Raw genomic sequence first — 51,806 nt, 5'->3', positions numbered from 1 at the left:
TCCTCTTTTCCCTCTTAAAAATTCACAATTCCCAGGAGACCCTAAATCTCCATACCTTGTTAAGGGAAATAGGCATTGAAATAAATGCATATTCTCCCCAATTTATTCTTATGTCCATTTGAATTTCTTATTCTCTTGTTTTCCCTACCCTGAATTTCTGGGGGGCAAGAACCTATCTTCATAAATTAGGTCCCATCAATACCAACGGCATCATACCATTATTTTCCTGCCAACTGAGCCAAGTTTATTATGCAATGCAGAACAAAGTTATTAAGGCAACTTAAACACATTCAGTCTCTGGTCTATATGTATATTGCCAATTCATGTTAAATTAGAATGTTGTCTGTAGATTTTAAGCAAACATGCTGCAGCCATCACCACCATCATCTTTATCACTATCATCATCATCTCTGAAGTCCTATCACCAAATCTACCAAATATCATCATCATCATCATTCTAGCCTTGTCTATCCACTGCAGGATGAAGGCTTCTTCTGCACGTTTCCAATCAATACAGTCTTGAGCTTTCCTTTGCCAGTTGGGCCCGCAATACTCTATATATCACTAAAACGTTCATTCCTATAACCTTCAGCTGGGTGAAATGCTACATTGTAGAGCGACGGTTTTTGAACCTAGGTACTTAAATATGCTAACTTACAGAATGCATCCAAAAGCTGTGTCTGTGAACTCTGATTCCAGTGGAATTGAAATTTGGCAATTTTATAAAATTTTATGGCATAAAGCAGATAATACAAAATGACACAAATAATTTCCTATGCTAATGTTTGACTATGCTCCACAGTTCAAGATGAGCTATTTTTAAGGCAGGTACAGCTCTGAACGTATCCCAGGTAGCACATTAGAAATTAGGTCACTGTAGAAGGCATTGAAGAATCTGGTAAGGAAGTATCTGTGATACGGATTGTTTAATAGTGGGATATTGATAGCAATATCAATATTGATATTGATAGCAAAGGATATTGATAGGATATAGATATTGATATTCAAATACAAATGAATTTATTCCATTGCCTAACTAATTCCTTTGTTGTCTCGCATATTTTCCTTCATTAACATTTCTGCCTGAGGCAGGAAAACATGCAGTTCTACCACTGAGTAAACTCTGCAGTACTGACATCTGTTAGGCCAACTCCTCAATCATTGCTCCACCTCCACATATTATGGAGATGACACTTTGTATAAAGCACTAGCAGCAACAATTTGCAGCCAACTGTAGGTTTGAGTTCTTCTTGCTTTCCTGCTCCATCTCCAAGAGACAAAAATGCAGAGACCTACTGGATGTCCAGTTACTGTAAGTCTAAGTTCATACCTTCTTCTTTTTCTTCTCCTTATGCAGTAGACAACTTGAATAGATCTAAGTGTAGAGTTACATTTCTATACATTTCTGGAATTGTCCTAGCATCTTAATTCCAAACCCATCGAACGTAAAAATGCCTGGGGAAACCACATAGATTATAAACAGGAATAACAAACAAGTAAGCAAGCAAGCGAGGATTTAGGATAGAGTAATTCTAAATAAAAGATATTCCAAGACAGCTTTCAATTTACAAATCCTATAGCACCAGACACCCAGAATTTAAAAAAAAATGTAATTTGTGCTCTTTAGTGAATAAAGTTTTCATAGAATAAATTTTTTGAAAAAGGATGAAAGAATCAACTCATATACTCTTAGCTCTAAGTCCCCATTACAGTGAGAATCAACCCTGTATTCTGGATTAAGCCTGCAATTTATTAAATACCTATTCTCTCAAAATATGCACTTGTAAACCTATTTTTATATGGCACTCTATAGTACTTCTCGTATACATTCTGTGTTTCTGTTTGTTGATTATTTCAGATGGTATAGATCAGGTTGGATTACTTTGAAATACAGACTAAACAAAATCCGTGAGCAAACCTGGTAATTTTTAAGCTATTATTATGACCCACCTGTTTTGGAATACAGTCTTTCAAGTTTCAGGGAAATCTCTGAGATAAGATTCAAAGGGAGGCATATCGCTGGATTCTGCTTTCTTATCTTTAACAGCCTTTATGCATTTTTTCCCAGCAAAAACATTTATATAACATTTAGATTTCTAAACCAGATCTATTTTTTAAAATAACATTTTAACTGAATTTTTATTTCATAATTACAAATGGCATAAACATAACAATAACAAATTGGGAAATCTAAAAAAAAAAAGGGATACGTTTCTAAAATAATTCCTGAAGAAAAGTTGGTTTACCTATGAAAGAGGAAAATCTCTATTGATATATGAAGAGAAAAAGGATCATACGGTGTCAAATGTGGGATGTAATTATTCTTACAATAAAACCAGTTGCTGAACATGTTGCTATCAGGATGAAATACAGGATTATTTTAATTGGTATTATTTCTATAGGATTAGCAATGCGTATAAGAAAATTAAAAATAATTCTTTTTAAGAAGATTCTTGCTTCCCTTATCAAATCAGGGAATTAATCACCTATCCATATTCTTTGACGCTTCTGAATATATTTTGTGACTGAAACCACATATACTTTTTTACTCTTCATCCAGATAACTATTACCTAATGTCTTCTAAGTGTTTCGCTAAAGCTACTGAAAGTTAAACATCATTTGTTCTGGATTCTTGATTTTTAAACAAGTTCAGCAGAGAAAAAAATTAGGCATTTTGAATTATAGCTATTTTCAGTTTTTGCCAGTTATTTTCAATTATTTATTGTTTGCAATTTTTCTCTTAACCACTCATCTGCTCAGTGCTTCTCTGAAAATAATGTACATGACAAGGGCTGATTATCTTGTCCTGCGATGGTATTTTCATTAACAACCAAATGATACTAAGATATTTGCAGTGATTAATCATGTGTATTTGGGATTATATACCACTGATTTCAGATAGAAAACATAATTTATTTATTTCATAAAAATGGAAACAGATGTCATAGTGCTCCCTGGCAGTTATAGACCAAATAAAAACAAATGTTAAAAACATTGTTATCTCTGTTCAAGAAAAATGTCCTTTTTTGGCTTCTGTGGTATGAATGTTTGTTCATGTGTATGTTATATTAAAAAAAACCATCTCCACTTCTGAGGGAAGGTAGTTGAGAAGCTGGTACACAACAGCTTCAGAAGGCCTTGGATGAAGTGGATTATCTGGATCCTTTTCAGTCAGGATTCAGACCCGGGTTTGGAATGGGCCTGGCACTGGTTGCACTTGTGGATGATCTCTGGTGAGGGCAGGATGATGGTTGTGTATCCATCCTCACCCTACTTGACCTCTCAGCAGCTTTTGATGCCATTAACCATACTATCATTCTGGATCAACTCGGAGGATTGGAGGTGGGCAACATGGTATCACCTTCTTTTTTTCGGATCAATTCCAATCCGTGGTGTTATGGGGAAGGGAAGAAATCTTCCCTCAGCCTTTATTATGGAAGGGATGTACAAGGGATGATGCTCTCTCTATGCTCTTATTTAAAATGTACATGAGGCCATTGGGTGAGCTTGTCCATTGCCATGGGGTGAGGTATCATCAATAGGCAGACAATATCCAATTATACATCTCTATCGCTGGCGAATTAAGTGATGGTCTTAATGTCTTATCCTAGTGCCCGAAAGCTGTCAGGGTCAAGCTTCAACTGAATTCTGGCAAGACTGAGTGGTTTTGGTTCTGGGACAGTGCTACTTTTGGTGCTGGATGGGTGAATTCTTTGCCGCAAATAGACCTTGTGTGCACTCTAGGCATTCTCTTATACTCACAACTCCAGCTTGAGAAACAGGTGGCAGCCATGCCTAGAAGGGCCTTTGCTCCACTTCCTGCTGCGTGTCAGTTGCACCCATTCTTAGATCAAAGGGCTTTACTCACACTCATGCCCTACTCACATCCTGGTTGGACTACTGCAGTGCACTTTCTATGGGGATGCCCTTGAAGATTATCCAAAAGTTTTAGCTGGCGCAGAATGCAACAGTGTGGGTGTTACGTGTGTTTCTAAAAGAACATACATTACTTCGCCTCTCCATGAATTGCATTGGTTATGAGTCTGTTTCTAAATCCAATTCAAGGTCTGTTTTTGACCTTTAAAGCACTACAGGGCTTAGGACTGGTTATTTGAGAAACTCCTCTCCCTGATTACATCTGACTATCCCACCAGATCCAGCAGGGAGGGCATGGTGTGGATCCCATTGGCTAGGAAGCTTCTTTTGGCAGCCTAGGAAAGGGCCTTTTTCTGCTGTGAAACACCCCCCCCCCCACCATGAAACATTCTTTCGTCCAAAATGAGCTTGGCCTTATCCATTTTAAGTCCCTGAATACCTGGTTATGTCATCAAGCCTGGGGACCCCAGGGTACTGGCGAAATATTGAGATGGCTCCAATGTAATTAACATATGCTCCGCACCATATATGTACAATATATACACATACATATTTTATAATTTTATATTTTTAGTACTAGTATTAATGGGTTTTTTGTATATATTGTTTTTAGCTTTGTTATATGCTGTCCAGAGTCACTTGTCTGAGACATGGATGATAGGTGGCCATACCAATATGATGAATAATACACATGCACACGCACATTCACATATGGTAGGTATAAATGCAGATATAGACAGACATAGACAAAGCTATACACACACACACATATATAATTTTTAATTGTATTTGGGCCTTGGAATCCCTCCCTGCTTTACTTTGAGATCTCAAAAACAAATGTGACTAGGTTTTAAATAATTGTATTTCAGTTGTGTAGCCTACAGAGGAGCACAGTTGGTATGTATCCCCATTCTAAATGACCCTGGCTATATCTAAAGTGATAATGTTAGACCCATAATTAGACCCATAAATATAAAGCCTCACAAATATCATCCTTCTCATACATTATTTACTTTCGCCCTTTCCTTACAAGGCCAAGATGCAATAAAACTTGTGTGTCAATCTGCATCCTGCCATCTTAAAAGGAAGGAAATTGTGTCTCATTCATGAATGACAACCATCTTTGCAAACCTAATGAATTACAACTCTTTATACTTCCCAGTCAGCATACTTAACTACTACACCACATTGTCATTTAGGGTTTCTAACAGCCCATCTTTAACCCTATGTTAATGGGAATAAATCATATCCATTTCAGTGGCACCTGGGGTCAAGAAAGGATAATGAGGATTGCAAGCTTAAGCAACAGTGTCATTGTTTAAATACATATGTTACTTACATGAGATCAGTTCTTTCTTGGAAATAATGGCTTCATGATCCTGTTAATATTGATTTGAATATGGAGAAAAAGCATATAACCAACTGTAATAATTCAACATGAGAAATTTCTCCCATTTCTTTGATCAACATTTAACGTTCTGTCAACTGATTAGTTCATGACATCTGGTAATATACTGTATAAAAAAATGCTTGTTCTGAGGTAATATGTTGATTGAACCCTGCCATAGCATTTGTAAACCATGAATTATGTTCTGTGTATGGTGAAAAGCTAGGTAATCTAGATGTCATTACACAAATTGTGGTTTAGCAGAATTAGTGACTCAGTAATGCTGAAACATTGTTAGTAGTATTTAGGTTGGGCTAACGTATCTGAGAAGTAACATCCAGGCTATTACCAGACAATATCAAAGATGATAAGAAACCCCAATTCTGCTGCTATCTTATAGTTATCTAGATTTTGGAAGTTCAATTAATGTATTGTAGACAACAGATTATAATTTGTCCAAATTCACAGATAATCCAGCAGAAGGGGAAAAGTTCCAGCAGTAACAAGGAGTTAAGTCTAGACATAAAATGAATTCTTCTCTTTAACCAAAGAAAGGCAATTTTGTCAGCAAAGTTCAGGTCTCTATTCTAAATATATATCAACAACAGGAAGTAAGAATTCTGTTAAAAATCTTCTTCCTCTCAGTTATGGGGGGAATTATTTTTCCGATGACACACAATGTTCTACAAGCACAGAACTGTCTTTGGATTTATAATCATCTAATTAACTTGTTAATTAATAACCAGTCTTTTGGTAATTATAATAGTCTGCTTTGTCATTGTTGCAATGTACTTGGCAGTTATTTGGAGGGCTGCAAAGTGGACCTTTTAAATTATTTTTATGGTTTTGGTCGCTTAGTCAGCCAGATGTTTAGATTAAATTTGGCATTTTTTCCCATATACGGAGTTTTTTCTAAGGACCTGGGATAGAGAAATGTTGTTTTTGATGGGGTTAAAGGTAATTTAAGGTGTCTTTTACAATTGACTGATGATGATTTTGTCAATGTTGATAGTTTTCAAGTGGTGTGCCAGATGTTCTGGGATTTCACCTAAGGCACCTATTACTATTGATATTATTTTTGCTTTCTTTTGCCACAGGTCATTCTTCTTCTATTTGCACATCTTTGTATTTTATGATTTTTTCTTCAGGTCTTCTGTTTTGCTGTCTCCAGGTACTACAACATATCCATCCTTTTTAGTCTTCCTTATCAACACTTATTAAGTCTAGGGTGTTATGTGGCAGGTGCTTCTCTGTTTGAATTCTAAAGTCCCAGGACACTTTAGCTTCTTCATTTTCTATTACTTTGCCTATTTGTGGTCACATCAGTTCTTGCTTGCAGGCAAATGATATTCCTTGCAGATATTCCAAAGCACCATTATTGCTATTTTGTATGTTTGGCTGTGTGGTCTACGTGATCCTTTTGTAGCAACTAACTAGGTATTATTATGGTTTGTAACATTACTGTTATTATGTACACAAGAATGTGAAATCACAGCTGCCAGCCCTTTAGCTGGTATTGGCCTTCCTATGTATGGAGTGCTTCCCAAGAACCTAGCATGTTGTAATATATTGGCATAGTCCATGTGCAGATCCAAGCAGTGTGGCCTTTTATAATTGACAGCTGGAGGGTTTGTCACTGCATCTATTATTTATTATTGGTTAATCTTTAGTGAGATTCACAGCCTTTGAGGCTGGTTAATAGCTCAGCAGCTCGAGTCCTAACCAAGGACCTAGGAACTGTTAAGGTATCATTGGAGGATGTAAGTTGTTCCGAGTAAGGTGGTTTTTTGTAGAGTCAAAATGTTCAAGTCCGGCAAATTTAGAATTTCTAAATAGCGGGGTAGCTCTTTGGGTATTGCTCCAAGGGCTCCAATTACAATCGGGACAACACACGATTTCTTTTTCCACAGTCGCTCAACTTCAATTTGCAAGTCCTGGTACTTTGTAATTTTTTCTTGCTGCTTATCTTCAATCCTTGCGTCACCAGGTATTGCAATGTCAATGAACCATACTTTTTTCTTTTCAACTATTGTTATGTCAGGTGTGTTGTGGACCAAGTGCCTGTCAGTCTGAATCCTAAAGTCCCACAAGATCTTGAGTTTCTCATTCTCTAAAACTTTCTCAACCTGATGTTCCCAGTGGTTTTTGCTGTACTCAAATCCAAATTTCTGGCACAATTTCCAGTGAATGATCTTAGCAACACGGTCATGGCGTTGTAGGTAGTCAGTTTGTGAAATTTTGCTGCACCCACTGATCAGGTGGTCGACTGTCTCATCTTTCTCATTGCAGAGGCGGCATTTGCTGTTGGTGGTAACATGTTGAATTTTTGCCTTCATGCAGTTTGTGGCTAGGGCTTGTTCTTGAGCTGCCAAAATAAAGCTTTCTGTTTCTTTTTTCAGTACTCCTGATCTTAACCAGTTCCAAGTTAGTTTCTGGTCAGCTTTGCCTTCAATACTTTTCAAGTATTGGCCATGCAGAGCTTTGTGTTTCCAATTTTCAGCTCGCTGCTCAATTACTTCTTTCTTATATTCTGCTTTTGTTTTAGTTGTCTTTAAAAGGCCTCCTTTATTTACTTCCTTAATCATTGGTTCTTCACTTTTCTGGATGTAATCATTCAAGCTGCATTTTTCTTCTTCCACAGTCTGTTTTACTTGTAGGAGTCCTCGACCACCCTCTGCTCTTGGTAAATATAATCGGTCAACATCACTTTTAGGGTGCAAGGCATGATTCATTGTCATAAGCTTCCTTGTTTTTCTGTCCAAATTGTCTAACTCCATCTGGGTCCAGTCAATTATTCCTGCAGAGTATCTAATCACAGGTATAGCCCAGGTATTTATGGCTTTAATGATGTTTCCTCCACTCAATTTAGACATTAATATCTTACGAATTCGCCAAATGTTCTTGGCTGAAGTTAATTCCTTGACTTTATTATGCATTAAGTCAGAGGCTTCTAAAATCCCCAAATACTTGTAGCCTTCTTCTGATTTTACTGCCTTTATCATTTCTTCATTCTCTAGTTCTATTCCATTCTCTTCTATGATCTTGCCTGCTTTGGTTGCTATTGTTGCACATTTGTCAATTCCAAACTGCATACCGATGTCTTGGCTGAATTCTTTTGTGTTTTCAATTAATAAATTCAGTTCAGCTTTTGTTTTACCAAACAGCTTCAAATCATCCATGTACATCAAGTGTGAGATTTTCAGTCTTTTCTTTGCAAGTTCATATCCACAGTTCATCTTCTTCAAAATGATTGTCAGTGATAGCATTGAGAGTATAAAAAGTAGGGGTGAAAGGGAATCACCCTGGAAAATGCCTTGTTTAATTTCAACTTCACCCAGTTCTTCTTCATTAGCCATAAGTTTCGTTTGCCAGAGGTTCATTGAAGATTCCATGAATTTTTGTATGTTGCTGCTGATGCCTAAGATTTCCAGGCATTTCTTGATCCAGCTATGGGGAACTGAATCAAACGCTTTCTTACAATCTATCCAAGCCATGAACAGGTTGGTTCGTCTTTTCTTTGAGTTCTTTAGGATTAGCTTGTCAATCAGCAATTGATCCTTTGTTCCTCTTGAGTTTTTGCAGCATCCTTTCTGTTCTACAGGAAGCAAGTTATTTCTTTCTAGGTATCCATAGATTTGGTTTGCAATGATACCAGTAAGAAGCTTGTATGTTGTTGGCAAACAAGTGATTGGCCTATAGTTTCCAGGGTTCTTTTCCTTTTCTTTATCTTTTTGGATCAAAAATGTCCTTCCAGTTGTCACCCATTCATCATTTTCAGGTGTTTTTAGAATCTGGTTCATCTGGGTTGCCAATCTTTTGTGCACACTTGTAAGGGCCTTTAACCAGAAGCCATGCAGCTCATCCAGTCCAGGTGCAGCAGCATTATTATTATTATTATTATTATTATTATTATTATTATTATTATTATTATTTACTTTATTCATTAAACATGAAACTCAGTCAACTGAACATTAAAAAATGCATCACAAATACCATTGACTGGTGCTAATGGTTGATATGGGTTGCTGCCAGCGTCCTAGGTACCAACCAAGTACCTTCTTAAGTTGTACGATGTTCCAAGTAGCGCAGTTTTTTGCAGTTCCACTGGTGTTATTGCAGGAAGCTGCAATTTGTTGATGTATCTTATAAAATTCTTGGGCATGGTACCAAGTGCCCCGATGACAATGGGTATCACTGTTACATGTTTCATCCATAGCCATGTAGTTTCGATGGCCAGGTCATGATATTTCTTGATTTTTTTATGATGATGATGATGATGATGATGATGATTAAATTAACAGACAAGAATAAGAGTCAATCCAGCAACAATAATACATGCTGGCTGGTGAATTCTGGGTCTAGAAGTTGTCACATCTTCAAATTGCCAAGATTGAGAAACACAGCTGCAGAGAGTCCAGTAGAGACCAAACAGAATTTCGTGATCAATTAACTTCCTCTTTAAATCATAAGACTATTTAACATGTCTTAAAACCTGGACCTACTTATTTCCCAAATATGGATAGTTCATTTTTCTTCCATAGTTCATAAATCATAATAGGTGATAAACAGATCTGTTTAAGTTCCATTTACTTTAGAGTCTTATAAAAATAAATGGTTGGTTGCATTTCAAAAACAGCTTCTTTAACAATAAATGCATTAATAAAACAGGAGGTCCCTACCAGGGGTGGGTTCCACTTACCTTTACTACCGGTTCGCAGTGGGAGCGCATGCTTCTGTGCATGCAGAGAAGCTTCTGCGCATGTGCAGATCACTGATGATGGTGTCGTGGTGGGTGGGTGGAGCCTCCCACTGGTTTTACTACCAGTTCTATAGAACCGGACAGAACCGGGAGCAACCCACCACTGGTCCCTACAGTCCTATGTGTCTGCTCTCTTTATATCTCTAATAGGGCAAACACTACCTGGGCTCTCGCTTGCCTTTTTAGCTTAGATCAGCAAAATTTGGATCAACTTGTTTTGATTGCTGTAAATAGTCAAGGTCCTGAATGAATCTTCAAAGGCAGCAGTTGATGGATACAGATGTTTCAACTTCCTCTTCTAGTTGCAGGTTCTTTGTCCAAGCCACCACTGAAGCTATAATCCAGACCTTAATCATGGGTCAATTAGCCATTCATCTGCTTTCTTGAGGAAGTAGCATTCTTGGCGTGCAAGATGGACAGGTTCATCTCTCCTTTCAGGCAACACAGCACTCTTTCTCAGGGCCACAAAGAGCTTGGGGATCTTCTGCAAAACTTGAACATCCAAAATTCAGGGAAATGTCAGCATGGCTGAACTGGAGTGGAACCTTGGCAAGGAAGAGGGAGAACTTCTCAGGGCTTGTTATTCTGCCATGTCCAAAGCCACTACTTTCTCTCAGCATCCTGTCCTCTATATTACACATCCCCTAATCGGATAAGATTAATGTACTTGTTACATATGTAAATAGCAAGTGAAGCCAGGGATGTAGTCTTCACTCAGGTCCGGGTTTAGCTGGACATTTGCATGCCCACCACTGATTGGTAGATTCAAACAGGGCCCGCCACTGATTGGTGGATTCAAACGGAGGGAAATGTAAAGCGTTGTCAGTGGCTGAATCGGTGGGACTGCTCCCTTTAAAAGGGAGTGCTGCCGGCTCAGCCTTAGCAGAAGTCACTTACTTAAATAAAGAGCTGAAGTTACTGTCTGTCCTCCTGCCTCTTCATTGCCTCCCACAATCTAACAGTACTATTTAAAAAAGAAAAAAAAATATGTGTCCGTTTAATTTTACCTACCTCGCTCTGTATAATTTTGTGTACATACAGTATACATCCATGTTTTCTTCTTCGGCATTCCTAAATTCTCCTAAAAGGTTGTGTATACAAACATGACAGATAAGTTACATAGATTAAAGCAATACTTTAAAGGAACTGTGCCCTTCCCAGATTTCACAAAAAGATAAACTTGGTTTGTAGTATTGCAGTCGGATGCTATGTTTGCACTTCTACATATCTTCAAAACACCTTTTGGAGATCAAAGCCGAAGTGCGGCACAGCCCTACATCACAACAACCAACACCTTTCCATGGGTCTCTTTCTGTGGTCTTTTTTTCTCCCATCATATCCATGTTTTTTTTAAAAAAAGTCTCACTGGAAAACACATTTCAAAATTTTCCTCTTCCTCTCTCCTAACTTTTTAGGAACCTTTCATCAAATTGATACCAGAAGGAGAGGAGAAATGAGTAGTAAAGAAAACAATAGGATGACAATGAACTGCACTCACAAAAAAAAAAAGAGACCAAAATATATTTTTGGTATATCATAAAAAAGGTAAAGGTTCCCCACGCACATATGTGCTAATTGTTCCCAACGCTAGGGGGCAGTGCTCATCTCCGTTTCAAAGCCAAAGAGCCAGTGCTGTCTGAAGATGTCTCCATGGTCATGTGGTCAGCATGACTAAACGCCAAAGGCACATGGAACGCTGTTACCTTCCCACCAAAGGTGGTCCCTATTTTTCTACTTGCATTTTTTACATGCTTTCGAATTGCTAGGTTGGCAGAAGCTGGGACAAGTAACGTTATGTGGCACTAGGGATTCGAACCGCTGAACTGCCGACCTTTCAATCGACAAGCTCAGCGTCTTAGCCAGTGAGCCATCGCGTCCCACATGGTGTATCATAACCACTGTCTATTGTGGTATCCAAATATCTTTCACAGTGTGGCAAAATGATTAAGCTAACTAAAATATTGGAAGCTGTCAGGGAGCATTGAAGGCCATAAGGGGAGGAGTCAAGGATCAAATAACTCAGAGACTACTCCTCTTTTGTGCAGTCTTGTAAAGTTTTGATAAACAAATCCTGCATTTGACAATCTTTCATCTTTGATATCTTTTCCAACTATATCGGAAGCAAACGTCATCTATTGAACAAGGATTTACATAATCCACATGTCCTTGATATAAAAGACAAGACTTGGCTGATAAGAGGCCTGCTGCAGGGTTTCTTCTAGTTAATCCCAAGTAGGATATTAATCTTATCTGATTATGAAATATGTAAAAGTGAGAATGATTTCTTGGGAGTGAAGCGGTTATGCTGGTTGGGAGTTTACAGGAGATAAACTAGTACCTATGGAAATCACCAGGATAAAAACAGCTGCTACTGTATGTTCAAAGATAAGCCTGAGTTTGCAGAATCTGGGCTGTACAGGTAGTCCTCGATTTACAACAGTTTAGTGACTGTTCAAAGTTACAACGGCAGTTAAAAAAGCGACTTTTGACCATTTTTCACACTTATGACCGTTGCGGCATCCCCAAGGTCATGTGATCAAAATTCAGACGCTGGGCAACTGGTTCATATTTATGACAGTTGCAGTGTCCCAGGTTTTTGTGTGTGTGACTTTTCACCATCTTTTTGTGACTTTCTGATGAGCAAAATCAATGAGGAAGCCAGATTCACTTAACAACCGTGTTACTAACTTAACAACTGCTGTGATTCACTTAACCACTCTAGGAAGAAAATGGGCAAAATTCCCTTAACAAATGTCTCACTTAGCACCATAAATGTTGGGCTCAATTGCGGTTGTATGTCAAGGACTACCTGTATTTAAGGGGGTAACTTAGAGTGTGTTAACTGGCCTGAGTGCAACAAATACAGCAGTCTAGATAATGATTATCTAGAAGTAATCTAGGATTACTAAAGCTCTTGATAGTAATCTATCAAGAGCCTTGATAGTACAGTGGTCTAAGCACCCTGTTATTAACACAGCTGCCTGCAATTACTGCTGGTTCGAATCTCTCCAAGGCTCAAGGTTGACTCAGCCTTCCATCCTTTCTAAGGTAGGTAAATTGAGGACCCAGTTTGTGGGGGCAATAAGCTGACTTTGTATAAAATATACAAAAGTATAAAGGCTATTGCTTAACGCATTGTAAGCCGCCCTGAGTCTCCGGAGAAGGGAGGCATATAAATCAAAATTAAATAAAAATAAAATAAAATAAAAATAAGTAGATTCAGTCTAGTTGGCTTCTCTGTGTAGAGATGAAGGGGATGTGACTTTATCTTCTACCTCAGGAAGCAAAATATCTCTGGCCATCTCCCCCTCTACCACTCCTCATTCTAGCATTCCAGCTTCCGCTCAGTGAATTGATTTGTACTCAAAACAATATGCTAGGGTAGGTTTGTTTTATTTTGTTTTGTTAATGTTCAGATGTAAACAGAGATTTAATACTTTATTTATCAACATGTTTGCAAAACACGTCGCACCATTTCAGCTGTAGACTTTAAGCAGCTTACAATTAGTAAATACTTAGTAATGCCTTATACCCTCAGAATAATTTTATCAGGAAAAAAATAGTAGCTTTACCCAAACTCATGGGATAATACATTCAAAATTTGGACAAACTGGAATACTCATTCCTGAAGGCTCTGCAGAAGAGTGGCATTTTAACCAACCCCCTGAATATTACAGTTAGTCCTCGACTTATGGCTGGTTGCTTAGCAATCATTCAAAGTTACAATGGACCTCCCCAGGGCTATTTATGCCCTGGATTTAAAGTTCTGATGGCGCCCCCCCCAAGGTCACATGATCACATTTTCGGCACTCAACAACTGGCCCACATTTATGGCCTTTTGCAGAATCCTGTGTGATCTGATTGTAATTTATGACATTTTTTGTCAGAAATCAAAGTTTATTTCCGGTTTCTGAAAAAAATGCCCATTGTAGGCAATGGATTCACTTAACGAACACTGTGTTTGTTTAATGATTTGACTCACTTCATGACAGCTTCAGAAAAGGTTGTAAAATCAGATGTGTTCACATGATGATCCGCTTAATGACCAGCAGCATGACTTATGACTGTAACTCTCAGCTTGATTCTGGTTATAAATCAAGGGCTATCTTGCACAGAGATAACTTCAGAACTTCGGTAGGCAATATGAGGGCCATCATAGAGAAGACTGGTTTCTGAAAGATGACCTCTCCTTAATTCATGTGGGTTAGGCAGATTCTGAATGGAGTTGAGCCAGGGGTACTATTTAGCAGGTTCTGACAGGTTCTGGAGAACCGGTAGCGGAATTTTTGAGTAGTTCAGAGAATTGGCAAATACCACCTCTGGCTGGCCCCAGAGTGGTGTGAGAATAGAGATTTTGCAATATCCTTCCCCCAGGAATGGGGAGAAATGGGGATTTTGCAGTATCCTTGCCCTGAAGTGGGGTGGGAATGGAGATTTTGCAGTATCCTTCACCTGCCATGCCCACCAAGCCACGCCCACAGAACCGGTAGTAAAAAAAATTGAATTCCACCACTGAGTTGAGCTATGTAGGCTTTATAGCATATCATCATGAACTGCACTTGAAATAAATTAATAACCAAAGTAGTTCCTATAATAAAAATATAACAGAGAGAAATCAATTGCCATCCTCTGTGAGCTGAAGAGCTGCAACTTATTTAGATACAGTTTCAGGTTGTCTTCAAGGGGAGATCTATGTAGAGATAATTGCAGTAGTACAACCAGGAGGTATGAGGGGATGAATGATAATTGGTAGTGTGTCCTTTTCCACAAAAAGCCACAACTGGTGCACCAGTTGAAACTAGGCAAAGGTACGCCTGCCCGTAGCTTCCCCTTGCTTCTCTATCAGGAACTCTGAGTCCAAGAAGATTCCAGAATATGGACCTACTCCTTATCAGCAGTGTTCGATCTAAGGATGGAATTGGAAGGCATCTGGAGCAATAGCCATTCCAATTTGCTGAGATTAGGCCTTAGCTTGTTTCTCCTCATCCAGTTCCTCACAGCTTCCAGGTACTGGGTCCAGACCTCCATATTTCCTGCTGAGCAAAGAAATACAGCTGAGTATCATCCACATAAGAATGACATTTCACCACAAACTGATGGATAACCTTTCCCGTTGGATTCCTTCAGAAGTTACACAATATGGAGAAGATTCAACCTCAACCTCCCTTCCCCTCCTCCCACAGCTAAAGTAGCTTACTTACAAAAACATGGAACTAATAAAACAGTGCTTCCAACCCCAGACCTTTGACAATTGCTCAGAAGGATACCATGGTTGACGACTGAAAGCTACTGAGAGATCCAGCTAGATCAAGAAGTCTGCATTTCCTCTATCTACCCAGGGTCTACCATAGGCCACTCATAAGAGTAACCAATGTGGTTTTCATCCCATATCTAAACCTGAATTCTAACTGCAAGAGATCCTTGCAGTTGAATGTATTTTATCTAAGCCCTCTATAGTTGTTGTCTCACTTCAAACTCGCCACTTTTCTCAAGGGCAAGTTAGAGATAAGACAGAAGTCCATGTTGACTGGCTCGAGAGATGATCTCTAGAGAAGGGGTGCACTGATGCTTTTTTACAAGCAAATGACAGTTTTTTCAAATGCATTCATTTCCCAAAGCCAGTCCTACTATGACAGTCAGTTCTCACACAGTCAGTGAAAAACAATTTGGTAGAAAAATCTTCTGATTCTAAGGAATAAAATACAGAAGATATCCAAAAGAGAAGGACAAATAGTCTGCTTTGCAAGAAGAAAAACAAAATGCAAGATCTTTAAACAATGTTACTGTACATCAGGTTAGTTCTTGAATCATAGCAGTTGCTGAACTTTGAGTATGGCCTTCTATTGCCTTCAATATATACCAGTCATCTCTGGCTCCTGGATTTCTTGCAAGCTTGCAGAAGTAGTTCATTCCTTTCTATGGTGTGAAAGGCGCAATCTGGAAAGGATCCAGCAATTCCAGGGATCCTTACACATAACCATGAACACAATGAGACTGACTTTCTCCATCATTCCAGCTCAGGAGGTTTCCTCCTGCTTGACCCCATTGTCAATAAATCATAGGAAAGAAGGCAAAAATAATCCCTACATACTCTAACTGCAGGGAACAGCCTTCATCAACCATCCCTGAATCATTCAGAAGATTGTTATTCCTATCACAAATCTTCTGCATCTAACTGAGCAACCCATTATATCCCAACCAAAGGTACCTACCCAGCTCCAGCAACTAACATCCAGTAGGACTGTTCAAGAAATGTGGAATCTCTCTGCAGTAATATTTCTGCATTGAGAAACTTCCACACTCTTGATTCTGAAACTAGCAACCATCTCAGACAAAATTTCCTCCTTTTCAGGTTCCTAGTCTTATCTCATTCTTAGCACCCCAGATGTAGAACTTTTTCTCCATTTCTGCCCAATGACTAGATTCCAGTGTTAGCATTTACAAGATACCTGACCATAGCAGCAGCAACCCAAGAAACACAGTATGGTAGTTATTATCTATGCTCAGTCTGCCAATGATCAACACACCAACACACTCTTACTTTCTGGCTCATAATGTCACAACTTTCACTGCAGGGGTGAAATCCAGCAGGTTCTGACAGGTGCTGGAGAACCAGTAGCGGAAATTTTGAGCAGTTCAGAGAACTGGTAGTGGAAATTTTGAGTAGTTCGGAAAACTGGCAAATATCACCTCTGGCTGGCCCCAGAGTGGGGTGGGAATGGAGATTTTGCAATATCCTTCCCCCAGGAGAGGGGAGGGAATGGGGATTTTGCAGTATCCTTCCCCTGGAGAGGGGTGGGAATGGAGATTTTGCAGTATCCTTCCCCTGCCATGCCCACCAAGCCACGCCCACCGAACCGGTAGTAAAAAAATTTGGATTTCACCACTGTTTCACTGGTACTATCATAGTTTAGTTTAGTTTAGTTTAGTTTTATTGAATTTTTATACCGCCCTACTCCCGAAGGACTCAGGGCGGTGAACAGCCATAAAATAAAACAATATAAATACAAAATTTAAAATAGAATAAAACGAATTAAATAATTTGGCTGAATTTAAAACCCCAATACTTTAAAACCAAATTTAAAATTTCCATTTAAAAAGGGGAAAGATTTAGGTCAGGTCAGCCTGATGAAACAAGAAAGTCTTGAGCGCGCGACGGAAGGTACGCAGATCCGGGATCCTCCGTATCTCCGGGGGGGAGCTCGTTCCAGATAGTAGGTGCCCCCACAGAGAAGGCTCTCCCCCTGGGGGCCGCCAGTCAACGTTGTTTGGCCGACGGCACCCAGAGGAGTCCCTCTCTATGGGAGCGTACTGGTCGGTGGGAGGCTATTGGTGGTAGCAGGCTGTCCCGTAAATAGCCAGGTCCTAAGCCATGGAGCGCTCTAAAGGTGATAACCAAAACCTTGAAGCGCACTTGGAAGACCACCAGGAGCCAGTGCAGCTCGCGCAGGAGAGGTGTTACATGGGAGCGCCATGTCGCTCCCATCACCACCCGCGCGGCCACACTCTGCACCAGTTGGAGCCTCCGAGTGCTCCTCAAGGGGAGCCCCATGTAGAGAGCGTTACAATAGTCCAGACAGGAAGTGACGAGGGCATGAGTGACCGTGCGTAAGGAGTCCCGATCTAGAAAGGGACGCAACTGGCGGATCAGGCGAACTTGATGAAAAATCCTCCTGGCCACGGCCGTCAAGTGCTCTTCATATATAGTTATGGTAGTGGCTGGACCTTTGCAAGTGGTGGGGGGACCATTCTGATCCCTTCCTAAGTCCTTCTCAGCCTTGAACATTCAGCTCCAATGACAGGACACAGGGTATCAACTCTAGAACTTTGTAAGTGAAATAACGAAAGAGGCAGTTAGTAGTTTCAATTTGCTGGGACATTAACAACGTCAATGTTCACATCTTTGGTGCCATTTGCTTGGTTTGGTTTGGTCTGCAGCAGTTGCTTCATGAAGATCAATGTTTCTGCAGATCATTTGGTGGCAGGAAGCCAAGATCATAGGAGAGGAGACGACTCCCATGGAAATAGTTGGATTCAGATTCCAAAAGAGCCAAAATGTAGCTTTCTTTTTTAATCATACTGAAATGAAACCATCCTCAGTTCCAAGCCAGCACGATTGCCCCTAAGGTCTAAATTAGCATTCCTGGCTGAAACCCATTGGAAGGGGAATAGTTAGTTTAAATGTCTTTTAATTCTTTCAAAGTATTTCTGATTTTAATATCTCAGTGTTATTGTAATCTGGTTTGGTACTTGGTAATAAAATTTGCTTAATAAATACAAGAGAAAGGAAAAAAGCAGCTCTGCAGTTCATGGTATCTCCCCTTAAAAACTGGAACAGCAATATAGCTGGAGAGAATACATTTATGAAACAGGATAGTTCTGTTCAGATGTCTACTGTAATATGATCTCTACTGAAGACCCTTTGAGAGCTGTATGAAATGAAATTTCATTTTAATGTATGCCTATTAGTTACAGTTAAAGTGGCAATAGAGTTATTCTAAGTCTAAGTATAATTTGTACACAACGAAGATAGCAAACAGTGATCATGATTATACCCATGAAAATGGGCTATCAAGATAGTTTCCCCCTTCTCTTTCTTCACTTCCCTCAAGCCTCTCTAAACATTATCCACGATCAGTAAACATTCTTTCCAGTGGTGGGTTGCTACCTGTTCGCCCCAAATCAGGCGATCCGATAGCGGTGGTGATGGGAGGCTCCACCCACCCGCCCATTTGCTTCTGCACATGCGCAGCAGGGGCGGGTTTCAAAACCCATCACTACCAGTTTGCTTGTGGGCGCACATGCGCACGTGGGCGCGCATGATACTTCTGCGCATGCGCAGAAGCATCCAGGTGGGTGGGAGGAACCTCCCGCCGCTGCTGCTACCACTTCGCCCAATCCAGTGCAAACCGGTAGCAACCCACCACTGATGCGCAGAAGCATTGCGCATACACGCGAGCCCGCACGCACCCACAAGCGAACTGGTAGCGATGGGTTTTGAAACACACTACTGATTCTTTCTATAAACAGGAAAATCTCACAGCAATCAAAACCTTTCCCCTCAAAATGTTAATTCTATAGCAAATAATAAAATTCTTCCTTTTACTTTTCTGTCCTCTTCTAATTTCCTAATTTGCCATGTGTAGTATTTTCCACAAGACAGACTCTGGTTATCTAATAGACATCTGTTATATATAACAGTATTTCTCTTTAGTCAACTACTGGGTTTAAAAATAATGTACTCTAAAATGGAGGGCAGTGATTTTTGAGGTTGTTCGTCAAAGATTAGTATTCGGACAGGGGGCACTGCAAGGATATCATTTTGCCTATATAGTGAGGTTGTTGCTTACTTTTATTCTTTTGAAACCAAAGAGGCTTAACAGTTGTTCTGTCCACTTGCAGAACAACTCTCAGAAAACTAAACAAAAGAGGACTAAATTTAGTATGGAGGTAGAATTTGGCAAAAAAGAATTCTAAAAATCAGAATCTGCATGTCCTCTAACTTTTTTAAAAAATGTAGCTTCTACAGACCTACTTTTAAAAAGTATGTTCTTTTTTTAAAAAACAAACAAACCACAAAGTAGACTTGTTTTGCATCTTCTTTCTTTTTCTTTTTTGTCAGTGTTTAGGTGACTACTAACTATTTCTTACAATAGAAATACTACCCTGTTTTCCCGAAAATAAGACCCTGTCTTATATTTTTTGGAACCCTGAAATAAGTGCTTGGCCTTATTGCCATGCACTCAAAAGCCCAATTGGGCTTATTATCAGGGAAGGTCTTATTTGGAGGGAAACAGGGTAGCTTATGCAAATTGAGTGGGTCAGCCAAAAGATTTACATAATTAATACCCTCCAAACAACAATTTTCTATTTGGAATAGTTGAAATTGCCACTAAACTATAGGGAGCAGTCCCAGTTCAGTGATTTGGGGTGGGGCGGGGGGGTTGCATAGAGAAATTGGACAAGATATAGTCATTGAGCCCCATTATTGAGAGGTCAATCAATCAGAATAGAACTGGAATGGACCTTGGAGGTCTTCTAGTCCAATTTCCTGCTCAAGGAGGAGAATCTAAACAATTTAAGACAAGTGGCTGGTCAGTCTCTTCCTAAAAACCTCCAGTGATGAAGCATCCACAAGGCAAGCTGTTCCACTGGTTAATTGTTCTCTTTGTTAGGAAATTTCTCCTTAATTCCGGATTGCTTCTTTCCTATTCCTTGATTAGTTTCCATCCATTGTTTCTGGTCTTGTGTTCTGGTGCTTTGGAAAATAAGTTGACCCCGTCTTCATTGTGACAGTCCCTCTAATACTGAAATACTGGTATCATGTCACCCTAGTCCTCCTTTTCTCTGGACTAGCCATACCCAGTTCCTGCAACCATTCCTCATATGTTTTAGTCTCCAGGCATTTAATCATCTTACTTGCTCTTTTCTGCACTTTTTTCCAAAGTCCCAACATCTTCTTCTTCTTCTTTTTTTTGTAATGTGGTGACCAAAACTGGATGCAGTATTCCAGGTGCAGTCTTACTAAGGTTTTATAATACTTCATGTGATTTTGATTCTATGCCTCTGTTTATACAACCAAGGATTGTATTAACTTTTTGGGCTGCTGCCACACACTGCTGGCTCATATTTAAGCAATCGTCTACTAGGACACCAAGGTCCCTCTCACCATTACTGTTTTTGAGCCAGGTTTCGCCTAATCTATTTGTACCTTTGGTTTTTCTTGCCTATGAGTAAAAGCTTGCTTTTCTCCACATTAAATTTCATGTTGTTGGATAGGGCCCATTGTTCAAGTCTGTCTAGATCTTTTTATACCTGAGTTTGTCTTCTAGGGTGTTGGCTATTCCTGCTAGCTTAATGTCATCTGTAAATTTGATGAATTCCCCTTCTATTTCCTCATCTAAGTCATTTATGAAGATATTGAAAGATACTGGGCCTAACACAGAACCTTGTGGTACCCACTGCTTCCTTCCTTCCATGTAGATGGAGTATCATCAATCATACTGATTGAGTATGGTTTTTTAGCCAGTTACAAATCCATCTGGTGGTGATGTTGTCCAGCTCACATTTTTCTAGCTTACCAAGAAGTGGGTTGTGGTTTGTCAAATGAAAACTAAGTCAAAAATAAGTCAAATGAAACTTATTGAAAACTAAGTATATTATGTCCACAGCATTTTGCTGATCTACTAATTTAGTTACTTTGTCCTTTAATGCTTTGTGCCAGCTATAATTTGGCCTGGGTATAAAGATGATACTCTGATAGCTTGCAGATTAACTATAATGTTCCAAGTCTAATTGTCTGTGTTAGGTAGAAATCCATAGTTTTCTGCTCTCCTAAGCTGTCTCAAAGCAGGAGGCCTCAGGTAGGATTGTCCTCACAGCAATGAGCAATAAGGTGCCTCTTTGCCTTCAAGTCTTTAGACACCTATTCAAACATGGCATCTGTGCTTAACCGGTCCTAGCTCTTAGCTCAGCATCAGAAAAATCACTGACTTTGATTTAAGTTCACTCCTTAGTAAGCTTCAAAGCAGTTTTTATGTCAAATGTAATGAATACAACAACCATATGAATCACTCTCTTAGACAAACCCTGATCAATAGAAAGTGGAGATTATAAGCCTTCCCAGGAAATGAAAGAAACCTGGGAATACAGTGCTGCAAGTAACAGGGAAAGTCTGATATAAAATTTTGTACAAGGAGAAACCTGATACAAGCAGAAACCTTTCCTTGAATAGGGGCAGAACAAATACAAGGATGCAGGAATATTGATATAATATGGCACCAAAAGCAAATCCTGTTGAACTTTTCTTAATAGCAATGATTTGCTTTGAGAATGCCTAAATTATATTTTACCACCATGATTAACTTTTAATATTTCACCGGTTGTCATTATAGAGATAAAAACTACCCACAAAAAACTTTCAAGTCAATGAAGAAACTAGTAAACTTAAGCTCATATCCCTTCTTCACCTCATTTCTGCACTTTTAACTTCTCTACCAATGTCCAAAAGATGTAATGTTTTCTTATCTTGGAAAAAAATCCAGTGTGTAGGAACGATGCTCATTAGTGGTACATGAGAATGGTACAGAACAAAGAAGGGAGTCATTAATAGAACGCCTGGCAGAACATGGTCCCGTGAGAACAATGGGGTTCTATAGAATCGCATTATGGGAAGTTTTATGAAATTATGAGTTCTCTCTATTTCTATTAATTATGCTTAAGCCTTTCCTCCTGTAATTTAGGATTAAGACGGAGGGGGAGGGGAAGGGTTAATCAGGAAAATAGCATTGAAGGAAAGGATGAAATAACTTGGCTCCTAGGCTGCAGTGGTACATGGGATTGATCTTGGGAGGGACAAGGAAGAGCCACAGCTAAGACAACAGTCTGATAAATGAAATTGGAGTCTGAAAGAGGAAGGGTAGCAAATGCTACCAGAAGGGACCCTCCCTAGTTTTCAGGAGCATAAAAGTGAGAGAAAGACGAGTAGTTTCCAACCTGCAAGATTCTGTTAATGTAAGTTTAAATAAAGCTAGAACTAGGACCTTCTGGACCTTCAGAAGTCTAACATAGGTAGGTAGAAAGCAACTGCTGAAGGTTCCCAACTATTAGTTGCAGTGAGAAAAGGCTCAGTAGCAGCATTTTCTATGATGACTTTCCTCCTTGGCCCCCAATAGGAGGGACCTCCACTGTCCAAGCTTTCCAGAAGCTTGGTAAAAACTTAGCTTCTCGAGATTGCCTTATAGGACTGATTAGTGTAGAGTCACTGTCCCAAGATGGCATATATAATTATTAGTATTACTAACAATTAATTGTATTGTCATTTTTTAACTCCTGGCAATCTTCTTTAAAAGAAAGCAAATTTTCCCGGTTTCTTTTAAATCTTAAAAGATTTATTGAAAGAAGATAGGAACAATGAACAGAAATCTCAGTACTTTGATTGCTTTCATTTTCGAATCCAGTTTATAATCCAGAGCATTTTTAGGCAGTGATTTTTTCCTCCCTCTCTTTTACTCACAACCCTGTGTGGACTGGTCAGGAGACTGTTCTCTTAATTGATAATTGAGGAATGTGATTTTTTTTTTTTTTTTGGTCAAACTCCAAAAATGCTATTTCATTATTCTTGTTTGTATTATTTGAATTTTATACATCACCTAGAGTACAAGTTAGATTGAGCCAGTAAATCAATGAATAAATCAAAAAAGAAAGAAAGAAAGGAAAGAAGGAAGGAAAGAAGGAAGGAAGGAAGAAAGAAAAAGAAAGATAAAGAAAGAGAAGGAAATAAATAAAAGAAAGAAAGAGAAAGAAAGAAAGAAAAAGAAAGAGAAGGAAAGAAAGAAAGAAAGAAAGGGAAAGGAAAGAAGGAAGGAAGGAAGGAAGGAAGGAAGGAAGGAAGGAAGGAAGGAAGGAAGGAAGGAAGATAATAGTGTAGATAACCAACTTTTTCCTTTCACCATGAAGGCAAATACAAGGTAGAAAGGATGAGTAAATCACCTGGAGGAAGTGCTGGTTGTGTCATGGGGAGTTCTAGGAATTGTAAGGATCATAGCCATGAAGGATTGTGGGGAAATGTTTCTGAGAGTGTGGAAGGTGAACCAACAAATGCTCTACCTCTCTACCTCATCATCCTAGCTCAAGGCCTGGAGAAAGAGTCACTTTTTAAAATGTTCTTTTAAAGGCTACTGAGGTAGTGTTCCAGAGGGCAGATGCTACACTAGTGAATGCCCCTCCTGTATCCTGTTAGGTGAGATTGCTTCATTGGTGGGACCAGGGGAGAACCAACTATGCCAACTCTAGCAGGGCAGACAGAAACCAAAGACAGTCTCTTAAATAATTAGGCTCCATGCCATGTAGGGCTTTAATGGTGACAAGCAAAGAGATCTGGAACAGTGCTACGTTATTGTGAACAATTATCTATCTGTGCTATATTTCTCCTTCTCCTTTAAATTTCAAAAGAGGTTGAGAGATTAGTTGCTGATAACATGGGAACACAGGCCCTGATCTCTTTATCCTCTTTCTGAATTACTTTACTTAGCCCAGGGAAAATTATATATGGAAAATAGAAAAGGCTTGGTAATTGGTCATCACTTACAATGGCTTAAGTCATATCTCTTCTGTATCTTGTATTAGGCTAAAAGTTAGCCTTGCCTAGTGTGTGGGTAGTCTTTAGCTTACAACCAGTTGTGACAATCATAAAGTGGGTCATCACATGACCATTTTATAACTTTTGGGTGATCATTAAGTGAATCCCCATACTTGTTAAGTGATCCTGTGGTCATTAAGTGAGCAATTGTTTGGGACATTTTTGTTGAAAACTGGAAATAAATACCAGTTTTCACCAGTAATGGGTTTCAAACCAGGGGTGGGTTCTACTTACCTTTATTACTGGTTCTGCGCATGTGCAGATCGTCAATTATGATGCCCAGGTAGGTGGGTGGAGCCTCCCACCACTTTTACTACCGGTTCTATAGAACCGGACAGAATCGAGAGCAACCCACCACTGTTTCAAACCCTGTCGCTACCGGTTCACTTGTGGGCGGGCGCACACTTGCGCGAGTGCACAATGCTTCTGCGTGAAGTGGGTGGGTGAGTGGGTGGAACCTCCCGCCACCACCACTACCGGTTCACCCAATCTGGGGTGAACCAGTAGCAACCCACCACTGGTTTTTACCAAACATATTGTAAACCACGGATATGTGATCGCGGGGTGCTCTAAACAGACACAAATGCAGTTGTGACCAGTGGGGGGTTGATAGCCATCACAACATTGGAATTGGGTATTAAGTATCTTGGAGGGGGGGTTTGTAACTTTGAATGGTCACTAAGCAATTAGTTGTAAATCAAGGACTACTGTATCAGATTATATTCTTTGATTACTTCCAGATGCCTACGTAACTCACCTTTTTCTGTATTGTACATTTCAAAGGTTAAAATGAAGGAAAAAAGTTGAGAAAAGATAGATGGATCACAAATGTAGCATGACATTATCTGTATTCATAGTAAAATATTGGGGATAGTTAAGGCAAAACAATTGCAATATAAAACCATTGTATGTCAGCCTTCGTGTTTTTCTTTGCTTTCTTACTGAGATGTCACTCTGAATGTTAAAGCTTTTTCTCATCTTTGCTTCATTTGCATGTCTTATCACTTGGCTTTGGTCCTGTAAATTTGTTTGAGCTGCTGTAATGTTTGCCCCAGAGCATCCTCTGTTAGGAGGATTTCCAAGCTGGATTCTATAAATATGCTCTCTGAGCCAGTTCTGCCAGATTTCATATTTCATAGACTTTGGAAACTTAGAAAGAATATTATTCAGAAGAAAATGATGTAAGGAAAAAAAATAATTAGTAGGGATTAAGGATTAGTCTGTTTTCAGAGGCTGAAGCAGCAAAAGAAGGTATACATTACTCAGGATTAACTATGTAGTTGACAAGTATTATGAACATGTGGGTATTTTCCAAGAAGTGAACAGATTTTTTTTTTCTTTAGATGAACTTCAGAAGCATGAAGAAGAACTGGAAGTTGGTTTAAGGCACCTCCTTCAAAAAGCCACACCTTTTCACATGGCAGCCATGCTATTCCAAGAAAATACACGTTTACATTAAGCTGGTGTTAAAGAGACAGGACAAGGTGTAAGGACCTTGATGCAAATTGCTGGCATCTCCTTAACACAAACATGTATTTTCCTGAGGTTACAGGGCTACAGTGCCAACCTTATAAAAAGCACCTTAAAAAAGGTAGATAGATAGATAAAAAAGATAGATGCAATGCTATTTCCAGGGGGTGAATTTGAATACCGCACATCATTAATTACTATTGTTTAAGTTAATATTCATTATTCCTCTCTCTTTTATATGGTGATTTTATTAAACACGGCAATAAAAAACTAAATAAACCCATACAAACTAAAAAGAAAAGAAAGAAAAATTAAAAATAGAAAGTAAAGAAAAGAAAAGAAAAAAATAAAAATATAAAGGAATGGTTTCCCCCTTTATCAGAAACATGAACAATTTTTGTAACTCATCATTTTCTTTTAAAATGTAACAAATGATCTCTTCTTCCCACATTTATTTATTTATTAAATGTTTATGCCGCCCATTTCCCCTATAAGGTGACTCCCATTTCTTATTTATAAACAAATCCTTAAATTCACTTCACCTTTCAATTCTGGTCAGCAAAGATCCATTAAGGGAACAACGTATCCATTTTTACCTTGATCAAATGAATTTTAACAATCTTGACATTTAATCCCTTCAAATAACATCCTAGAACTTGATTTCTTTTCATTTTTCTTTGTCCCTTTTCATAACATTTTTCAAAGCTTTAACAAGTCTGTTTGGCAAACCCAATATAGCAGTTATTCAGATCCTTTAGTTTATTATTGTATATCCCTTTTAATTATTAAGGTATCGGCTGGTTTCATTTGTATACCCAGTGTAGTGTCTATTCCATATTATTCTTGTAACCTGTCATTTTTCAATCCACTTTAAGATGAGTCTCACTATTGTCTGATAAAACTTGTTCATCTTCCATATCTATAGATATGGAAAATTAACTCTTAAAATTAACTTCTGGTCCATTGTTCAAAAATATCCTTCAATGTCCAATGTTAAAATATTTTGCTTCCTTCTGTATCAGTAAGCCAAATTTAAGTGGTCTCCTCCTGCAATTGTAATCGTTAATTCCTTTTGGTTCCCTTGTGTCTAACCTTCATCCTATTATTTTTCAATTCAAAACAAAAGCATCTTCCCATGAGATGGATTCATATAATTTTTTTTAAAAAAACTTATTTTAAATCTATCTGGCCCCTGAATCCATTTGTAACTTTCTAAAATCGATGTTCTGATCATCCTTTTGCTGTTTCTTCCCAAAAGACTTTTTTCTTAAGTCTTCAAATTTCTATTTAAAATTTATTTTGCTAAGGACTGAAGGAAACTCAGCTATGCTGTAAAACCTGTTGGTACAAAAGTTCCTAACAGCTGAAAAGGTCCAAAAGTGATTACAAAAAGAAATATATGAACCCAGTGCCCATAAAGGCATCAATCATGGTTTGAGCAAAAATGGCTTTCCCACATCTTGCAGAGAGCTTTAAACCAGCCAGAGATTGCTGTCTTATGAGGAGCAACTGTCTGGAGCACTTGTTGCTAATCTCAGGCCCTTTCTTTGTCTATTTACTGGCACTTTATTCTGCTGTAGTGGTCAGCTCCACTTTTAGTGGAACCATCTTCAGTTTTTCATTTCTTCCCCAATTCCACAAAATTTATTATTTCTCCCCATAATGGAAAAAATATACTAAGTGATACATGTCCGCTTTGCTCACTGTTTAGGAGGTAGCTTGTAATGATCAGCTTTAAAGCCTCTGTTCCACATGGTTCAACCCTACAGTTCTTCAAAGACAGGATTCTTCCAAATGTAGGGTGTGAGGAGGTTATGGAGGGGCACATAACAACTAATGTATAACTATACTATAATGCAAATGCCCTGGCCTATGTACTTCAGAGGTGCAATTATGTAAGGAGCAACCTATGGGCAATGATGTCATCTCCTGCATGCTGTGATTTCCACATCATCATCATCACAGCTTACTGTGTTGGACTGTCCTCTGTAAAACTGAACACCTGGCCCCTTCTGTTGATCCTGGAGGTAGGACCTCTTGGCACAAAACATTTACTTACTTGTAGAACACAGAAGAAATCTGAAGGAATTTCAGAAGTACCAGATGGATTCATAAGTGGCTGACAAACCGTACTCAACAAGTAGTCCTTAATGGTACTACATCTACATGGAGGGAAGTAAGCAGTGGGGTACCACAAGGTTCCGTCTTAGGTCCAATACTCTTCAATATCTTCATAAACGACTTAGATGAGGGAATAGAAGGGGAACTTACCAAATTTGCAGATGATACTAAGCTGGCAGGAATAGCCAACACCCTAGAAGATAGGCTGAAGATCTAGATGGATCTTGACAGACTTTAACACTGGGCCCTATCTAACAAAATGAAATTCAATGTAGAGAAAAGTACAAGTTTTTCTTAGGCAAGAAAAATCAAAAGTACATATATAGACTGGGTGAAACCAGGCTTAATAGTAGTAACTGTGAGAGGGATCTTGGAGTCTTAGAGGACAACCAGCTAAATATGAGCCAGCAGTGTGCAGGGGCAACCAAAAAAGCCAACACAATCCTAAACTGCATTAACAGAGGGATACAATCAAGATCAAGTGAGGTACTAATACTACTCTATAAAGCCTTAAGAAGACCACACGTAGAATACTGCATCCAGTTTTGGTCACAACACTATAAAAAAGATGTTGAGACTCTAGAAAAAGTGCAGAGAAGAGCAACCAGGATGATTAGGGGACTGGACACTAAAATATATGAAGAACGGTTATAGGAACTGGGCATGGCTAGTCTAATGAAGAGAAGGACCTGGGGAGACATGATAGCAGCATTCAAATATTCCAAAGAATAATGGATGGAAACTGATCAAGGAGAGATTCAACCTAGAAATAAGGAGAAATTTTCTGACAGTGAGAACAATCAACCAATGGAACAGCTTGCCTTCGGAAGTTGTGGGAGCTTCATCACTGGAGGCTTTCAAGAAGAGATTGGACTGCCATTTGTCAGAAATGGTGTACGGTTTCCTGCTTGGGTGGGGGGTTGGACTAGATGAACTACAAGATCCCTTCCAACTCTGTTAACCTGTTAATCTAAAAAAGTATTTCCCATGAAATATGGAAACCAACACAGCATGAACCTGTCTCCAGAATGGGACCTTCCCCAAAGTGGCAACATTGAGTGGAATGTGCCTTTGCTCAATGACCTTTCCTCCTGATGGTACATTTTCCTAGCCCTCTTTCTACTAGAATAAGTAGATGCAAGAAAACCAGTACAGTTATTACCATTAAGGTTGCCAGTCCATTCTGGTGGTGATATAAATACCAAGTGAAGAAAATATGCGAGAATAAGCAATTTATTTCCCTTCATTGCAAGCTGCCCTGCCCCTGCCATTAGTAAAATTGTCCTTAAACATGAAGCAGGTTATTCAGTGTCAGAGTTTTTGACACTATGGTAGAACTGTCAGCGAAAGGAAGTAGATCAGTTCAGAGATGATGATTGTTGGAGAACTAAACAGAAATGGTGGAGGTTAAGAAATAGCTATCTCTGATTTTCTTCTCCTGCCCCACATTTGTGTACCAAGAAGAGAATGAGAGGCTAGAATCCCACATCTGGGAAATACAGTTGAACATACGTGCAATTCTTAATGCTCCTCTTTTCCTCAGGCTTGGAATTGTAATGCATAATTATTTTTTTTCTTTTGATCAAAAGAAACAAGCCCTCTGTGAATCAGTGAGTGTTTTTCAATTAGTCATAATGTAATGGCATGCCTAAATTGCAGAGAAACCTAATTAGATTTCAGTAACCTACATTTCATTTCTTAGATTAGTTTGGGCTAGTTCAAAAGCCATTTTAATTTGCTCATTATTTTCCCTAAAGAGACCAGTGTTTGAGCTTCATCAGATTTCTGTTCAATGCATCAGGTTCCTCCTGCCCCATACTTAATCTCAGGGGCTTGCCATCTTCATTTCAGTTGCCCAGAGAGGCAGGATAGAGCCAAATAAGAAATAAGGAATACAGGTAGTACTCGACTTACAACCATAATTGAGCCCCAAATTTCTGTTGCTAAGTGAGACATTTGTCAAGTGAATTTTTTGCCCCATTTTATGACCTTTCTTGCTACAGTTGTAACGTGAATCACTGCAGTTGTTAAGTTAGTAGCATGGTTGTTAAGCGAATCTGTCTTCTCCATTGACTTTGTTTATCAGAAAAAGGTGATCATAGGATCCTGGGACACTGTAACCATCATAAATATGAATCAGTTGCAAAGCATCTGAATTTTGATCACATGACTATAGTCATAAATGTGAAAAATGCTAAGTCATTTTTTTCAGTGCCGTTGTAACTTTGACGATCACTAAAAGAGCTGTTGTAAGTTAAGGACTACCTGTAATAGACACGTACAACATACTTACAAATCGCAAAAGGAAGCATTCATTATTACTAATCAGCAAACTTCCTTGAAGTTTGCTGATTACTTATCATAAACTTCACTTCACATTTACAGTCAGCTATCAACAAGGCTCAGTGAAACAACAATAAACAAACTGAAACAGCCAGTAAGATGCCATACTTGAAAACCAATACGAATTAGAGACAAGGGCAGAGTCACAAAGAAATTCCAGGTTAATTTATTCCTTTATATCAGTGTTCCCCAATCTTGACACCATCTGGGTATCTAAATATCAACACTCAGAAGTTTCAGAAATGGATCTGCTGGGTGGAAATGGAGAAGTTTGAAATCTACATATTTGGAAGATGCCTGATACGTTGACTTTTCTTCAGAATGCTCCCTATGACACACTTCATTCCTTCTCTTTCTAGATTTACAACAGGCCATTGAGGTAAGTTAAGCTGATAAGTGGTCCCTTTAAAAAGTTAAAAGTGATAATGCAGCACTTTTTATTGAATTAGTAACTGCTGTCAAAAGAAAATGCATTCTCAACATTCCTAGATATCGTAATCTTAAAAAAATACTACTTTTATATATTGAATATGAGTCAACAATTTCCCAGAAAGAAAACAAAAGGAAATAAAAGCTTTGCCAACAAATAACTGGCCTTGGTCCAGATTTGTGATGGTGTCTTGACTTGTTCATCCACATATATTAAGTCTGAGCCACAGGCTCAGACTTAACCCAGACAAGACCGAGTGGCTGTGGGTATTGCTTCCTAAAGACTATGTTGATTGTCCATCCTTGGTTCGGGGGGGGGGAGAAATTGTCCCCCTCAAAACGGGCTTGCAATTTGGGTGTCCTCCTAGACTCACAGCTAAGATTAGAACAACATCTGTCAGCTGTGGCTAGGGGGACCTTTGCACAGGTTCGCCTGGTGCACCAATTGCGACCCTACTTGGATCAGGAGGCTCTCCTCACAGTCACTCATGCCCTTGTCACCTCGTGGTTAGATTATTGCAACGTGCTCTACATGGGGCTACCCTTGAAAAGTGTTCGGAGACTACAGTTGGTCCAGAACGCAGCCACGCAAGCTGTCGTGGGTGCACCTAGGTACACCCACATTACACCAATTCTCCGCGAGCTGCACTGGCTCCCTATTGGTCTCCGGTCACAATTGAAGGTGTTGGTTATTACCTTTAAAGCCCTACATGGCTCAGGGCCAGGTTATCTTCGAGACTGCCTTCTACCACATAGCTCCCAGCGACCGGTAAGATCCCACAGAGTTGGTCTCCTCCGGGTCCTGTCAGCTAAACAATGCCAGCTGGCGGGCCCGCGGGTGAGGGCCTTCTCTGTGGCTGCCCCAGCTCTTTGGAACCAGTTACCTCCTGAGATCAGGACCATCCCCACCCTATTGGCCTTCCGAAAAGCGGTGAAGACCTGGCTTTTCTGGCAGGCCTGGGGCTGTTGATCTCGCTGTTGCAATCTGGCGAGATCCGGCCATGAATGGTGTGAATTGGTTTTAATTGTTTTTAATGTTTTAATTTTTAATGTTTTATATATGGTTTTTAAATTCATTGTAAGCTGCCTTGAGTCTTCGGAGAAAGGCGGCATACAAGTTGGTTGAATGAATGAATGAATGAATGAATGAATGAATGAATGAATGAATGAATAAATAAATAAATAAATAAATAAATAAATATAGAAGTAATTGGTACTACAGACTGATGCACGTTGTACACAAATGAACCAGTTTAGTATGTCTTGTTCATCCTGTATGTTTACACCACAAAATGATGTGGTTACCTTTTTCTACCCTCCAGCATGTGGTTAAATAAGATCTTACAAAACAAAGGACAATCCTGAAGGGAAAAAAGTTGTGGACCCATCAACTTTTATAGAGAAATTAAAGTCCAATCCTGTTCAAGATAAGTTTTACATCACATGATCTTTAATTGTGTTCTCTGTTTTAATACAGTTAGGATCAGATGCTGCAATGGTCACTTACATTTATATATTTTAACTTGTTGGCTGAATGTGCATTTTAATAATTATGAAGCATTGTGTTGGCAGATTTTTGTATGGTGTTCTAGTCATAGCACTAGATTTGCTCTGAGCGCATCCAGATTGTTGTTGATGGCTGTCATCATCACCGTCATAGCTGGTAAAAGGAAAACAGGTGAAATTCTTTGGCCTTCAGCAGACCTATTCTTTGATGCTAAATTGGGCATTTGGGGATAGCTACAGCATAATTAAAGAATAAACCAATTAGCAAAGAATCTGCTCTGTCATTTCTGCAGGTATTGTAAAATCAAGAACTTTGCTCTCAGCTGAGTAAATGGATTAATGCTGATTTCAGCCTTTTATTAGCAATACAGCACTAGGAACCTGGGTTGGGAAACCCTTTTGTGAGTGCAGATGGCGTTGAATTTCTCTCTATTTGTGATAAAAGTGCCTTCGCTCACAAAACCTTCTTTAATCTTTCGATGCTAAAAAAAAACCCTGTGATTTCCAAATATTTCAGTTGCTTTCATATTCAGATTGCTAAGCAAACAAAAAAGAGCAACATAAATGTAGGTTTACATTTATTTCTAATGCAATTAAACAAAAGATAACTATGTCTCTTGTCTGTTACATATCAAGATATAATGATATAAGGGAATGACCTTGGGATACAGGGAGAAGAGATGCGGCAAAGCAAACAGTCAAATAAAGGGAAACAACCCACAGCAAGAACATGGGCAAGGCAAGCGGCTCAGAAAAGACCCTCCTTAGTTTCTTGGAATGTAAGGGGGGTGGAAAGGAGAGGGAGACGTATCTCAGATTTGCAAGATTAATGCAACTTTACATTAAACTACAATTAGCTCATCTGGCTGTTTCCTATCTGATCTACCTTGCAAGGCTGACACAAAGCAATTAATTCTGTCACTATTTACGTATCTATTTCAGTATATCTCAATCTTGAGAAGTTTAAGATGTGTAGACGTCAACTCTCAGAATTCCCCAACCAACAGCCTAAACAAGTTACAGAATCCTGTGTTTGCTAAGATATGCTTCCTTTCTCTGTGGCTTTCTATCTTCATGAAAATACCTTCCACACAACAGGAAAAGGAAAAGATGATTTTTCTAGGCATATGAATTCTGCATTCTTTGAGCATCTCCAGATAAATTACAGTTACTCAGTAAGAACTAGACCACCTTAAACTGCCATGCCAACTCAGGAACGATATTACAGGAAGTTAAGTTTCCATTGTCCTCAGTCCTACATATGATATGCTTGTCAGTTCTCTCCACCCTTCTCTGAGGAGAAATTCCCTTTAGGATGTAGATGAGGTAATATTTAATTTTCATACGCAAACCTGTACAACAAGAGATGATTTTGTTCCAGAGTCTTTTATGCATACAATCAGGATTTCCTGAGAATCTCAGAAGAGGCGTAAAGATTTTAAAACAGATCCTTTATGTTACCTTTTATACAAGTTGAAAAGCTACCCTGGTAAATGTGCTGATCACATAAATAAATTAATCACCAGCCCTGGGCACTTAGGCAGACAATGTACAATTATATTAAAATTGGGCAATGATATGAGCTAACAATGCTGAATAATGGTGCTGTATCTACAGTAGGAAAGATGCATACAAATAATAAGGCAGGCTTTTAATTTCCCTCATCCATAAGCTTTCTAAGGGGTTCCAGAGTTACTCAATACATTTGTCAGAAGCAATCAGAATATGACAACATAGTGTGTGTGCTTTTTACTTTTCAAGAACTCTGGGTTGAAATAAATGGTACCGCAAAAAGGAAGGAAATCTCTTCAAATGAGGTGAGATGATCCTGGTACTTACTTGCAGATTCAGGATGGAGATTCCAGACAGAATGAATGGATTTTAGGGCAGAAAGCATTGAATTATCTCAGTGTTTCTCAACCTCAGCAACTTTAAGCCATATGGACTTTAACTCTCAGAATTCCTGACTGTGGAATTCTGGGAGTTGAAATTCACACAGCCTAAAGCAGCATTCTGAGCAAAAAAGCAAAAAAAAAAAGCAAACAGAATATCAGATTCTTATTGCCTCTTGCTTTAGCAAAGCACTTTTGTTCTGGAGAAGGAGAAATATTCTTGATAGTTAAGATTAGTAAGGGCACATCTGTTTAGCTCAGTGATTCTCAATCTTTTCTTCACCACAGACCCCTTTAAATATCTTTTGTGGCCAGGGACCATGGTCCCAAGACTTAACTCAAGATTTCATCAAGCCTTCATGGACACCCTGTGAAGACATCATGCCCCTCCCCCCCCACAAGAAGTCTGCGGCCCATAGGCTGAAAACCACTGTTTTAGTTTTTAAAATGAAATATCAAATTACATTGTTTTACTCCCCAACTTCTCAAGGCAAACAAGTTCCAGGTTTTCTTGGAAATAGATTGAGGCCTATGTGACATTTTATTTGTATTCATTTGACAAGTTACAGGGTGAGCATAAATTCCAGCGTACTATTCAATTCAGTGATATACATCCAATCTCCAGAGAATGGCTGGGCACAAAACATTCGTGGGATCTAAACCAAAGGAATCTACATCTTACTGGAAAATTGCAGCCTGTTGGCTTCTTGGAGAAGAAATGGTGAACTGAAGATGGTTCTGCTAAAAGTGAAACTAATGACTGCAATGAAATGAAGAGATCAACTGTTCAAAATACCTCTCTGGAGAAGAAGATGACTTGGGACTTCCCACAAGTGGTCCAGACAATTGCACCATGTGAGGACACCATAAGCCAATGGTCTCCAGTGGATTTATTGCTTTGGGAGATGAAAGAATACCATGTCCATCCAAACCACAGTCAAATCCTTGATGGACACTGGATTTCCTTTCCTAATCACTCTTTAAAATTGCTTATTAAACTGCTTTTTGGTTATTAGAAACTTTTAAAAACAAGAAGTTTTTCCCCCCAGTATTAAGTGAGTTTGTTCAATCCTAATGAAACAAGTTTTAAATAAACTTTTAAAAAATTCATTTTTTGGAATAATAAAAAAAGAGAGATTAAAACCCTAATTTTGGAAAGTTAAAAATGGATTAAAGGTCTAGTTGAATTTGAAATAACAATTTGAATTTGAAATTAATTTTAAAAATCCTTCCCATGGAAAAAAATGCTATTGTTTTGAATTCTTAAAAAAGAATGATAGGATGGGACTATGAAGGGTGGACACCAGACGGAACCAGAAGAATTAAGATTTAAATTACATTTCAAGAAGTACTCTTAAATTTTATTTACTAATACAGAATGGAGTAAAATACTTTAAAGTTGGAAAATTTTGTGAATAATGGTAAAGTAGTTAATTTAGGACTATTTACCATTATCAGTAGACTGCGTTTAAAAGATGATATGGAAGAGGAACAGGTTTACCAGACAAGATTGAGACTGATTTAAAATAATAGAAACAGGATACAAGAATGATATGGACAAAGTTGTGACTACATAGGATATACAAATGAAACCGGCTGCTATTTTCATAATTAAATGTATATACAAATAAGAAACTAGAAGAGTGACTTGGATAACTTTTCCATCAAGGATTTAGGACAGAAACTTGTTAAAGTTTTGAAGACTTTTGTGAGAAAGGACAAAGATAAAAATGAAACAAAATCAAATTATAGAGCATTGCTTGAAAAGATTAAAGGTCAAGATTGTTAAAAGTACAAGTAAGGAATATAATGTTGGTTTATTTGATCCAGGTTGCAAGAGATATATTGATATCTCTGGTAATCCTTAATGGCTTTTGCTAAATAGACTGAATAATGAGGCTTTAATGATTTGTTTATAGATAAGAGATGAAATATGAAAATAAAATAAAATTTGTTGTAGTTTAAGAGAAATTGATAATTTACTAAACTTTTTGCAATGAAGGAGGAACTCATTTCTCTATAAATTGTCATTTTCTTTACTATATTCTTATTTTTTCTTTTCTATTTTTCTATTTTTTTTCTTTTGTGCACCTTCTATTTTTTCTTTTTATTATTTTTGTTTTCTGAGGTTGTATTAGTTTTATTAGAGCTGTGGTAGCGCAGTGATTAGAATGCAGTATTGCAGGCTAATTCTGCCCACAGCCAGGAGTTCAATCCTGACCAGCTCAAGGTTGACTCAGCTTTCCATCTTTCCCAGGTCAGCAAAATGAGGACCCGGATTGTTGGGGGCAATTTGCTGACATTGTAAACTGCTCAGAGAGTGCTGTAAAGGACTATGGAGCAGCATATAAATCTAAGTGCTATTATTATTGCTATTTCTTTAATTGTAATGCTTAATAAAATTACTATTTAAAAGTGGCAGCTTGTTCTATTTATTTTTTACAGAACTGTAGAATACATTATGAGGAAGGTGAGAAAATGTCCCTGCCTCCCTTCAGTAGCCTTGAAGAACATTCTGCTTATTGCAGGAAATAGGTAGAATTTCCCTTTGAAACCATTCCTTGTAGTTTTTTGCTTTTGATTTGCTCCTGTGGGCATTTTTCTGGTACTGGTACCCTGCTCCTTCCATCTTACCATTCTATATTAACTATCAATTTTCAGAAATACTGCAAGGAAAGTATGACCAGCTATGTCAGAAAAGCAAACCAAGTTGCTTGACATAGTTTTTCCTCCCTTTATTGTAGGGAAAATTTAGATTTGGTTAGATTTCCAATCTAATGAAATTAAGACTGCAACATCCAGACACCCCAATATAGTATGCTGGCTGGAAGATTTAGAGCAGTGGCCCCCAACCTTTTGGGCACCAGGGACCAGTTCCTTGGAGAGAGGTTTTTCTGTGGACCAGAGCAGTGGTGGGTTGCCCCCGGTTTGGACCGGTTAGCAAAAACCGGTAGTAAAACTGGTGGGAGGCTCCACCCACTGACCCGGACATCATCAGAACTGATCTGCGCGGGTACGATGCGAACCGGTAGTAAAGGTAAGTAGAACCCACCCCTGGACCAGAGGGCGTGTGGTTTCATGTGCTCCCTGCATCCTGCAGATAGGGCTTCACTTGTTTGTGTGGACCGGTTTCTGGCATGCCGTGGCCCAGTGACAGTCCACAGACTGGGGGTTGGAGACCCCTGATGTAGAGTGTAGCCCAAGACATCTGGTAGGCACTTGATAGGGAAAACCATGTAAGAATAAGTTATCTCCAGAACTCAGCACTTTTTAAATGATAAACACAGTTTGGTTTATCACCTAAGAAATTAGAAACCCAATGTTATATGAGAGTAAAGCATTTCCAGGTAACCAATAAAGGCATTTCTTGTTGTAATGTTATGTGGGAATAGAATAGAATAGAATAACAGAGTTGGAAGGGACCTTGGAGGTCTTCTAGTCCAACCCCCTGCCCAGGCAGGAAACCCTACACCACTTCAGACAAATGGTTATCCAACATCTTAAAAATTTCCAGTGTTGGAGCATTCACAACATCTGCAGGCAAGTTGTTCCACTTATTAATTGTTTTAACTGTCAGGAAATTTCTCCTTAGTTCTAAGTTGCTTCTCTCCTTTATTAACTTACACCCATTGCTTCTTGTTGGAACACTGCTATCATGTCTCCCCTAGTCCTTCTCTTCATTAAACTAGACCAATTCCTGCAATCGTTCTTCATATGTTTTAGCCTCCAGTCCCCTAATCATCTTTGTTGCTCTTCTCTCAACATCTTGTTGAATATTAGGCTGAAAGGAATGATAGGCCATAGCCAAACAAATGGTCAGATAAAAGGCAATTTGGCCTGCAACAGGAATGTGGAGGGAGCAAGTGGCCTACAAGAGACACTTCCTAGTTTCTTTACCTGTAGAGGAGATGGGGGGTGAGATAAGAGAGAGGTACTTTCAGATTTGCAAGGTACTGTTAATGTAACCTTACAATAAAGTAGGGTTACCTTATCTTGCCATGTATCCTGTTTCCTCGCAAGTCAGTTTAATGTGATTTACTTTTTTTTATTGTTTAGGATTATTTAGGAAACTGAGATGGGGTTATATATAGTAGCTTCATCCTTCCGATTCACCAAAACACTGAATAAATTGGTAAAGTGTCTGTCTGAATAAACACATCAAGTTCAAAACTTCAAAAGAACTCTGGGATTTGTATAAAAGGACAAGACTGAATAAATTTTCATTGGAGGAAACAAGCAATGAATGCTAAAAGCATACTTCATAGAAATTCTCCTTTGATGTAATTCCTTCTGGAAAGAACTAACCTTTGCAGAAGAGTGATAGAAAGGGAGGAAGGGTTTAAGATAGATGCTTTATGTCGTTCCTGAACAATCGATGCTACATTAAAAGGACCAATGCTATTTTTATGGTGGTAGTGTAAGTCAACCGAGCAAAATTAAAAGGCATCTATTTTTGTATAATATAGCAATATGAACTGTGTATGTTGCAAGAAAAAGGTAACTGATATATTCAAGAAACAATAATGGCAATGGACCAGGTATTAACTTGCTCTAAATATCTGCGGCACTTTTAATATTCTGAGCTACTGTTTTTCAAAGAAATAATATAGATTTATTCAGGAGTTTCACTATCAAGGTGGAGTTGCTCTTAGGCAGGAGATGTCAGGAGGCAAAAAGCAATGAAAATTGTTGGAGGACAAATCTATGTGCCATGTGGATGTCCATTATCTCTCTAAATTAACAGCCGGATGCAGCTACAACAGAACATACTATATAATGACATGTGCTTTGCTTCAACCGTCTGTTTTGGTTAAGTGCTCTGTCTATGCCCCATCGTGTCCTTTTGTCTTAAGCAGCAAATTTCCGTGGCCCAATCCTTTCCATTCTAGCTGCCAAAGACGAAAACTGGGGATGGCAGCTGTATGTTTAGAGCAGGCTTCCCACCATCTCTTCCACTATTGGGAAGTATTTATTCACACACTATTCCAGGAGGGAGTGGAAGGAGGAGAAAAATGGGATAAGGGGCAAGAACCCAGGGCAGCTTCCTTGCTCAGGCATTGGCATAGCTTAAGTAACGAATACATATGAAATGGATCAAACCTTTGGAGGGAATCCGGATACACATTAAGCAATCTCCCTTCAACATCTTGAAGCAGCCTAGTTGAAGGTGTAGATAGAAAAGATATTCCCTGCCTTAAAAACCTGGGTTTTCCATTAAGCCTTGGGTTAAATGGATGAGTTGGTGGGGGATATGGATAGATGGCTTGTTTATGTATTTATTTGATTTTTATCCTACCTTTATTATTTTTAAGAATAATTCAAGGCAGCAAAGATACCTAATACTCTCTTATCCTCTATTTTATTTACATAAACAACCCTGTGAGGTGGGTTTGGCTGAGAGAGAGTGACCGGCCCAAGGTCACCCAGCCAATTTTCATGCCCACCATACTATTGTACTTTTAATTTGGGGTAGCTGGCCAGAGTTGGGCAACCTAGAAATTCAAATAAAGAAAGAAATTGCAATAGCAATAGCACTTAGACTTATATATCACTCATAGTACTTTACAGCTCTCTCTAAGTGGTTTTACAGAGTCAGCATATTGCCCCCAATAATCTGGGTCCTCATTTTACCGACTTTGGAAGGATGGAAGGCTGAGTCAACCTTGAGCTGGTGAGACTTCAACTGCCGAACTGCTGGCAGCCGGCAGTCAGCAGAAGTAGCCTGCAGTACTATATTCTAACCACAGCGCCACCATGGCTCATAAGGTTGAAAATGTGAGTTAAGGAACAGAATACACTCATAGGGTGACATAGCCCCATCTTTCTTATATCTTGTGTGTCCAAAATTTGAACATTCTTGGTAAAATAAGATGATTCCAAACATATATGGATACAAATTTATTTGAACCAGCTTATCTCTCTGTCATTTTAATGCTAAACTTAATGGATGAAAAAGATGAGTTTATGTGTGTGCATTTCTTTATTTGAACTAGCTTATCTCTTGTTGTTTTAATGCCAAGCTGTATGGACAAAAAAGGTGAATTTGTGTGTGTGTGTGTTTTCTTTATTGCAGTCTAGGGAGGTAGAATATGTGAATTCTGAATATGGAAAGAACGCGGTGAGAATCCTGTACGTTAGACGGGAAGGCCAGGTACACTGCATTAAAGAACTGGCAATCTCTGTACACATCAGACTCAACACTGTGAATGAATACTTGAATGCTGACAACTCCAGAGTTATCCCTACAGATACCATAAAGAATACAATTGAAGCATTGGCCAAATGCAATGGGGTAGGTTGCAAAACCATTCGTCTTACCTTATAGCTAGAATTGGATTGCATTTCCTCTTTTTTGTCATTTATAGAATCCATCTTCAGACAAAGCAATAAACAAAAAAATGTGGTGCTATGTGGGAGAAAGTTTCTAAATTAGATGTGGTAGCATTTTACGTTGGGTTTTCTAACAAAAACTCAAAAACATGTCTAATCTGCAGTTCTTATGATTATGTAATATTTATTTTTAAAAGGGATCATCACTAATATTTGTATAATAAGGCAAAATGTTCAGGTTTTGAATAATTCAGAATTCAAAGAGCAGCAGGATACAGGTAACAAATTATGAGGTGCTGTCTTTTTTATAATACAAGATCTATACAAAATTCAGGTAAACAAAAAAGGAATGAAATCAATTGAAAGCCGAAGTCAAGATTTAAAGTAACCAAGAGGTTTTAATTCTATGAACTCAGGGTTCATTGCTCTTTTTAAACCCCCCCCCAAAAAAACCCTGTATAAAATTTATTTTTATTAAACAAAAGTGCTAAAAATTTCAACAATAGCTTGTAATGACCAGTGGGTGGTTAGCGGTAATAGTTCATATTTTGTGGATTTCATAATTTCTCATGAATAGCTTTGGGCTGCCATGATCAGTATGATAAATCTTTTATGATACGTAAGGTACAATATTAATTCTAAAAATTGATTTGGAGATGGAACCTGATCATATCTAACACCTTTTCTTTTTAGATCAGAACAATAGAGGAGTTTGGGCTGGATATCTGCGAGCACTTCATTAAAACCTTTTGCCACGTGGTGTATTGCAATGCCTTTATCAAAGAGGTTCCCTGGCAGCGCCTAGAAAAGGTATAATAAAGCATACATTTGGGCCACATTCCCTGCAGAAAGCTAGGGAAGGGACAATGACAGGGAAGAAATATGGCATACGATAAGGGCAGGGAAAGTTTTAGTTGGACAATAGGTTGCCAAGGAGAGCAACAGTTCATGGTGAGTGAGCGCTTTCATTTCTTTTCATGAATTCCAAGTGCAAGGTCAAATGGTTTATTTGCAACTTCAATATGTCATCCTTAATTTCTAGGACAATACTCCCCATGCCCATGCTTTTCTCTACAGTTCTGAAGGAATTCGATTTTGTGAAGTGGAGCAGACTCAGAACAGTAAGGAAATGATTTCAATTCATTCATTCATTCATTCATTCATTCATTCATTCATTTATTTATTTATTTATTTATTTATTTATTTATTTATTTATATTTAAATTTATATACCGCACTTCTCCCGAAGGACTCAGGGCAGTGAACAGCCAAAAGTAAAAAACATAAAAATACAAAATTTAAAAGCAATTTAAAATATATTAAACAATTTGGCCGAACAATTTAAATACCCCATTTAAAATTAAAATTAAAATTAGACAATTAGAAAAGTTAGGCCAGCCCGGCTTGTTGAAATAAAAAAGTCTTGAGGGCCGGCGGAAAGTACGTAGATCCGGAATCATCCGTATCTCTGGTGGGAGTTCGTTCCAGAGGGCAGGTGCTCCCACAGAGAAAGCTCTCCTCCTGGGGGCCGCCAGTTGACATTGTTTGACCGACGGCACCCCGAGGAGCCCCTCTCTGTGGGAGCGTACTGGCCGGTGGGAGGTTCTTGGTGGCAGAAGGCGGTCTCGTAGATATCGAGGTCCTAAGCCATGGAGTGCTCTAAAGGTAGTAACCAACACCTTGAATCGCACCCAGAGGACCACCGGAAGCCAGTGCAGTTTGCGAAGGAGAGGTGTTACATGGGAGCGCCATGACGCTCCCATAATCACCCACGCGGCCGCATTCTGGATCAGTTGGAGCCTCGGGGTGCTCTTCAAGGGGAGCCCCATGTAGAGACCATTACAGTAGTCCAGGCAGGCAGTGACGAGGGCATGAGTGACCATGCGCAAGGAGTCCCGATCCAGAAAGGGATGCAACTGGCGTATCAGGCAAATCTGATAGAAAGCCCTCCTGGCCATGGCCATCACATGTTCTTCTAAGGACAGCCATGCGTCCAGGAGGACACCCAAGTTGCCAGCCCTCTCCGTGGGGCCAATGACTCGCCCCCAATAGTCAGAAATGGCACCAACTGACTATATCGGGACGCTGGGAACCACAGTCACTCGGTCTTGGATGGGTTGAGCTTGAGCCTGTTTCTCCCCATCCAGATCCGCATGGCCTCCAGACACTCGGACATCACGTCAAGGGCATCATTGGGGTGGTCTGGGGTGGAGATGTACAGCTGAGTGTCATCAGCGTACTGATGGAACTTCACCCTGAAACCACGGATGATCTCACCCAGCGGCTTCACATAAATGTTGAACAGAAGGGGTGAGAGGACTGACCTCTGCGGCACCCCGCATACAAGGTGCCTCGAGGTTGACCTCTGTCCCCCCGTCAACACAAACTGCGACCGGTCAGAGAGAAAGGAGGAGAACCACCATAGCACGGTGCCCCCCACCCCTAACCCCTCCAATCGGCGCAGCATGATACCATGGGCGATGGTATCAAAAGCCGCTGAGAGGTCTAATAGGACCAGGACAGAGGAACAACCCCTGTCCCGAGCCCTCCAGAGATCATCAACCAATGCGACCAATGTCGTTTCCGTGCTGTACCTAGGTCTGAAGCCCGACTGGAATGGATCAAGATAAACCGCTTCATCCAGGTACTGGGGGAACTGTCACGCCACCACACTCTCAACAACTTTTGCCATGAAGCGGAGGTTGGAGACTGGACGATAATTTGCTAAAACAGCCGGGTGCAGGGAGGGCTTCTTGAGGAGGGGCCTCACCACTGCCTCTTTCAAGGCGGCAGGAAAGCAACCCTCTCTCAAAGAAGCATTGATAATCCTCTGGAGCCAGCCTCATGTAACCTCCCGGGAAGCCAGCACCAGCCAGGAGGGACACGGGTCCAATAAACATGTGGCCGCGCTGAGTCTACCCAGAATCCTATCCACGTCTTCAGGGGTCATCGGGTCAAACTCCTCCCAGATAACACTCGCAAGACCTGCCTCCATCACTCCACCTGCATCTACCCAGTCAGAGTCCAAGCCTTCCCGAATCTGAGCGATTTTGTCATGCAGATACTGCACAAAATCCTCAGCCTTGCCCTCCAAGGGGTCCTCTTGCACTCCCGGATGGAGCAGGGAGCAGGTCACCCTAAACAGGGCGGCAGATGCAATAAGAATGGAAAAATAATCAAACTTTGCCATTTTTATCGCCACTAGGTAGGTCTTAATATAAGACCTCACCAGTGTTCGGTCGGATTCGGAAAAGCTAGCTCTCCAACCGCTCTCCAGGTGTCTTTTCCGGCGCTTCATCTCCCTCAGCTCCAGGGAGCTAAGTGAGATTGGTGCCAGGTCAGAGGCCACAAAGGCACGACACGGTCCAAAGCTCCAGCGGCCGCCCTATCCCAGGCGGCCACCAGGTCTTCAGTCGAGTTGTGAGCCAGAGCCTCAGAGAATGGCCCAAGCTCCGTCCGGAACCTATCAGGATCCATCAGGCGCCTGGGGCGGAACCACCTAGTCGGTTCCGCCTCCCTGCGGCAGGGTGTAGTGGTACGGAAGTTGAGTCGAAGGAGAGAATGGTCTGACCATGACAAGGGCTAATGTTTTAGTAGAAACATTAGGTTCATATTTGCAATGGTAGCTTGTAAACAAGATAAATCCATTTGTGTTATTCTTGAAGACCAGAACCAATATAAAAGAGCAAGTAACAAAGCAAACACAGACTTGTACCCTTTTCTTGAATATATAAAGTCTGTTCTTCCATTCTCAGCAGTGAAAGTTTCCCTGGGTGACTTTGGCTGTCAATTTTCTCTCAGCTCAATGTACCCCATAAGGTTGCTGGTCTGGGGAAAAGTTGGAAGAGCTATTGCAATGTATTCTGCCTTGAGATAGGAAACCAACCAACCAACCAATCATTCCCAAACAATATATTATAACTCTGTATTTTGTTGCAAGATCTACAAGTCCTTCACAAGCTGCCAGTAACATACTATGGGATTTATCTACCGTGTTTTCCTCAAAATAAGACCCTGTCTTATATTTTTTTTGAACCCTGAAATAAGTGCTTGGTCTTGTTGCCATGCGCTCAAAAGCCCGATTGGGTTTATTATCAGGAGATGTCTTATTTTGGGGGGAACAGGATAGTATGATAATTTTAATATAGGTAGTCCTCAACTTATGACTGAAATTATGGTCCTACATTGTTGTGGGTCACCAAGTGACTGGACCCGATTTTAATATGTTTTTAGCAGAGGTTTTAAGTGGATCAAATTTTTTTCCTTAAATTTGATTTATATGCCGCCCTTCTCCGGAGACTCAGGGCGGCTTACAATGTGCTCAGCAATAGCCTTCATACTTTTGTATATTTATACAAAGTCAGCTTATTGCCCCCACAAACTGGGTCCTCAATTTACCCACCTTAGAAAGGATGGAAGGCTGAGTCGACCTTGAGCCTGGTGAGAATTGAACTCGCAGTAATTGCAGGCAGCTGGATGTTAAATGCTGCCTTAGGAGGCATTAGCCTCCTACGCCACTCAGGCTCCTATGTTCTCAATTTTATCCAATGAGCGGGGTTTTTTGCCAGAAACCAGAAGTAAAAATGCCATAACAAGACTGTGGGATGCTGCAAATGGCTGTAATGGTGAGCCAGGTGCCAAGCACTCAAAATATGTCCATTGTGTGTGCGTGTATATGTCTATATGGCAGATGTAACTTCAAAATTGATTGGAAGTAGCTTTTGGGAGGTTTGTTGCAACTTTGAATGGTCGTTAAGTGACCGATTGTAAGTCTAAGACTGCCTGTCTGCAATTTTGAAAGTGGAATGTTTGTCATCTTTTAAAATGCTATTTTAAACTATGAAATAATTTGGTTTTTAAAGAGCGATAACTCCGGATATTAATGAAAAAAATAAACATTAATAAACATATAAATTGCACATGAGCAACAGAATCCACAACAGGCTACAGTCCCTTTTGGTAACAATTTCTCTGCAGTGGTAATATTTGAAATCAGATCTGAACTCAACATTTGGATCAATCCAGAACATGTTGAATGACCTTAATATTCCTCTCAATCCCTATAACTTTGTGAATTTACAATAAAGTTGGAGCCTTGTAAGAAAAATGGTGCTGCTTTAATGATATTTGTTTTGATCCACTTTGTTGTTGTTAGTTGTTGGACAATGTTCCTCCAGGCCTTCCTGTCTTCCACCATCCTCTGGAGTCCATTTAAGCTCATACTAACTGCTTCAGTGACTCCATCCAGCCACCTCATTTTCTGTCGTCCCCTTCTTATTTTGCCCTCAGTCGTTCCCAACATTAGGCTCTTCTCCAGTGAGTCCACTAGGCCTCTTCATAAAAAAAAAAAGGGGGGGGGATTTTGATCTGCTGAATCAAAGCAAAGGCCTCAGCTCCTATACAAATTAATCCAAATATGCCATGCTAAAACTGACACACAGATTTCCTTTTAAACTTAACTAAGGCATCCATTATTAGACTTCATAATCAAGAATATAATACATTTTAAAAATTTGAGTTCCCAAGAATGTTTTATTTTTCAGCCAGCCATATAGAAGCGCAGTTCAATGCATGCTTAATTGGAAATACATTTCATTTTCCTGGGCTGAAAATTGATTTGCAGGTATCACTGCATCTTTAGGAAAAAAAGCTCTATATGTAACCGTGGGACATCATGTCTTATATTAAAATGAATTCATGCTCTTCCTCTCCTAGATGCTCCAATTGTTTTTTCTGGCATTAAGGATCTAAAGCTTATGAAAACAACCCAGTCTGGATTCCAGGGCTTTCTTAAAGAAAAATACACCACACTTCCAGAAAGGATAGATAGAGTGTTGTCGGTGGAAACACTCATCAAATGGTGCTACGGTGAATGTTTGGATGGCCTTGATTATGATTCCATATGGTAAGTAAAAAAATTTGCATGGATTCTCCTATAAGTAATGGGGCCTCTGAAATTTCTTTACAGTGGAGGAAAGGGCTTACATAAAATAAGACTAAAACTAGCAACAAATAATATCTCTTGCTAAGGAGGTTGTGATAAAATACCATACAAGTAGTCCTCAATTTACAACAGTTCATTTAGTGACTTAGGACCATTTTTCACATTTATGACCGTTGCAGCAACCCCATGATCACATGATCAAAATTCAGACAATTGGCAACTGACTCATATTTATGACAATTGCAGTGTCCCAGGATCATGTGATCACTTGTTGAGACCTTCTGACAAGCAAGGTTGTTAACTGAACAACTGCAGAGATTCACTTAACAACTGTGGCAAGAAAGGTTGTAGGATTCACTTAACAACTGGGGCATCATTTAACCAATGTCTCACTTAGCAACATAAATTTTGGACCCAATTGTGGTCATGAGTCAAGGACTACCTACATTTGAGGATCATTTTGACTCACAGTCTTGACTTATTTTTTCAAGCGTTTTATTTCTTGTGGCTTGACTCCATTTCTTTTAAAATAACTTTATTAGATTTTTTACACTAAAAAGATTACAAACTTACAGAAAGAAATAATAAAGAAAATAAAGAACAAAGCCAAAAGTACAGAAAGAAAAAGAAATATAAAGAAAGAAAAGGAAAGGTAAAGAAATATAAAGATTTTCTTTTATAACAATTGTAAGTATAAATTTAAATTAACCTTTTCCTCTAAGGTCACATAACTCTCACTTTTTCCTATTATCTAATAGGTTTTCTAATCACCAAGCCCATATATCATAATTTCATTTTTTTTTCCTGTCTCAGGCAAAAAGTCCAAAAGGGCTTTCCAATCAGCATTAAAATTAATCAATGTCTTTTCTCTATTCAAAGTTGTCAATTTTATCATTTGAAGACGTTCTATCATCTTCACCATTCACTCTTCCATTGTGGGTATTGTCACATCTTTCCGCCATTGTGCATATAAAAGTCTTGCACTTGTGTTGGTTCTAGGGGTGTCAAACTTGATTTCATTGAGGGCCGTATCAGGGTTGTGTTTGACCTCGGAGGCCTGGGGAATGGGTGTGGCCATGGCAGGCGTGGCTATGGCAGGTGTGGCCATGGTGGTGGTCAGGAGTGGGCATGACCATGGCAGACGGAACTCATGTCGGGGGCGCTTGTGGTCTCCAAGTACTAATGCAGGACTTCCCTGAGACCCTCCCTCACTCTCATTATAATCTTCCTTCCTTCCTTCCTTCCTTCCTTCCTTCCTTCCTTCCTTCCTTCCTTCCTTCCTTCCTTCCTTCCTTCCTCTTCCTTCCTTCCTTCTTTCCTTCCTTCCTTCCCTCTTCATTCTCCTTTCTTTTTCCTTTCCCTCTTTCCTTATTTTTCCTTCCTTGCTCTCTTCCCATCTTCCCTTCTTTGTCTTTCCTCTTTCCCTTTCTCCTTTCCTGTCCCTTCTTGCATGCTGAAATGCAAAAGGGGAAACATTTCTCCTTTTAGTTTGTTGTTAGTTTGTTTTGATAGCCCTCTGCCAGCAAAAACAAGGTGCTCCATTTTCGCTGGCAGAGGCACCACAGGCTGGTCTTTTACTGTTTGCAAGCCAGCCCTGCAGGCCGGATCTAAGCACCCCATGGGCCAAATCCGGCCCCAAGGCCTTGAGTTTGACACCCCTGCTCCAGAGTAATCAATGATTATTTTATTTAATTCACTATTTTTAATGAATTATCATATGTGGTCTGCAGTGGGCTTTTCCTCCATAATTGTAAAGGCCCCAGCATTATAAAATAATTCCATAATTTTGCTAATTTTGACCGCAATATGAATGTGCATTTCTTTTGTCTGCTAATGCACACTTTCATTCAATTGGCTCAACACCAAAAGATTACAGTTTGCAAATTTTACTTCTGCTTTTGCTTCCAGACATTGCATTGATTTCTCCCAGCCTCATAGTAATTTTGGAATCTGTTGTTTTTATTCCCAGTTCTTTTAAAACATTGCCGTGTCTGTGATTTCTACTGTATAGAATAGATGAGGTTAGGATTATCCACAATTCTAGAGTGCTGTATTATTCTAAAATTGTTGAGTTTTGTTTTTTTTATTGTATTTTGATGGTTGTACTCGGACTGCAAACTTTCTTTAACGTAAATTATAACATGACTATAAGGCTAAATCCTTTAACTGTCCACTAGTATGTGTCTGTCAACTCTTATGACCAATGAAAAATCTCTAAGATAAGCATTACATGTTACTGAAACCTGACTGTCAAGTATATAAGATTACAATCACCATCATAATCAACAACTTGTATGCCACCCAATTCCCAATGACTCATATTTTTATACTCCAGCTTATTTTGGGTGCTTTGACTAGTTTTCCATCAAGAATTTGCTTAGCTTCCTGGTTATTTGGCTTCAACAATGCTATAGTATTTCAGGCTTCCCAGTTAGTCCCACTCATGGCTGAATGTGATTATGTGGAGTGTCTGAGGATTTTAGGCACATATACCAGTATATATATATATATATATATATATATATATATATATATGTATATGTATATGTATATGTATATGTATATGTATATGTATATGTATATGTATATGTATATGTATATATATATTGTCATCTCTTGATTTCCTCAGTGTGAAAATTACCCCAGTGTTTATAAACATTACAGGCACAACACACAGAGTTGTTCACCAATGCCCATGTGTGTTGCCTTGCACAGTGTAGATTTTATCCATTGCAGTTTGATTCCAAATGTTGTATGTTTTTTTTCCCAACTTTAAAGGAGAACTGCCCACGAAAGTGTTCTTGATGCTTTTGCTGGGCCACCAGAAACAGGCCATTACTCACCGTCTTACCAGAAGACAGTCAACTGTATTCAGACAAACATTCTGGAGAGAATCCCACAGGCCAGTAACTATTTCATTTGGGGCTTTCAGTGTGTTTTTTTATATATATATAAAATTCAACAGAAAAACGTGTGTGTGTGTATGTATGTATGTATGTATATATATATATATATATATATATATATATATATATATATATATATATATACAAAGAAGTAAGAAAATTGATACTGTACCTTTACAGGGAGGATACATAAGATATGGGTGTGGCCTACTGACGAAAGCAAACGAGCTAGAAATGGATCTATTTAGGTCTCCCACCTAGCAGTTAGAGCTTGCTAGCTGTTAGAAAGGAAAAAAGCCCAGAACCGAGTAGATGTGATTCTACTGAGCTGGAGCTACAAAAAAAACCTTGGTTACGTAGGGAAAACCTGGCTAGAAGGAAAAACACACACACACACACACACACACACACACACACACATGTATATGTATATGTATATATGTATGTGTATGTATATATATGTGTGTGTAGTACAAGTCACTCTCAGCTATGAAAACTCACTCTATGTCTATGGCTAGCCTCAGCTCAGCTCAGTTTCCAGGCTGTGGGGAATAAAATGAAGGGAGAACTCATTGCAATCTTTCTTGAGCTGTGGAAGGAATGGCAGGATATAAATTTAAGTAAATAAAATAAAATATTTCATATAATTCAAGAAACTGTCAAACAGAAAAATATAAATATCAGGAGTCAGACAACTTTATTGAGTTTATCTGTTATGTTAAATCTGTATATATGATTTTTTTATAAGTCATACTGGTGTTTTTGTATTTTCAGATTGAAGAGGTAGAAGTTATCCTGTCTAACATCCACTATTCAGTGACAAACTTAGAAAAACTGGGAATATCCAATGACAAAGAGGTGAGAATTACTTTTTCTTGGTCATCCAAACTATGATATTTATTATTATGGATTGTACACTGAGAAGAGTGGGATCATTTACCAGTAATACAAATTTAATTGAATTTACTTTGGGTCACTTAGCCTCCAAAACAAAATGAACCAACACATAAAAAATGTTATTCAGACAATTAGACCTTTTTGACACCAAGAATTCCTGGCACTGGAAGAAGACGATCATGGAAGTTATTTGAAGAAGTAGAAGAATTCCTTCTCAAGATCTGAATTTACAGGAGTAAACCTGAATAATCTTAAAGCCAATGGAAGATTAGCCCAGATTATCTCCTGGTTGCATCTATTTGTTGAGTTTATTCCATTAGCTACCTGGTCTGATTAAATCTGAAAAATGATTATTATTCAATGAAGCATAACCCTGACATTTTTATTAATAATCTAGCCCTTTCCAAATTACCGGAGTCATCCAAGAGGTGAAATTAACTGTACAGACCAGTTAGATCCTTTGTGTCAGCGGTCACCAACTGGTGGTCCATAAACCACTGGTGGTCCATGAGAAAATTTTGGTGGTCCGCAAAATTATTTGCATTTTTTATTATTGCATTAAATCAGGGATCTTCAATCTACAGCCCCTGGGCCGGATATGTGCAATGAACGTTTGTGTTGCTGCAGAGACTCTGCCCCTCCGGAGTCTTTTTGTGTGGGTCGGAGGGGGCCAGAAATTCTGACTTGGGGTCTGTTGAAGCCACCTGGGGCTTTGGGCGAAGGCTGGAAGGAAGTGCCACTGGTGGTGAAGAGCCGGTGGGCGTTGTTCCAGTGGGACTGCATCATGGCCTGGAACTGACTGACATTGAGTTGGCCATGCTCACCCAGCTGGTCATTAGATAGAGCATATTAGTGGTCCACAGGATTTAAAATTATGAATTTAGTGGTCCCTGAGATCCGAAAGGTTGGGGACCACTGCTTTGTGTGACTATGCAGGAAAAAAAATAGTCCTGCTTTCTCTTGTGTTAATAATGAGTGTTTAAGTTACAGACCAATGATTGAAATGTATGCATCTTTCCTTTCCAGATTTTTACACCTCAGGAGACACCATTTGGTGCTTGTGCATCCACACTGCGTAGGAAGGATTGTTCAAAAAAGCTGCATAATATACCAGTAGACTGCAAGCCTCGTTGCTGTGTTGGGTGGAAATTTGCCCGTGGAATTTAATGAAGACCCAATTCTTTTCTGAGAACATCATATTATGTAATAATGAAATCATAGCAGCAGGCATTACTTACTCCATGCTTTTCTCCATGTTACCATAGAAAGCCAGTTATGGATGATTATTTCCAAGCAGAGTTTCAAGGAAATAATTAATGAATTTCCTTTTTTTTTCTTCTCTCTCTTTTGAAAACCCACACCCAAATCCAAAGAACTCATCACAACACACAGTAGTTGTATCCAAACTTAACCATGATTCAAAATAATTGTCAATTACAGTCCATTCTAACACAATGAAGTCTGGATCAGGGGTGAAATTACAATTTGTTACTACCGGTTCTGCGGGCATGGCTTGGTGTGCGGGTGGTAATGTGGGCGTGGCCTTTTTTTTTTTTTATACTTTTAAAACCATTTTTTCTACGACCTCTTCGGCTAAGAGGTTGTAAAAAAATGCTTTCAAAAGGCTCTGACGATCCAAGCTGATTTCCCTGATCAGGGAACTCAGCTTGGATCGTCAGAGCATTTAAAAGAATAAAAGGGTTTTTTTCTTTTAAATGCTTTGACGATCTGCCAATCAACCCAGCTGGGATGGTCAGAGCATTTAAAAGAAAAAAACCCTTTTTTTCTTTTAAATGCTCTGACCAT

General features: G+C 39.2%; 1 protein-coding gene across 1 annotated transcript; it reads left to right on the top strand.

Annotated features, from left to right (window-relative positions):
* Positions 1 to 1,209: 1,209 nt before the first annotated feature.
* Positions 1,210 to 51,406, top strand: LOC117677350 (uricase-like). The gene is made up of 8 exons (XM_034437499.3): positions 1,210 to 1,312; positions 39,998 to 40,216; positions 40,948 to 41,064; positions 41,297 to 41,375; positions 45,969 to 46,158; positions 48,976 to 49,099; positions 49,878 to 49,961; positions 51,027 to 51,406. The coding sequence occupies exons 1-8, from the start codon at positions 1,283 to 1,285 to the stop codon at positions 51,165 to 51,167; spliced, it is 984 nt and encodes a 327-aa protein (XP_034293390.1). The 5' UTR covers positions 1,210 to 1,282; the 3' UTR covers positions 51,168 to 51,406.
* The last annotated feature ends 400 nt before the right edge of the window (positions 51,407 to 51,806 follow it).

The sequence above is a fragment of the Pantherophis guttatus genome, chromosome 3, assembly GCF_059756535.1.
Source record: "Pantherophis guttatus breed Tessera chromosome 3, ASM5975653v1, whole genome shotgun sequence".
NCBI classification, from domain to species: Eukaryota; Metazoa; Chordata; class Lepidosauria; order Squamata; family Colubridae; genus Pantherophis; species Pantherophis guttatus.
Note: the sequence above shows the minus strand (reverse complement) of the source record. Positions and strands in the feature narration are given on the sequence as shown.

Excerpts from the sequence above, each read along its gene's own strand:
- LOC117677350 (XM_034437499.3), top strand. The coding sequence starts at position 1,283 with ATGCAGAGACCTACTGGATGTCCAGTTACT. Across the intron at positions 40,217-40,947 it reads CATTGGCCAAATGCAATGGG|ATCAGAACAATAGAGGAGTT; the intron begins GTAGGTTGCAAA and ends TTTTCTTTTTAG. Across the intron at positions 49,962-51,026 it reads GAATATCCAATGACAAAGAG|ATTTTTACACCTCAGGAGAC; the intron begins GTGAGAATTACT and ends TTTCCTTTCCAG.